This window comes from Oncorhynchus mykiss, chromosome 12, assembly GCF_057628025.1.
Source record: "Oncorhynchus mykiss isolate SJ-2025 chromosome 12, ASM5762802v1, whole genome shotgun sequence".
Taxonomy (NCBI): domain Eukaryota; kingdom Metazoa; phylum Chordata; class Actinopteri; order Salmoniformes; family Salmonidae; genus Oncorhynchus; species Oncorhynchus mykiss.
Window position 1 is genome coordinate 77,884,872 of NC_143033.1, and position 71,778 is coordinate 77,956,649.

A 71,778-nucleotide genomic window follows, 5' to 3' on the forward strand; every position below is an offset into this window, starting at 1 on the left:
ACGGCACAAGGCAACTGTAGCGGGGTGCGTAATTGGCGGCAGAGAAGTCAGGCGCAGGAGAGCAGAACTGGGTAATAACCAGAGATGTATTAAGCAAAACCAATGGCATCCAGAACAACAAGATGAATGGGCACAAAAATAACCAGTCGTGCGCTCCCGGGGAATGTGCACAAGCACTACAATAAACAATCCCACACAAAGACATGGGGGGAACAGAGGGCTAAATACACAACAACCAAATGAGGGAATTGAAACCAGGTGTGTGGAAAAACAAGACAAAACAAATGGACAATGAAAAGTGGAGAGAGCGCTGAGAGAGCACGGCTCCTATCCCAGCCTCGGACGCGTCCACTTCCACTATGAACGCCAATGAGGGATCCGGATGAGCCAGCATGGGTGCTGAGGTAAACAGAGCCTTCAGCTGACCAAAAGACCTGTCCGCCCCAGCCGACCACTGCAGCGGCACCGGTCCCCCCTTCAGCAGTGAGGTAATGAGAGCCGCTACCTGACCAAAACCCCAGATAAACCTCCGGTAGTAATTGGCAAACCCTAGGAACCGCTGCACTTCCTTTACCGTGGTGGAAGTCGGCCAATTACGCATGGCTGAAATGCGGTCACACTCCATCTCCAGCCCCGAGGTGGAAATGCGGTACCCTAGGAAGGAGACGGACTGCTGGAAGAACAGGCATTTCTCGACCAAGCACCCTGCACACCAGCGGAGTAGCGGAGTATATCAGAATGCCATCACTATACACCACTACACCCTGCCCGTGCAGGTCCCTGAAAATCTCATCCACAAAGGCTTGGAAGACTGATGGAGCATTCATCCACCCGTACGGCATGACGAGGTACTCATAATGCCCTGAGGTCGTACTGCACGCCGTCTTCCACGCGTCTCCCTCTGGGATACACACCAGGTTGTAAGCACTCCTGAGATCTAGTTTGGTGAAGAAGCGCACCCCGTACATTGATTCAATCGCACTGGCGATAAGAGGTAGCGGGGTAACTGTACCTCACCGTGATCTGATTTAGGCGAGAGCCAAATCGGCATATTCAGGGGGAATGCGCACGGGGGAGACCTGGTCTGGACTTTCCACCGTAGTAGCACCAACGGAAACGCCTAAACACCTCCCCGAGCACTCTCTCGACCACCCCGTGAGAGCCCTCCATTGCCAAGAAACAGTGGGGTCATGACAAGCTAACCAGGGTAAGCCTAGCACCACGGGAAATACAGGAGAGTCAATGAGGAAGAGACTGATTATCTCCTTGTGACCCCCCTGCGTTACCATGCCCAGAGGAGCGGTGGCCTCCCTAATCAGCCCTGACCCTAATGGTCGACTATATAGAGCTTGCACAGGGAAGGGCATATCCACAGGAACAATGGGGATCCCTAAACTATGGGCAAATGAACGGTCTATAAAATTCCCAGCTGCACCTGAATCTACTAGCGCCTTATGCTGGGAATGCGGGGAGAAATACGTACATGTGAGCAACAGGGGGCTCTGGGTGAGCCTGGTGCTGACTCACCTGGGGTGACACAATAGTGCCCTGCCTGCTGCTTCGACTCCCTGAGGAAACCACCAGCACCGACCAGCAGTGTGCGCTCTGCGGCCACAGATGGTGCAGGGAATGGCCCCTCCTCCAATGGCCCTAAGTGCAGCAACTCCTAGCTCCATGGGCGTCGGAGCGGAGGTGCTGGGGAATGGAACTGACAGGCCCCAATCCGGACGTCCGCGGGAAGTCAGCAGGTTGTCCAGCAAGGATGGACAGGTCCACCAGTTGGTCCAATGTGAGGGTGGTGTCTCGGCAGGCCAACTCCCGACGAACGTCCTCGCTCAGACTGCGGTAGTGATCGATCAGGGCCCTGTCACTCCATCCCCGCGCTGGCGGCCAGGGTCCGGAAGTCCAAGGTGAAATCCTGCTCACTCCTCGTCCCCTGCTTCAGATGGAACAGACGTTCACCTGCCGCTCGTCCCTCAGCCGGGTGGTCGAACACTGCCCGAAAGCGAACTCTGCATAATGGTCCAAAGCTCCTTCACACCATACGGCGTTGGCCCATTCCAGGGCTTTGCCTGAAAGGCAGGAGACGAGGGCAGAAACACTCTCATGCCCCGAAGGAGCCGGGTGGACGGTCACCAGGCATAGCTCCAGCTGTAGTGGAAACCCCTGGCATCCGGAAGCCGTCCCATCAAACTCCCTCGGGAGCACGAGTCGAATCCCACTGGGAGGGGTGGACAGTGGGACCTGCTGTAGTGGGGCTGGTGGAGACGCTGGGAAACCTGCTTCTCTCTCCAAACGATCCATTGTCTGCAGCACGCGATCCATGGCAGTGCCCAGACGTTGCAACATGGTCGCGTGCTGCTGAACGCGCTCCTCCACTACAACCGGGAGGGCGTCTGCTCCTGCTGACTCCATTCTTCAGGTGAGTGATTCTGTAATCGCCCTGTTTGTAGCTGGTGTGGAAGAGTCAGGCACAGGACAGCAGATATGAGTAATGAGCGTACTTTACTCAAGAATTCAAATATAATCAACACAATAAACTTAGCCCACAATAACGGACCGAATACATACAAACAATCACTCACAAAAACCATGGGGGAACAGAGAGTTAAATAATGAACAAGTAATTGGGGGATTGAAACCAGGTTTAAAACAAAGACAAAACAAATGGAAAATGAAAAGTGGATTGGCTATGGCTAGAAGGCCGGTGACATCGACCACCGAACGTCGCCCAAACAAGGAGAGGGACCGACTTTGGCGGAAGTCGTGACAGGTATTTAATGAGTTGGAAGGGTGTTTCTTTTTTTTCTTTTTCCCCTTTGTATAATGGATTAATATTATAGTCCATTTGGGGGTGGTAATGCAACATATTGAATGCCAACCGCCTTATAACTCAAAAGAAGAAAAAGAAGAGGAGGAGACACGTCATACTCATCGTCGACATCTCGAACGCACAGATGCTGGGGCAGGTCAAACCCAACCTGAAACAGTCACGGCCAACTCAACACTACATGGCCCATGGGAGATGTAGGATTCCTTCTAACAGCAAAACATATCACTGCTGCAATACCTGGCAACTCACTCAATGAATAGGAAATATTAGCCTATTTTTTTGCATCTCTGTGACGATACGGGCTCGCGTAATAACGCTTATTCAGAGTAGGCCCTAGACCTATTTGTATCTTGCGCTGTCACGTGTGATTACAGTTGCCTATTTAGGCCTGTCATTTTCAAATGAACACTCACATTGGTATGTGTTAGTGTTTCTTTACAGTCAAGCTTAGGCCAAGTCATTATGTTGCTTATTTTGCCTAAAAAGACACTGTTTAGATAGTAACATTTCTACCGCAACTCACCTGCTTGCGTGAAAATCACGTTGGGAAGTCTTCTTCTATTACATCATGGCGGTCCGCAAACAAACGTTTAAGTGCATGCCGCCGCCTACTGTGCTGGAATGTACGATCAATCATGATCTGCCCAATTCTGTACCACCCTACTAATCCCTACTAACTTCTACCACCCCCTCCACCCAAAAAACTCCCCAACCCCCTACACCATTAAACTTGATCTATATCATGCTGAAACACTCCACCCTTAGGATTGTTCAGCATGTCAACAACAATTTCAACAGTAACATCTGTTCTCCAAATATCTCTTTTGCCGTCACAATAGCCTTTAACCTGCCATTTCTGCTTTCCACAACCTGAGTAGCATTGATAACCTTACCAATAAAAGCTATGAAGTCTACTTTATTCATTATCAAAGTGTCCTTTGACACTACACATTCATGAGCACAACTTTTCCGAACAGGCCTCGAAACCCTGTCAGGACCATCAGAAACATCAGCCGACAGTAGGTCCACTTACTACAGGTACATCCATGTCAGATCCATCAGTCTGACAGTAGGTCCACTTACTACAGGTACATCCATGTAAACTCCATCAGTCTGACAGTAGGTCCACTTACTACAGGTACATCCATGTCAGATCCATCAGTCTGACAGTAGGTCCACTTACTACAGGTACATCCATGTAAACTCCATCAGTCTGACAGTAGGTCCACTTACTACAGGTACATCCATGTAAGATCCATCAGTCTGACAGTAGGTCCACTTACTACAGGTACATCCATGTAAACTCCATCAGTCTGACAATAGGTCCACTTACTACAGGTACATCCATGTAAACTCCATCAGTCTGACAGCAGGTCCACTTACTACAGGTACATCCATGTCAGATCCATCAGTCTGACAGTTGTCCACTTACTACAGGTACATCCATGTAAACTCCATCAGTCTGACAGCAGGTCCACTTACTACAGGTACATCCATGTCAGATCCATCAGTCTGACAGTAGGTCCACTTACTACAGGTACATCCATGTAAACTCCATCAGTCTGACAATAGGTCCACTTACTACAGGTACATCCATGTAAACTCCATCAGTCTGACAGCAGGTCCACTTACTACAGGTACATCCATGTCAGATCCATCAGTCTGACAGTAGGTCCACTTACTACAGGTACATCCATGTAAGATCCATCAGTCTGACATTAGGTCCACTTACTACAGGTACATCCATGTAAACTCCATCAGTCTGACAGTTGTCCACTTACTACAGGTACATCCATGTAAGATCCATCAGTCTGACAATAGGTCCACTTACTACAGGTACATCCATGTAAACTCCATCAGTCTGACAGTAGGTCCACTTACTACAGGTACATCCATGTCAGATCCATCAGTCTGACAGTAGGTCCACTTACTACAGGTACATCCATGTAAGATCCATCAGTCTGACAGTTGTCCACTTACTACAGGTACATCCATGTAAACTCCATCAGTCTGACAATAGGTCCACTTACTACAGGTACATCCATGTAAGATCCATCAGTCTGACAGTTGTCCACTTACTACAGGTACATCCATGTAAACTCCATCAGTCTGACAATAGGTCCACTTACTACAGGTACATCCATGTAAACTCCATCAGTCTGACAATAGGTCCACTTACTACAGGTACATCCATGTCAGATCCATCAGTCTGACAGTAGGTCCACTTACTACAGGTACATCCATGTAAGATCCATCAGTCTGACAGTAGGTCCACTTACTACAGGTACATCCATGTAAACTCCATAAGTCTGACAGTAGGTCCACTTACTACAGGTACATCCATGTAAGATCCATCAGTCTGACAGTAGGTCCACTTACTACAGGTACATCCATGTAAGATCCATCAGTCTGACAGTAGGTCCACTTACTACAGGTACATCCATGTAAACTCCATCAGTCTGACAGCAGGTCCACTTACTACAGGTACATCCATGTAAACTCCATCAGTCTGACAGTAGGTCCACTTACTACAGGTACATCCATGTAAGATCCATCAGTCTGACAGCAGGTCCACTTACTACAGGTACATCCATGTAAACTCCATCAGTCTGACAGCAGGTCCACTTACTACAGGTACATCCATGTAAACTCCATCAGTCCGCACTATAGTTCTACCAATCTGTCTTACAGCCTCTGCATATCATGACTGATCCTACTGTATATCTCTCAGCCTCTCTGAGCCTCTCTCTGCACCTGGCATCCACTAAATGCTGCACTGTGTCCTCCCCCACAATTACAACACTTAACCTCCACATTGCTTCCACATTCAATGTAATCATGTTCCCCTCCACACTTACCACATATTTTCTTTCCTTTACACTAATAGCATTATCTGTGGACATAGCTATTGGGACCCTAGTGGTGACTCCCCTTAACCTAGCATAAAGCACATGGCTTTTAATCTTCTTCCCATTAAGCTTTTCCATTTGCAGAATCTTCCCTTGCTGTGTGTGGGGGGGGGGGGGGGGGGGGGTGCAAATAGTCTGGGTAGACATTTTATTAGATGTTCAGCAGTCTTATGGCTTGGGGGTAGAAGCTGTTAAGAAGACTTTAGGACCTAGACTTGGCGCTCCGGTACCACTTGCCGTGCGGTAGCAGAGAGAGCAGTCTATGACTAGGGTGGCTGGAGTCTTTGGCAATTTTAGGGCCTCCCTCTGACACCACCTGGTATAGAGGTCCTGGATGGCAGGAAGCTTGGCCCCAGTGATGTACTCGGCCGTACGCACTACCCTCTATAGCGCCTTAGCGCCTTGCGGTCGGAGGCCAAGTAGTTGCCATACCAAGCGGTGATGCAACCAGTTCTCGATGGTGCAGCTAAATAATTTTTTGAGGATCTGAGGAACCATGCCAAATCTCCTGGGGGGGAATAGGTGTTGTCGTGCCCTCTTCACGACTGTCTAGGTGTGTTTGGACCATGATAGTTTGTTGGGGATGTGGACACCAAGGAACTTGAAGCTCTCAACCTGCTCCACTACAGCCCCGTCGATGAGAATGGGGGAGGTGCTCGGCCTTCCTTTTCCTGTAGTGCACAATCATCTCATTTGTCTTGGTCACGTTGAGAGAGAGGCTGTTGTCTTGTCACCACACTTCCAGGTCTCTGACCTCCTCCCTATAGGCTGTCTCATCGTTGTCAGTGATCAGGCCTACTACCGTTGTGTCATTGGCAAACTTAATGATGGTGTTGGAGTCGTGCTTGGCCATGCAGGCATGGGTGAAAAGGGAGTACAGGAGGGGACTAAGCATGCACCCCTGAGGGGCCCCCATGTTGAGGATCAGCGTAGCAGATGTGATGTTGCCTAACCTAACCACCTGGGGGCGGTCGTCAGGAAGTCCAGGATCCAGTTGCAGAGGGAGATGTTTAGTCCCAGGGTCCTTAGCTTAGTGATGAGATTTGAGGGCACTATGGTGTTGAACGCTGAGCTGTAGTCAATGAACAGCATTCACACGTAGGTGTTCCTTTTGTCCAGGTGGGAAAGGGCAGTGTTGAGTGCAGAAGAGATTGCGTCATCTGTGGATCTGTTTGGGGTGGTATGCAAATTGGAGTGGTTCCAGGGTTTCTGGGATGATGGTGTTGATGTGAGCCATGACCAGCCTTTCAGAGCACCGTATGCATACAGATGTGAGTGCTATGGGTCAGAGGTATGGTAGTCTGCTTGAAGCATGTAGATATCACAGAGTCAGTCAAGACATTTGCCAGATATTACAGAGTCAGTGAAGACATTTGCCAGCTGGTCAGCGCATGCTCGGAGTACCCGTTCTGGTAATCCGTCTGGCCCTGCGGCCTTGTGAATATTGACCTGTTTTAAGGTCTTACTTACATCGGCTATGGCGATCGTGATCCTTTGAGCTCTCTTTTTCCTATGTCTTTCCACTACAGACCATTCAGATCCTTGACCCTCATCCTCCCGCTCCATGTTATCAGAACGGGTCACCCATATTATTCACATTCCAGCACAGCTGTTGCTTCTCCAACCTTCTTTCCAGTTCTTCCATTTTGACCACACTACTCGCCACCATTTCCCCACTCCGTTCCTGCCAATATCTGTCTTCATGTTGGGAGTTCTAGAGAGCGTGCATTCCCTTCTCATGCACTACTTTACCTGTGTAAAGTGCACACACATTGTTTGGGATAATCCATTCTGAATTGTCAGTGACATAATATAAAATGTTGATCTAATTAAAATGGCTTATACTATTTATTTATTTATTACAAATCATAAGTGGATCCACCTGTCATTAGGTCAAACTATGACCATTTACGCTTTCAGGCTACTTAAGCCATTTGTGCTTTTTCACCTGATGTTGGTGGTGTATAGACAACGTGCTGTTGTTACAGTGTTTGGTTGTTGCAGTAAGTAGGCCTAGCCTTCTTCGGATCCTTTTAACCTATCTTTTTTTTGTCATCTTAAAACCTACTACGACAATCCTTTTTAAAAAAAAAGAATGGACTGTACATTTGTAAATATCCTCAACATCACTTTTGCATTGTAGGCCTAAAACACTCTAAATAACTATCCTTTTGATCACGCTACTCCGTCTGCTCTCCCACTCTGGTCCCACTGTGTGCTCCAAAATCCAACTAACTGGGCTGTGATCCATTATCCATAAAGATGCAAGATGCAGATATCACTCCACCATTTCCTGGTTGCTAAATCTAATAGTGCTCCTAATTTCATTTTATGTGACCAAACAAGCAAATATAGTGTAGAGAATCATTGTACCATCTAAACCACTGTGAAATATATTTTCCATAACCAAAAATATTGTATTTTCAGCTGTTTGAAGCTGGTGTACACAACCGAAAGTTAAGAACTGGAAGCATATAAATATTGCACATAGAACAGATCTACTGCTTCTTACACTTGCTTTCAGTAAGAATGACAGATCTACAACACGCTTTTCTATGTGAATTTGGTCAGGTCACCCAAAAAGTTACATAGTGCAGCTTTAATAGGCCAAAACATGTTACACCTCAAATAGTGTCAAGGCTCTACACTAGCAAGTCTGTGTCTGTGATGCTTTTTGGATTCCGTTACACACTTACACACTGTAACACTTAAATGCGGTGTTGTCATAATCAAATCAAATCAAATCAAATGTATTTATATAGCCCTTCGTACATCAGCTGATATCTCAAAGTGCTGTACAGAAACCCAGCCTAAAACCCCAAACAGCAAGCAATGCAGGTGTAGAAGCACGGTGGCTAGGAAAAACTCCCTAGAAAGGCCAAAACCTAGGAAGAAACCTAGAGAGGAACCAGGCTATGTGGGGTGGCCAGTCCTCTTCTGGCTGTGCCGGGTGGAGATTATAACAGAACATGGCCAAGATGTTCAAATGTTCATAAATTACCAGCATGGTCCAATAATAATAAGGCAGAACAGTTGAAACTGGAGCAGCAGCACGGCAAGGTGGACTGGGGACAGCAAGGATTCATCATGTCAGGTAGTCCTGAGGCATGGTCCTAGGGCTCAGGTCCTCCGAGAGAGAGAAAGAAAGAGAGAAAGAGAGAATTAGAGAGAGCACACTTAAATTCACACAGGACACCGAATAGGACAGGAGAAGTACTCGAGATATAACAAACTGACCCTAGCCCCCCGACACATAAACTACTGCAGCATAAATACTGGAGGCTGAGACAGGAGGGGTCAGGAGACACTGTGGCCCCATCCGAGGACACCCCCGGACAGGGCCAAACAGGAAGGATATAACCCCACCCACTTTGTCAAAGCACAGCCCCCACACCACTAGAGGGATATCTTCAACCACCAACTTACCATCCTGAGACAAGGCTGAGCATAGCCCGCAAAGATCTCCGCCACGGCACAACCCAAGGGATGTTATAACAGTGTAATTATTGTTTTACAGTAAGTACAGTGTTACAAGAATATTGTAAATTGTTACACTGTATTGTTACACTGTATTTACAGCAGTAAAACAATGAATAGTGCGAGTTTACAGGTTTCCAATCCTGTGCCACCATTACTCTGTCACATTTAGTGATGTGACTGATCGGTAACACCTCTGTTGTCAAAGCACTGTCAGAGTAGAACAACCTCTATGGAACAGAGCCAAACAGCCTGCTAGCTGTAAGCACAGGGAAACACACACACACACACACACACACACATTCACACACTTTTTCACTCAGTGATATGACAGAGATATAGGTGCAGGGCGTGCCGGACCCGTGCCGTACATAAATTGGAAACACACACACACAAACAAAAGTGTCCCCAAACTACTTTGTGGTACTGGGGAATGCCCCTCTCAGTGGTCCATTACCCCCAAATATAACATCTTCAACAGAAATCTCTACTGAGATATATGAGCATATGACAAGGTTGCAGCAGGGATTGGTCAACTGCCCATTTTGACCTCTATTGTGAAGGTCATCAGGGAAGGATGAGGGATGATAAGGCGGCCACAGTCAGACATGGAGTTCCTGGGTGATTATAGACTCTCCTAACAGACTCTCTGTCTTACAGCACACAGGGAGAAAACCCTCTCTGGGAAGTCCTCCAGCTGGAAAGGACTCTCAACACAGATGGGAGCCTGCCATGACCCATATGGAGAGGTTACACCACAAGCCCTGCGGCAGCAAGACAAAACTGTAGCCAGCCAGGTGAGACACACAAACTCACCCGATCACACACACTTGCAACCTCTCTTCTTCTCTACATCTGTCTTTCGCAAACATATGGAGACACTCACACATAGTCAGAGAGTCTGGGTTGAGAGTCAGTTTGCACCCCGTGGCTATATCTGTGTGACAACATCAAAATTATTTGGTGGTGCTGGTGAAGAAATGAACTCATCCACCCACCATATGTACATCATCAACCATTGTATTCGCTGCTGAATCCGGGTATTGACTGGGATGGATACAGCAGAACACACGTTTTAGAGGGTCGGTGCCAAAAGAGGCAGGTGTCTGGTGGGCCCTAACAAGCTCTTTTCAATTACCCCTATAGAGTGACGTCACTGGCTGTAACGAACTCCACTCCAAACGATCTCTGCTACATTCACACCCCCTATCTAGCGCTTGATAATTTATTCAAGGCCAGGAGCAGAATGTCAGTGTGCTACTGCCCCCCTTCACCTCAGTCCCCCGCGGAGAGAAACTGTGTCATAATGGCGGACTCCTTTTCTCATTCAAATCACGCTTATTGTCTCTGTAAGCGACCGGCTCCGTTCTGAGCACACAGAACAACCGAGGCCCTATACAGCGACTGCATAAAATGAGTCCACTGACGTAGGGCTGTGGACTCTGGAGAGGCAGGCTGAGAGAAAGAGAGGCCTGTAGCCCTGACAGTAGCAGTATAAAGGGTGGTAACAAGGATGTCTGCTCTCATTTCCATCATGTAAACATGATTCACAGTCTTATCTGCAAAGCATCAAGTGTAAACACACAAACAAACAAACAAGTAGCACCCAGACACACTCCTGTCAGGATAACAAGAGGTGCATTGTCAGGAAAACAGTAGTCCATCACACTAAACTGTAAACATGTTGTGATTCTACAAAGATTGTTATCTGTTATTATCAAGTTGATAATAACAGATCATATCAAGTAGTAATGGCAAAGATTTTCTATGGTAGAAGTTGACATTTCTATATATGCCTTTGATATTTCAAAGTGGACTTGATTGACACTCAACATGACCCATGGAAAATGTAGGCTACTAAAAAAATTACATAATTCCGAAATTAGATAGCTAACAGTGGGTCAACATTAATTCATGGATTTGTTGCATTGAGCTCACAACTTTTTAATGTAAGTCTACTCTAGATTGGCTATTACAGATCCATTACAATGCTGAAAAAACTCAATATAAAGTGCCAGTATAAACTGACTGTCTACATTTATGTCTTAACGTGCTGTTATATTAATTAGATAATTTACTGTTTCTTTGAAATTATTTTAAAGTGAGAGATACCTCAATGGTACCGTTATATGTGATACTCTTGAAAGGCAACAAGACTGGTCTCTCCCTAAATGTTGCTAATGACATATAAAAAACACTTTACCCGGTCCATTGAGGGGTGGCTTGCGGACTATTTGTCTTGAGCGGAGTGTAACCCCTTACTGCAAGTGGAAAGGGGAGGAAAGGAGGGCGGAGTAATACCAAGTTGTTTCCCAGCGCAGACTTCAAGCTGAGAAGAAAAAATAGTTTTTCAAAAGTTCCAGGAGGAGACGCACAGCAGCCGCGTCCGAGCTGCGAATGCTAATACGGGATAGGACCTATACGATTTATACACCGTTTTTACTTTTAATTGATTAATGAACTTTTTGAAGATCCCAGACACTGCCTCTTGGAACTTTTATCTCTCGGTGAACTCAAAGGATGTATTACTGCTAAGTTAACACTTCAAAGAGAAGAGTTGGGACAAATTTCCACCGAGATGGGGGGGAATTATAAAGTTTGGATATTTTTAGCAATGTTATTCTTGGTCCATAATTGCGAAGGTAAGGACAATTAATTTATTTGACAGTCACATAAATTTCAATTAATGTGTATGTGAGCTTTTTTCTAAATTTGGCTAGCAGACAAGTCTGGACATATTCTAGCTTTTTCTGTTTTCCCCCCTTCACAAATTGTTAACATTACATTTGGTCACCTGTGCGCTGCGCAATTTAAATGGCATCAGATTGAAGCACATGCCAGACAACATGCTAGCTGATCTCTAGTCTTGGCTACAAATATTTATTTTAAGCATTTCATTTACAAAAGCATAGTTGGTTGTTAGTGCCGTTCAAAGTTCGATTTCTAACACATACGAAGGCTATTATAACGGGTTAATAACTGGAGAACCAACATTCGTTGTTGTATAGCCTACAGTAATAGGCTACGAAACTTTGTATTTGCATAATGTTCTTTGCAGACTGGTAGTGAACAAGGAGGATTCTATCCTGGAATATTTGCCCCCTGAAGTTATTCTAACTTCTAGCAGTGTTTGAGTAACAAAGCCCAATGTGTTCAATGGAAGGAAGTTGGGAGGTGTTTTGTGGAGGTTGATACAAATGTTGCATGTTCTATTGTGTGGGTGAGATTTTTGTTTACAGATTGCATCCGATAACAGCAAAGAATCCGCTTGTCTCTGCGGGATTGGTATGCGTCTCTGTGGGTAACTTTGCGAGGCTGATCGCCACGGTGAGAACTTAATTACAAGCGATAGTATGGAGTGCCGCTGGCAGCGCTGTGCAAGCAAGCCCGCAAGAACGGAACGCGGAATGGAATAATTGAAAGAAAGTTACTTCGTGCATTCGTCCACAAGTTGTAGGCTAGAAGCACGGTTCACTCACATAAAAACGGAATTCCATATGTATGTCTTGTAGGAGATAAGTATTTTCCCTATTTCATTCAAGTCTATTATCCTCGTTCGTGGGGGTATAGGGTGAGATTTGTTTGTGAGTGAAGGGGGGTGATGAGGCAACCCCCCCCCCCCCCCCCCCTTATCTGAACAAAGAGCTTTTAACAATTGAACTTTGTTGTTGTGGGGGATGGGATGAGTGCTAGAATATCATTTAACATGATTAAAAAAAGGTCATGCATCTGTCTATGCTGTGTAATAAGCATCCACATATGGCTCACAAACCTTTTGGATGGATGTTTGATGGGGTTGTGAGTTTCATATCTGTTTGTGCGCGAAAATCCTTTGAACTAGGCCTACTGTTGAGAAAGTAACCTATAGGTCTATTATGTTGACATCCTGTAAAATAAAAGTTTATGGTAGCAAAATTTGATTGGTTGTATACATGGAAGCTCATAGTTGAACTCTGAATAAATTAATTATCTTGCAATAACCCTGAACATTAATCAACTTGAGTTGGCTACATTACACTGTAATTAAACAAATTATGGAAACCATTCATTGGCTTATATGCTATGCCTACCCTCAACTAAACGGGTTGGCAGATACTCGTATAGTTATCCCACATAGTCAATAATTACCAAATCAAACCTATTATTACTAAAAACGATTTTGAATCTATGAAAAAGAAATGGAATCCTATCTCGTTTCTCTGTCTACATCCATCTCAGCATGCATCTGCATTCAGTCGCAGATAACGCTATCAGCTCTTGCCAAGAAAGTAAACATAAGCGTACCCATGTAAGCGGGTGTGTCCATAAAGTGTCATTTTAACGAGTGGGAAAATGGAACTGTCTAGCCAAGAGCAACATGTTTGAAATCCAGCACATGGTTTACCGGTATGTTGGAATGATTGATTCTGAACGGAGGAGAAATGTAATTTGATTATATATATACATATTTTTTTTAGATGGCCACTTCTCCTCCCACAAATAATTTAGGCTGCTCCATCAAATGTCTGGATTAAATTAATATTTCAAACCTGCCCTGAGAAAAGGGCCTGATCACCATGGGTCGGACTCCCTTCATCTCTCCTTCCTCTCCACAGGATTCCGCTGCGTGGATAAATACAGACCTTGTGACAATGGAGGAACGTGCATAGACTCACCCTCACGATGCATGTAAGTGCAACATCATGTTTTATGGATCACACATGTACGAAATCACTGCAGGCCTACATTGATCTAAATTGTGACATGATGAGGAGGAACTCTGAAAACAGAATAGGCCCAGGCATATGAGTAGGCTCTCAGGATTAGTTGAGCATTTATGGGGTAGAAACGGTTCAAGTAGGCATAGTTTAGTCATTTGTATCAGTATGCAGAACTTGTGTTATTTAGCGTTGGTTAGTAAATCATTGCATTGCATACAACTTGAGCTGCACAGCGCTCACAATGGGCTGGAACTCAGCCAAGTGCTTGGTGGTTATCGATACTATGTGGACAATGGCACGTGTTTAAGGTGAACATTTGACATGCTTACTGTTTCAGTCTGCAGTCGAACCACTACTTGGGGTGTAATGTGTGTAATGAACAACACATGGATACATACAGACAGGTTGAATGGAGTGTTCCAGCCTGGACTTGTTTGGCTTGTGACACACGTTCACTTGGAGTTGCACCTGTTGAAGATGAAGAGCTTTGTGGACCATAAACTACAGTATTAAACTGGTCATAGCATGACTAAGGTGTTCCTTATAAGCAATTCCATGGATTGTTTCGTAACCAGCAGAATTCATTTTGAGAGTTTCCCACGGTTTCTATATCGGTGAAGCAACACGATTGTTATCATGAGAGAGCCCGGGGCTGCTGTTTTTACTTTCCCGCCTGATTTGGACATGTTCTGTGTGAGCTCTCACACTCATTCACAGTGATTAGGGCTCTTTGTTTTTCCAATAGATGAGGGGGCTACGTGGGAAACAATCTCAGTAGTTAGGATAAATACAGTGTGATGATGGTGAGGGAGCCATTAGGCTTTTCACCATTGGGAAAACCAAAGCCTATAATGCATTAGTGTTTGAAGTTGGACCAGAGCTGAGAATTGGATGGAACAATAATACTTGGTTCCTTTGGTTTTTACTTTTGTCCGATGAGATTGGCTGACAGGCAGCTTCCCTCCACTACAGTCGTTTTTAGGACTTGGTTGGTGACAAGACCCTCACCTTCATGCTACAGTTGAGCCAAAGGCTATTTGACATCACCAAGCATCATTCTGATGCTCAGTAGAGTTTCTCAACCAGGCTATATAGTAGCTCCCCATGTAGGCTAGTGATTGACCACTGATTCCACCACAGTAGTCAATACTATAGTTGCTGCTTGCCTGGAACATTCCACACTGCCATCTCATTACTTACATCCCAGTTCTGACCTGTCTGAAAACATGGCCATTTTAAAAGATCAGTCACAGACAGCGCATAAAGGTATAATAGTGTCAGGTAGTGTCTGTGTAAACGCACGTGAAGCCAGTCACCAACAAATTACAATATAGTTCTCAAATCATTACCTAAAGCAGTGGAAGCGGTGGGTATATGTGTAATTGTGTTAATAGCTCCTCAAGCTGTTCTTTGTGAGAGGAGCTCTCTTCTGTTTTCAAACTGCTTAGACTTTCTGGAGCTAAAGACTTGTGTGTCTTCACATAACTCTGCTACCAACTAGCCTATGATTCAACCTTCCACGGGTCATGACTGTATCATTGTACATAGTTAAACACTTGGACCGAGCGTGTTCATTCGTCTCCCAACTCTAATGGCGTGACGTCTCTGGGTTAGTGTTCACTTCTCAGAGAGTGTGTAGTGTGTTCATGATTTGTGTTCCTCAGCTTTTTTTGGCGCTCTGTGTCTATATGTATGGGGCGTGGAGGGCTATCCATTCATGCGTAATCACCCCTCTGGGTCAGTGTCAACAGCGAGACATAGAAGAGATTCCCAATAGGAAATCTAAATGCCGTACCACACAAAATGGTAACACGCCCACAGCAGGGCCATGACCGGGACAGGCAGCGACGCCTCAGCCCGGCCAACGGGGGAGCGGAGTGGTCAAACCAGTCCTAGACAGAGGCGACTGGAGGACCCACCTCACCCCATCCCCTGGGATCCCAGTGTAACTGGAGAACCACAACAGCAGAAAAGATCCTTTCTTCCCCCAGATACACGACTGCAACCGTACACCATCAGGAGAGCTGAGAGCTGGGGAGAGGGTGAGAAATGGAAAGGGCACAGGAGAGTGAGGAATGGAGAGAGAGAGAGAGAAATAGAAGATAGAGATAAAAGTGGTAGCTTTAGGAAGAAATTGTAGAGCGCTGGTGAGACACGTGAGATTTTACCTGAAAATCACAGAGGGCAAACTAGCCATTAGCTCTCTGTTTGAAATCAACCTGTGGATTTTCCTACCTGATGTTTCAGAGCAGAAGCTGTTGATCAGGTCCTTCTCTGAAGTTGTGCAGCATGGGTATTATTTTCCTCTGTTCTCAGGTGACAGTAATATTCTATATTTTTTTTTATTGTCATTGTTACTGTCCCAGATACCAATGTATCCTCTGTCTGGTTGGCAAACATAAAGACATGATACTAAACTCTCCTCTAAGCATGCCAGAACCATGAAGCTTTGCTCCCTCCCTGTTAGCCCTGTCTGTCTGGCCCCCTCATGGTTCACTGCTGTGGCCCTGTCTGTGTGGCCCCCTCATGGTTCACTGCTGTGGCCCTGTCTGTCTGGCCCCCTCTTGGTTCACTGCTGTGGCCCTGTCTGTGTGGCCCCCTCATGGTTCACTGCTGTGGCACTGTCTGTGTGGCCCCCTCATGGTTCACTGCTGTGGCACTGTCTGTGTGGCCCTCTCATGGTTCACTGTTGTGGCCCTGTCTGTGTGGCCCTCTCATGGTTCACTGCTGTGGCCCTGTCTGTCTGGCCCTCTCATGGTTCACTGCTGTGGCACTGTCTGTGTGGCCCTCTCATGGTTCACTGCTGTGGCCCTGTCTGTCTGGCCCCCTCATGGTTCACTGCTGTAGCCCTGTCTGTGTGGCCCTCTCATGGTTCACTGCTGTGGCCCTGTCTGTGTGGCCCTCTCATGGTTCATTGCTGTGGCCCTGTCTGTGTGGCCCTCTCACGGTTCACTGCTGTCGCCCTGTCTGTGTGGCCCTCTCATGGTTCACTGCTGTGGCCCTGTCTGTGTGGCCCTCTCATGGTTCACTGCTGTGGCCCTGTCTGTCTGGCCCCCTCATGGTTCACTGCTGTGGCCCTGTCTGTTTGGCCCCCTCATGGTTTACTGCTGTGGCCCTGTCTGTGTGGCCCCCTCATGGTTCACTGCTGTGGCCCTGTCTGTGTGGCCCCCTCATGGTTCACTGCTGTGGCCCTGTCTGTGTGCCCCCCTCATGGTTCACTGCTGTGGCCCTGTCTGTCTATTGGATCCAGTACATTGGCTTCAGGGAATGATACTCCCTGTTGAGTCATAGTTTGAGTCTTAGCTAATCTTTTCTCTTCTCTTGATGCACCTGCTTACATCAGCATCCTGGATGGTTGGGGAAAGTACAAAACATACACACATCATTGGACAGAATGTTGTTGTTCTGTCTGTCCCTCATTCTGTCTCTGAATCCCATAATTGAACACAAGACCAAGGGAGCACAAAGCCCAGAGACAGACAGACAGACGTGTGGTGCACTTGATGGTGAAGAGGTTGGCTATCACAGGGAGAGTGGCCCTCTAGGTGAGCAGTCAGTTGAAGGGCCACGGGTCCCCTCTGCTCCGCCCTGCCCCTGTATGTCTGTGTGTAGATGGAATGTGCAACGCTGGAGTGTCAGAGATAATTAGGTAGATTGAGAGGGTGACATTCAGAGTGGATCCAGCTGGAAGAATTGGGTGGGGGGGAGACAGCTGGTGGATGTTGTGATGGTAATCCAGTGAAGTCAGATCTTTGACAAAGGGGGAGAAGCGAAGGGCCAGGTGCTGCCATTGAGCGGCCTGCTGGCCGCATGCTGGGAGAGACGGGCTCGTGCGTGGAGGAATGGAGCCGGCCGGCGGATCAGCCCACAGGCCTCCTCTTCTCTGAACATGCTCCCTTTCTCTCTCACTGCTATTGGGGATGAACGCTCTTTGTCTCTGTGTGTTTTTCCCCAGCTCCTCCAATGGTGTATCTATCCTCTGTGTGTTGTGTCTCTCAAAGCCCACAGTGGTGGACCCCACCGCAGATTGCACAATGGCTTCAGATCCTCTGGCAGGGAGGGATGGATCTGAAAGATATGTTCTTCTCTCTCTCTCTCTCTCTCTCCCCTCTGTCTGTGAGGCCAGGCGGATAGAGGGATGGAAACAGTGGCTCTGTGTGTTATTAATAGCTGTGATGTGACCTCAGTAGCAGAGTGACGTCTATAAATTGTAAGTGTTGTGTTTTAATGACCTCCATGGAAGCTCCCGGACTCTTAGAACATGATGAACGAAGGACAGTTGTTCAGTTTCATAGGGAACAGCCACTTCAGCCTGTGTGTGTGTGTGTGTGTGTGTATAGTCTCTGTGTAGTTGGGTCTCTGTATCCTAGGAGCTCTGTGTAGTAGAGTCTCTGTGTCCGAGGGTCTTTGTGTAGTATGGTCTCTGTGTCCTAGGAGATCTGTGTAGTAGAGTCTCTGTGTAGTATGGTCGCTGTGTAGTAGGGTCTCTGTGTCCTAGAGTCTCTGTGTAGTAGGGTCTCTGTGTAGTAGGGTCTCTGTGTAGTAGGGTCTCTGTGTCCTAGGGTCTCTGTGTAGTAGGGTCTCTGTGTAGTAGGGTGTTATGTGTTAATGTTTGCTTTATTTTCAGTTGCCATGAGGAAAGAAAAACCTGAGCAGAATTCAGAGTATTCTCATGAAAAATGCATCAGGTTCTGTTGAATGTGATTATTGTCATTTGGATCCAAACCAGATAGACCAGGGATTTGATTTGGATGGGTAACTGGCGGTCACTCAATTAGCCCTGGTCAGCAAACATATTTTAGATTGTAAGTTAGTCTGGCCGGGCGGCCCCAATTGATTTTGTTAGTCAATCTCAGTCAGATATCATATTAAAAACTGCAAACATTTCTCTCCGCCCCATGGCAAAATGAGTAGAATTGCAGGAAATGAACTCTAAAACTTCAAATTTCGCTTAGGGCCCCCAAAAGGTTGCATGTGTGGGTATGGATGCAGGTATGCAGACCCCCCCCCCTTCCCATGACGAGTTCAGCGTTTTGTGACCCCCGCCCCCATTGAAGTTGCCCATCCCTGACATGTAATCCTGTACAGTACCCCTGAACAGAGCCAGTTCACCTTGAAAGAGAGATGTACACACATTCCCCACTCACTGCGCACAGATGTCATTTCAACAACAGTTTTGATGTACATTTGGTTGAGTTGTCAACTAACATGAATTCAAAATGAAATCAACAAAAAAAATCACCATGTCATTGGATTTAGGTACAAAAAAACACTAAATTCCCTTAAAATGATGACTTTTGGCAAATCCAATCAGTTTTCCACGTTGATTAAACGTCATCACACTGATTTTGTTTTGTTGCAATGACGTGGAAACAATGTTGATTCAACAACAACAACAAAAACCCCAGTGGGCAGTCACACGGTGACAGGCAGAGCGAAGCAGGCAGACAACACAGTTAGTTAGTTATTACTGTTGGCTTTGCCTGGAACACCTTGGGGCTGGTAGTGTTTTCTCTGGCGTCTTCACGCTGGATTAGAGAGGAATGCTTTAGTGAGATTCCTCCTTTCCTCTCCGCTGCTCCTCTCAGTGTATTGTCCTGCTCACCTCCAGCCCGTTCACCCCTGCAGTCATCTCAGTGTATTGTCCTGCTCACCTCCAGCCCGTTCACCCCTGCAGTCATCTCAGTGTATTGTCCTGCTCACCTCCAGCCCGTTCACCCCTGCAGTCCTCTCAGTGTATTGTCCTGCTCACCTCCAGCCCGTTCACCCCTGCAGTCATCTCAGTGTATTGTCCTGCTCACCTCCTGCCCGTTCACCCCTGCACTCATCTCAGTGTATTGTCCTGCTCACCTCCAGCCCATTCACCCCTGCAGTCATCTCAGTGTATTGTCCTGCTCACCTCCAGCCCGTTCACCCCTGCAGTCATCTCAGTGTATTGTCCTGCTCACCTCCTGCCCGTTCACCCCTGCAGTCCTCTCAGTGTATTGTCCTGCTCACCTCCAGCCCGTTCACCCCTGCACTCATCTCAGTGTATTGTCCTGCTCACCTCCAGCCCGTTCACCCCTGCAGTCATCTCAGTGTATTGTCCTGCTCACCTCCAGCCCGTTCACCCCTGCACTCATCTCAGTGTATTGTCCTGCTCACCTCCTGCCCGTTCACCCCTGCAGTCCTCTCAGTGTATTGTCCTGCTCACCTCCAGCCCGTTCACCCCTGCAGTCATCTCAGTGTATTGTCCTGCTCACCTCCAGCCCGTTCACCCCTGCAGTCATCTCAGTGTATTGTCCTGCTCACCTCCTGCCCGTTCACCCCTGCAGTCCTCTCAGTGTATTGTCCTGCTCACCTCCAGCCCGTTCACCCCTGCACTCATCTCAGTGTATTGTCCTGCTCACCTCCAGCCCGTTCACCCCTGCACTCATCTCAGTGTATTGTCCTGCTCACCTCCAGCCCGTTCACCCCTGCACTCATCTCAGTGTATTGTCCTGCTCACCTCCAGCCCGTTCACCCCTGCACTCATCTCAGTGTATTGTCCTGCTCACCTCCAGCCCGTTCACCCCTGCACTCATCTCAGTGTATTGTCCTGCTCACCTCCAGCCCGTTCACCCCTGCACTCATCTCAGTGTATTGTCCTGCTCACCTCCAGCCCGTTCACCCCTGCACTCATCTCAGGAATGCTACAAAAACCATGACCGCAGGCTCTCATTTAAAATGCCATGTTTGGAATGACTGGTGGGATAGACAGACAATTAGGTTCTCTCACGCCAACATGCAGCGGGAGGGAACCACAGATCACTCCTGTCTGGTTGACAGGCAGATTGAGCCATCCCCAGTCCGTCATGTCGGGAGGAGACCACTGACTCCATGGGTGAATCTCAATTGTGTTTCTTGATTCCTTGCATCCTCTTCCCTCACCTCCTCAAAACGCATCCATGAGAGAGGATCCATGGAGTCAAGTAAACACAATTGAGATTCACTCCCAAGGAACCTGTGGATTCAGCTTGTTGGACCTGTAGATAAGATTCGAGGTGGTTGTATATCTAAGGGGAGATTACCTGTATTTATCTGTGACAGTGGTGGTTGGGTCTGAGCAGAGAGAGGAGGTAGTGGGTAGAAGGGGGTTTGTCCCCACTGCTTCTGGGTCATGGGGGCTGGAGGAGAACTGGGGGCTGTGGTTCCCAGGCCCTATCAGAGGAAGTGGTGCCTTCTGACCCGCTCTCATACGCACATCCTGTCTGTCTGTGCAGCTTAAAGCAGCTTCCTCACTGCTCTCTGCCCTCCTCCTCCTTGACCCCTCCATCCACACTAACCACAATACCACCAACAACGTTCCCTACGCAATCATGTTACTGCCACAACTCATCATCAGGGATTGTGGTACAACTTGCCTGCTTGTTTTTCTCATGTGAACCCTTCATGTTTTGTATTTGGAATTTGGAAAGAACAAACACTGACTCACATGCACACAGCACTCAGACACAGGGACACAGAGACAGACACAGAGACACAGACACTCAACTGAGATAATCATTGTCAGACTGTCCATTATTGTGTTGCCCAAAGAGGAAGAAAATATGCAATGAAGTCCTATATTATTACTACATTATGCTTCAGTTCCTATATGTCTAAATCTGGTGCTTAGATAGGGACAGGCCTTCCTCTGATGTCTCATCCCCTGCTTGTTTCTCTTTCTGCTGGGAGACTACGGCTTCTAAAGAGACATGTAATTGGAATAGCTGAGGTTGAGCCCAGCCGATTGAGATTCCTCCCCGTGTTCCCCTCCCTCTCCTCTCAGACCCAGACTAGCTGAGGAGAGGAAGGGATGGGTTCTTCCCTCAGACAACCAGAGGAAAGGCAAGCACACTTTCCACAACACAGAAATGTGTTAATATACCCGCCGAGCAGCAGGGTGCATTAAAGCTGCAATATCGAACTTTTTGGGCAATCTGGGCGATCAGTTATAGATCTGTCATTCTCGTTGAAAGCAAGTCAAAGACGCAGTAGATCTGTTCTATGTGTGCTCTTTCTATGCTTCCTACTCTTAAATCTAGTTTTACTTTCGATTTTGCACACCAGCTTCAAACAGCTGAAAATACAATATTTCTGGTTATAGAAAGGATATTTCACAGTGGTTTAGATGGTACAATGATTCTCTACACTATATTTGCTTGTTTTGTCACATAAACTGAATTGTTGGCAAACTGTTCGAATTTTAGTAACCAGGAAATGGTGGAGCGATTTCTGCATCGTCCATCTTTAAAGTAGATAGAAACCAGACACGGTTACAGAAAGATACAAGTCGAATCCCACGTTGTCGAGTGTTTGTTTTGGTGTTTATGAGATGTTGGAGGAGATAGAAGTGAGGACCTCACCCTTCATCTTAACGTTCTCCAGCGGTTTGTTGGTGAGAGTGCTTGAGATAACGGACATTCTTTGGCCCTTTTCCTAGCGTTCTCCCCCAGGTTTCTTATCACGGTGGAAGATAGTCCCTGTCTTGTAAACATACCTCCAATGACTCTGATTCTCACACTGCGGTTCTCCTGTAAAACGGTCTGCTCTGTGCTGGTCTGTTTGGTTTGGACTCCACATTCTAATCCATCAACCTGTCTTCATAAAAGCTTTTGTTTGAATATATTGGAATCCATTCATTGCTCTCTCCCAAAGTCATTGTGAAATAAATGTTCACCGAGGAGTAGAATAGCCAACTATGATAAATGAACTTGGTCTTTGGATTGGAACAAATGCTGTCTCATCATCATTAGTCACATTTAGGCCTGGCTATACATTATTCCTGAATGAACTTGGAACCAGCACAGTGAGAAACAGGCAAGATATTGAAAGGGAAGTTCTGTCATTTCATGATGTGGAATCATTTGTTGAGAAACTCTGTGAGGAAGTTGATTTTTGAAGTTGCCTTTTGTGCTGGAAAAATTCCCTTTTATTTTCTCAGGCTTTGCAGCAGTCTGGTTCAGTTTAGGTGGTGGGGTGGGGTTCTGTGGTGGAGCACGTTGAGAAGAATGCTTTGGAAGACCTCGACCCTGGGATGCATGTGATGCGGTTATGGATGTCTGCTTTGCTATTCAAACTATTTCAGGGAGTTTTTTTTCCAGAAGAAAAGGTGTTGACATTTGAGGTATTTCTTAAGATATCGACTTTAGTGTTGCATTGTCTTCTAAAGAATTGGTGTCTTCATTTCAGTTTAATGTGAGGTAAATGTGTGTGTTTACTGCATTACTGAGCCCTTATTTACACAATTGCAGACATGTGTCACGCCAAGGTACAAAAATGCACCATGTTGTCTTCTGACCAGAGACAACAAGGAGTTACAAAGAGCATTGAGACGAGCAAAGCCACAGGAGTTTGAAATATACTGATAGGCCCATGTGTTCTTGTCCTCTCGAGGGTTAAGAGCGTTTAGTGACAGCTTTTTTCTGCTCAGATTCATATTTGCTTTTCTCTAAGAGGAGGTTAATTGTCTTAATGTTCACATGGTTAATATTCATGCCATGGGGGTGCTCCTCAAACCTCCCTCTGCTCGTTTCAATACCTCCATTGTCTGTCGCCAAGCACCATTGTTCAATAAAACGTTGGACTTTAAACTGGGAAACTCTGGTACACACATCCTTTTATAGTTGATCATGGTCATTCTGTTTGATCTGGTCACTAACTGAACTCTAAGTTACCTGTACATACTGTATGTTCTCCAGAACTTTACAAACTGTCTTCACAGAACCCTGTGTCTCTCCCAAATGCCCCCCTCACCTCTCACCCTCTCCCCAACCATGGGTTACTGTTGCCAGGCTACAGCTGAGATCTGTTGGTCCGTAAGCTCAGGCCTGAAAGACTGTCTGTTTGGGTCACTGCCCCTCCTCCCTCCACTCCGCTCCAGCCCCCCCCCCCCCCCCCTCCTCACACAATGGAGTTCTGACTACTTTAGCTCTTTTATTTGGCCCACAGGACTCTCCCCTACCCCCAACCTGTTGGCTCCTCTCTGAGAAAGAGGAGAGCAGGGAGAGAGAGAGGAGAGGGGGTGTTGGGGGAAGAGGATCTCTTCTTGTTGGCAGTGTGGTGTCAGTATGGACTCTCACAAGGAAATAAGAAATGGAGCTGCTGGTTCCTGGTGGTGGTGGTGGTGATGGTGGTGGTGTTGATGATGGTGGTGGTGATGATGGTTGTGGTGGTGGTGGTGGTAGTGATGGGGATGGTGGTGGTGATGGTGGTGGTGGTGATGGTGGTGGTGGTGACGGTGGTGGTGGTGATGATGGTGGTGGTGACGGTGGTGGTGGTGGTGATGGTGGTGGTGCCAGTGGTGATGGGGGTGATGATGTTGGTGGTGACAGTGGTGATGATGTTGGTGGTGACGGTGATGATGGTGGTGGTGGTGGTGGTGACGGTGGTGGTGGTGGTGATGGTGGTGGTGCCAGTGGTGATGGTGGTGATGATGTTGGTGGTGACAGTGGTGATGATGTTGGTGGTGACGGTGGTGGTGGTGGTGGTGGTGGTGGGAGTTTGCCTGACGGGGGCTGTGCTTTGCTGTGGGCAGAACACTGCCTAAGAGGGACTTTTGTTGGAGGTTACCAAATTCCCATACCTTCATAAATTCCTCCCAAAGCTCGCAAACAAGGGAAGGAAAAAACTTCCATGACAGTTCTCAAAAGTGTAGAGGTTGGAGATTACTTCCTTCCTGCTGAAGGGGATGACAAGATGGTGGCCCTGCTGTGCTTTCTATCCTGTTATTGTTATTGTCCATCTGTCTTGTACGGGCTTTTGGTTGGTTCACAATACCATCCATACTTGTTGCTCTGTAAGCCGTGACCGTGGTGTGTCGAACCGTGTCACAGATTACTGTGTGACGTCCACAGGTGAGCTGGCCTGCGACCCCTGTGTCAGGCTGGGTGATGTATTGTGTCTGAGAGGGTGGGCTCAGGTTACCTTGCACAATGACCCACAGAGCAGAAAAAGTGTCTCTGGGTTACTGTCACTCACACGGGCTGAACGGAGGTGTCCTGATTTACTCACATAAATCACATCTCCTTTATCTGGAGAAGAACACATGCTCAGCCTGAACACAGGGGAAATCACCAAACGTCTGCTTTTCAACAAACATAGGAGTTACTAATGGGTCTTTGCGGTAGGTCTGTCCCGGTCCCTTGATGTTGTTCAGAAGTCTCCCCCATAAAGTGTAGAACGTTGGAGTAGCTCAATGTCATTGTCACCTGTTTTGTCATTTCCCAGTGGATCCCCAGCCCTGTGATGGGCTCACCATACTGCCTCCCTCCTCTTCCAGCAGCTATAGTGGTTGTAAGTTCCTGCTTGTGTTTGGATGTGTACTGTGGTGTTTCTTTGCATGTGTGTGCACATTATACCATGTGAATATTTACATTGTTTTTGTTGTCGTTGGTGCCCTTTTGGTTGAAGGTGTAAAAAGTACCTCCATTGCATGTGAGTGTTTGTGAAGTAATGTCGTGTGTGTGTGTTGGTGTTCGTGCCTCGTCTACCAGCCAGGCAGAATAGCTCCATTGTTCTAGCAAGAGTAAAGTATAGCCCTGGCAGAGTGGACCAACACCAGACAGCCTGAGTCTCTCTGACAGATGTGGACAGATGCATGGTGCTGGCTGGGGCTGAGTGGGGCTGCAGCTGGCGTTAACCCTCAGGTCTGTTGTGACGTGAGGAGATTACCCTGGCTTTTCTGGCCCCGGGCCCCGCTGCACCCCACAGACCTCCCCCTCGTCTGGCTCTGGCGCACTCTCTTCCTCAAAGGTCAGGAGTCAGCCCTCAGTAAATCTTGACAGAGGTTGCGCAACACCCCCCCCCCCCCCCCCCACACACACACACCTGCTCTCTCCACCCACCACTAAACACTTAACACTCTGGTCGAAGGTCCAACAGCTACTGCTCTGCTAGGCTACACTACAGCAGTCTCAGTGGACAAGCACTTTCACAACAGTGGTGGAATCCAGATGGCTGTAAAAGTCTGAACTCCCAGATTCTGATAAGGCTGCATGACTGAACCACAGGTGCAGGACAAAATAGCGTCCTCCACAGCAACGAGACTGACAGAAACCTGGTTTAGTTATGTGTTCCGGGAGTAGCATGTTGACAATGGCCAAGGCCCTAGACAAAAGAATGTGTGTTTTGGCTGCTGGACTCTGTGTGTTTTTAAAGGAAAGCAAACAATCTCTCCACTGCATTCCCTCCTGCTCTACCGCTGCTGCTGCTCAATCACAGACACACACACACCTAATTTATTCTCACAATCCAGTCAGACTCTTTCACCCTTACTTCCTGAATTGTAACATCTCTCAGTCAGTATTATCCACACATTATGGAGCTCTCTCCACAGTCGTCGGTTGAGATTCTCCTCTCTCCCTTAAACTTTTAACTGCCGTATACACAGAATAGAAGTCAAAAAGATTTGAGTGTGACTGCCCGGGTCTCATTCACTGTGCCTCAAATAACACACACACATACAGTCTCACATCCGCTAGTTTCTAGAAGTAGCTGTAAGTTATTCCCTGTCTGTCTGTCTGTCCAGGAGAGCTGTGAAGGCCTTTAGAACAGAACAACAGGCCGTAAAAGATGGCTGTTCAGCCATTCTTTCTTCAGTGTTTTAAATGGCCACAGCACAGAATGGCCACAGAAGAGTTTGAGTGTCAGTCTGTGTTGTTAGTTTTAAAACCTCCAAGCGGTTCCCCTTCCCCTCCTCAGTCCGTCCAAACCTCTCTTTGTGCCGACGCAGCGCTGTCCGCGTTTCATTTTCTTCCTGGGTGACACCCTAGATTCCAGACATAGTTCATTTGCTTCTAAATAAACTCAGCCAAGCCATGACAAATAGCAAAGGGGACGAAGGCTTGGGAGGGAGGGGGGGAAGGTGGGAGGTGAGGCTTGCTCGTTGGTCTGTGAGGTTGCCAGGGCAACAGGGATATGGGATTCAGAGAGAGTGTTTTCAGAGCAGGGGACGAGGGATTACAGGAAATATGACATGACATTCTCTCTGGACCAGACCCCCCTCTATACCCCACCCATACCCTCCCAAAGACATTCACTCTGGACCAGACGCCCCTCTATACCCCACCCATACCCTCCCAAAGACATTCTCTCTCCAACAGAATCCCCCCAACCCCCGCCTTCCCTTCCCACAACCACCCACATCCCCCAGCCAGCTCCGCCCCCTCCTTTCCACAGCCTGACTGACATTATCATTACAATCAGACTGGTGACCTTTGACATCTGACCTCCCAGCGTGTGAGTGGGTTCATAGGGAAAACCAGGCCTATGCTGCAGGAGCTTTGGGACACGGAGGAGTAGCCGTGGAAACTAAGCGAGCCAGAGGGACCTCTCCCCCCTCTTTCTCTATCTCTCTCTCTCTCTCTCTCACTCTCTCTCTCTCTCTCTCTCTCTCTCTCTCTCTCTCTCTCTCTCTCTCCATATTGCTGCTCTAGCTCTTCTTCCATGTAGAGGAGCATAACTCTCCCAGGCCCCAACACTGTCCCAACTGCAAAGAACCATTATGTTTTTGCTGTAATGGCAGTTTTGTTCAAAATGACCGGTTGTCTAATTAATCAGAGCGGCGTACTTGAATAATCTGGTAATTCTTCTCAGCATGTCATTGAAAGTGTAGAGGGGACTTTCCTGGGTTTCTCTGGATTTTAGGTCCGGTGTGTGTGTGTCTCTACGGCTGCACATTCATGTGGGTGTGCCTGCCTCTCCATGCTGAGCCCTGTGGCTTCTCGGTCTCGCCATTGTCATGGCAGGTAGAAAGAAAGGCCACAGAACACTGAGCAGTCTTGTTTTTAGGAAGTGGAGCAGAGCAGCCAGTGGAACACAGTGTATTAGAGAGACAGAGAGCAGGCCGGCTCAGTATTCAGCACACAGGGCCTGGTAACCCACAAGAAGAGTGGCCCCTACGGGTCAGGAACAGCTCCTCCTCCCCCTGCACTAGCCTCAGGCCCCCAGTCAGAGAGCAGAGTCAGAAAAGCAGATTGCAGGAGGAGAGAGAGAGAGTAGGTCACAAAAGATGCACAAAAAGTAACAGAGATGATCTACCCCCTCCTGCAAACAAGAAGAGGAAAAGCCATTGTTGTTTTCTGCCTGGGGGTTATATTACAGTGAAATAGGAGAGCGGGCCCGGAGGGAGGGCCAGGTCCCAGCCATCACTTCCATGTCATCAGCTTATAACGACCTGTTTGAAGTGGAGCCAATTCCCTTTCGCCGGACCGGGGCTCCCTGTCCCTGGGTGGATGTAGGGTTATCTACCTATCACACTGGCCTCCCTCTCAAACCCCAATAGGTACTGCTTCACCGAGCTCTCCCTCCCCTGGGGCCCCTGGAGTAGGCCACAGGAAACCTGTTGTTTATCTCACCCTACCTGCACACTTTTAGTTCAGGCTTTGGTCATCCATCAAGATGGTGTGATGCGTTACTGGAAAACAACAGCTAGGAAGAGGCCCAGGAAGCAGAGACATTTATTTCTCACCTAGACTTTACAATCGTTCCAAAGCAGCTCTCAGTCAGTGAAATGTTGTGTTAGTGGAGTCCTGTTTCCTAATGTCTGCATCTCTCATAGGTCAGCTATGTCACAGGTGGTCTAAGCTGCTGGTTTTGGGCGTGCTTGTTTCAACGTACGAGGGGAAAAGTGAGAGCTGAAGTGCGGAAAAGGAGTAATGGTGGAAGAATGTGAACTGGCATGGAGAGAGTGATGCTTTCCAGCTGGGAACAACAGAGGGAGAGGGAAACGGAGAAGAGTGCGTGTCTTGTCTTTTACAGACAAGAGAGAAAGACAATGACTGATAGCTTACATCTGTTTCCGAATTAGAAATAGTGTGTGTAATGTGTATGTGTGTGTGTGTGCTTGCAGTATAAATATTCAGACTGAATGGAACCCACCCAGCCCAGGGCCAAGGGGACTGACTCCTTCCAGGGTCTGAGTCAGAGTCAGGGGCGCCTGCCAAGGTGTCTGTCAGGGGGTGCAGCAGGAACAGGGAGGGAGCTGGGAACGGGGTTGCCTGCCTGGCTTTTGGCTGGAAAATCACACTTATGTAGTTCTAGTTAGTTTCACTTCTCTCCCAACTTGCTCAGCTCTGAGGCCTGCTGCTCTGCTGTCAGACTGTCGGTCAGTCTAACCTAGGGTGTAACATGCTGTGTTCCGTATTTCTGTCCAGATGTCGGCCGGGGTACATCGGGCCTCTGTGCCAAAGCCTGGACCCCTGTCACCGGTCGCCATGCCTCAACGGAGCCGCCTGCAAGAGCCAGGTGGCCAACGGAATGCCACAATTCACCTGTGTGTGCCAGAGAGGGTTCAGAGGTACGTCTGTCTGTCTGTCCGTGTGGATCAGTGTTTCCTGAGAGAGTGGTGTGGGAAAGAGCTGATCTGTGCACGTTTATGTAAGTATGTAAGTACAAGGCAGTTGAAGGCTCATGCATGCTTATAACAAGTTATAAAGCATATATTAGGTTTAGGTGTTAACTAAAATGTTCATAATGAGACATTGCATCCCTTATCTATCTACAGGTCAAGACTGCTCCCTCATAGACGCCTGTGCCACCAGCCCCTGTGCCAATGGTGCCCGCTGTGCCAGTTGGAATAACCACTATAATTGTTCCTGCCCGCCCGGGTTCCAGGGGAAGAACTGCCGCAACGATATCGACGAGTGCCGCAAGTCTGGCGCCTGTCTCAACGCAGGCCTCTGCATGAACACCCATGGTTCCTTCCGCTGCCAGTGCCCACCTGGGTACAGCGGGCGCACCTGCGAAGTGTCCTCCCTGCCCTGCGCCCCCTCCCAGTGCATCAACGGGGGCACCTGCCGCCCGACCGGAGATCACACCTACGACTGTGCTTGCCTGCCAGGTAAACTGCTCATAAACCGGACCACACACACACACACACACACACACACACACACACACACACACACACACATTGCCTCAACACAGACCCCAGAGCCCCGCCAGCCACTATAAACCCCAGGTCTTTCTCAGGGTTCCCCAGGCAGGCTGTCTGACGTAGCTGCTAGTGCTGTCTGGTGGGTTGTGGATCTACTCCCCTGTCTTTCCCAGGTTCCCCAGGCAGGCTGTCTGACGTAGCTGCTAGTGCTGTCTGGTGGGATGTGGATCTACTCCCCTGTCTTTCCCAGGTTCCCCAGGCAGGCTGTCTGACGTAGCTGCTAGTGCTGTCTGGTGGGATGTGGATCTACTCCCCTGTCTTTCCCAGGTTCCCCAGGCAGGCTGTGTGATGTAGCTGCTAGTGCTGTCTGGTGGGATGTGGATCTACTCCCCTGTCTTTCCCAGGTTCCCCAGGCAAGCTGTGTGATGTAGCTGCTAGTGCTGTCTGGTGGGCAGACTGTCTGACGTAGCTGCTAGTGCTGTCTGGTGGGTTGTGGATCTACTCCCCTGTCTTTCCCAGGTTCCCCAGGCAGGCTGTCTGACGTAGCTGCTAGTGCTGTCTGGTGGGATGTGGATCTACTCCCCTGTCTTTCCCAGGGTTCCCCAGGCAGGCTGTCTGACGTAGCTGCTAGTGCTGTCTGGTGGGATGTGGATCTACTCCCCTGTCTTTCCCAGGTTCCCCAGGCAGGCTGTCTGACGTAGCTGCTAGTGCTGTCTGGTGGGTTGTGGATCTACTCCCCTGTCTTTCCCAGGTTCCCCAGGCAGGCTGTGTGATGTAGCTGCTAGTGCTGTCTGGTGGGTTGTGGATCTACTCCCCTGTCTTTCCCAGGTTCCCCAGGCAGGCTGTCTGACGTAGCTGCTAGTGCTGTCTGGTGGGTTGTGGATCTACTCCCCTGTCTTTCCCAGGTTCCCCAGGCAGGCTGTCTGACGTAGCTGCTAGTGCTGTCTGGTGGGATGTGGATCTACTCCCCTGTCTTTCCCAGGTTCCCATGCCTTTCTCTCTCTATTATTCTCTCTCACTCTCTATTAATAGTTTGTTGATGGGATGGGGGGGACAAACGGGGGTTGGGAGAGGAGAGTGGGCCGCTGCTCTACTCCAAACTGCTCCCTTCAGGAGGAATTTACTTCATGGCCCTTCTGGCTTCCCTCCTGGGAGCTGACAGGAAATGTCTCTGGGCCGGAGAGGAAGTCATTGAAACTGTGAGAGATTATAAAACAAGCAAACATGGCAGGGAGTAGTGGACCTCTGTAGCGCAGCACAGCGCTGTGTGTCAGCCCGGTGGTGTCAGGGGCCTCCCTGGTGCTCTGCTGCTGCTGCTACCTACTGTGGGAAACACCACGCCATGAGAACATGTAAACACTTTTACTGCCCCTCTCTGCCCTTCACCTCCACGGCTGTGGGAAGCAGAGGGGAATGTTTAGGAAGACCATATGAATGGAAGTGGGGGGCATTGGATGTGTTAGTGAGCACTTAACTCAAATTCGTGTGCTTATTATCCCTGAGACTTAGCTTCTTGGCTCACCTCTCTCTCTCTCTCTCTCTCTCTCTCTCTCTCTCTCTCTCTCTCTCTCTCTCTCTTTCCCTGCTCTCTCTCTCTCTCTCTCTCTCTCTTTCCCTGCTCTCTCTCTCTCTCTCTCTCTCTCTCTCTTTCCCTGCTCTCTCTCTCTCTCTCTCTCTCTCTCTCTCTCTCTTTCCCTGCTCTCTGCTCTCTCTCTCTCTCTCTCTCTCTCTCTCTTTCCCTGCTCTCTGCTCTCTCTCTCTCTCTCTCTCCCCCTCTCTCTCTCTCTCTCTCTCTCTCTCTCTCTCTCTCTCTCTTTCCCTGCTCTCTGCTCATGCTCCGTCAGGGTTTGAGGGACACAATTGTGAGACGAACGTGGACGACTGCCCAGGGCATAGGTGTATGAATGGAGGCCTGTGTGTGGATGGAGTCAACACCTATAATTGCCAGTGCTCACCTGAGTGGACAGGTCAGTACTGTGCAGAGGATGTCAATGAGTGCCTTATGCAGCCCAACGCCTGCCATAACGGAGGCACCTGCTTCAACACCATCGGGGGGCACACCTGCGTGTGCGTCAACGGCTGGACGGGAGACGACTGCAGCGAGAACATCGACGACTGTGCCACCGCCGTGTGCTTCAACGGCGCCACCTGCCACGACCGCGTGGCTTCCTTCTTCTGCGAATGTCCCGTGGGGAAAACCGGTGAGTCCACTGGTCCACTGTTTCTCTGTGTCCCTGTTAGGGTTGTGAAATTCCAGGAACTTTCCCCAAATTTCCTGGTTTTCCTGAAATCCCGGTCTGGAAAACCAGTCAGCTGTATGTTAGTTAGCGTCTTGTTTGTTTACTCACAGGAGGACAGTGTTCCTGACATGGCTCTGTTTGTCCCTGTGTCCCCTCCCTCAGGTCTGCTCTGTCACCTGGACGACGCGTGTGTCAGCAACCCGTGTAACGAGGGCGCCGTGTGTGACACCAACCCCCTGAACGGGCGCGCCATCTGCACCTGTCCCGCCGGCTTCGTGGGCGGAGCCTGCAACCAGGACATGGACGAGTGTTCCATTGGTAAGAGGGCATATTATTTAGCACCGCCCTCTGCTTTGTGTTGGTCCTATCTCACCTGGCCCCGCCCTATATGTACTGTGTGTGAGCGGGTGCACTGACCCCTGTTCCCTCTGCCTACAGGTGCCAACCCCTGTGAACACTTTGGGAAGTGTGTGAACACGGAGGGGTCCTTCCAGTGCCAGTGTGGCCGAGGCTACGCCGGCCCCCGCTGTGAGATCGACATCAACGAGTGTCTGTCCATGCCCTGCCAGAACGATGCCACCTGTCTGGACCGCATCGGAGAGTTCACCTGCATCTGCATGCCAGGTAGGACCACAACCCAACCACCTGGAGACACCTCACAGCACAGAACTACAGCCAGGGAACTACAGGGAACTACGGCTACTGAACTACAGAGAAATACTGGGAATTACAGCTTCGGAACTACAGCCAGAGAACTACAGAGAAGTGTAGCTAGGGAACTACAGGGAATTACAGCTATGGAACTACAGCCAGGGAACTACAGCTATGGAACTTCAGCCAGGGAACTACAGCCAGGGAACTACAGCTATGGAACTTCAGCCAGGGAACTACAGCTATGGAACTTCAGCCAGGGAACTACAGCCAGGGAACTACTGCTATGGAACTTTAGCCAGGGAACTACAGCCAGGGAACTTCAGCCAGGGAACTACAGTCAGGGAACTACGGCTATGGAACTTCAGCCAGGGAACTGCAGCCAGGGAACTACAGCCAGGGAACTACAGCCAGGGAACTACGGCTATGGAACTTCAGCCAGGGAACTTCAGCCAGGGAACTACAGCCAGGGAATTACAGCCAGAGAACTACAGTTATGGAACTTCAGCCAGGGAACTGCAGCCAGGGAACTACAGCCAAGTCCTGTCTCATCTCATCTCTCACTGCTCTCCCATCCCTCTTGTTTACTATAGACCCTCTGAGCCCCAGACACGATGATGGCTTTACACTTGACTTTCCCAGAGTAGCAGTACCCACAGCTCTAACCCTCCATCAACCCTCAGCACTAGATCTTATTATGTAACACGTTCTCACTGCTGCTGCTGGTGGTGGGCTAGAGAGGTGCTCATAACCTTGACACCGGTGGTCCCAGTAAGACAGCCAGCCAGTGTGTTAGTTAGAATGGTACAGAGTTAAGGCTCCCGACCCTCCTTCACAGACACATTGAAACTCTCACGCACGGCACCGTCCTCAGTTCATGCATGCTGGCTGGGGGTTTGGTTTGGGGGACTATGCAAATTAGGGATGGGAGTCGTGGTCTATAGGGCTGGATGATGAGAGAGAGGGAGAGAGAGAAGCGAGGCGAGGGGGAGGAGTGTGCTGTGAATAATAATGAGTGGTGGAGTGGTGGGAATGGAGCAGGACAATAGGGCCCCTCTGTGCTCCGCTTTACACCCCTCATACACATACAGAGAAGAGAAGGGAGAGAGGCTTTTTCCCAGAGCTTCTAACCTCCCCCTTCCCCTCCACCTCCCCGTTCATTTTCCACAGGCAGCCCCCTTCCTCTCTCTCCACCCTCCTCATCATCGGCTAGCCTGGTGGAGCGCCATGTGGAGTGGCCGATTCTTCCTGATTCCACGCCGCCTCTGTCTCTTCAGAGCCGCCGTGGCCCACTCCACACTCAGCTTCACCTCAATGGAGGGGACACTGCAACACTCTATAGCACGGTTCCACTGAATATAGGACAGTTGTTAAGGGGAAGATGACCCAGGGACAGGGAGTGGTAATACCGTGTGGAACCACGGTGGGGTTTGGTGATACAGGCCTTAGCCCAGACAGCACTTCAATTAGGTGTATTTGTGATGGTTTCCCATCCTGGGAGTAAAAGCTAACGTTCCCCCTGTGGTTTGGGACTCTGACAAGAGCAGTGTTGATTGAAAACCTTCTGTGGCCCCCTGAGACTGTTAACTCTTTCCACTGCTAGAAGTCCCCTCGATAGATAGGGAAACTGTATAGTCACGTCTCCTGGACATAGAAGGGCCCATATGAATCGTTTTTCACTTCACATTTTTGTATTTTATGAATAACTATGATCTTTGATATTTGTTTTAATAATGTATATGCAGGGGGGTGTTCTTTAATAATTATGCTGATTGTCCCGTTTGAAAATCCAATAAATATATGTTACAATATATATATATATATATATATATGCGTATTTACTTTCCAGGCTACATGGGGACCTACTGTGAGGTGGATGTGGATGAGTGTGAGAGCAACCCTTGTGTGAACGACGGTATCTGCCGGGACATGGTCAACGGCTTCACATGCACCTGCCAGCCAGGTAAGACCCGAATCATGTCTGAGTCTCTCTGAGCTGTTGAGGTACAGCAAAGAACCTCTCCGGCCTTTCATGAATGAAAATAGCTGACCTGTGCCGGTGTTGGTCAGTGTGAACCAAACAGGTGTGAGATAAATGAGAGTTAAATGTCCCTGTGAATCAGTGCTCCTCCTTGCTGGTTTTGTCTGATGGGAGTTTAGAGCAACCAAGCCCAGTCATAAAAGCCATGCAGGCCCCAGAGGCAGCCTGCCTATCCTTTCCACTGAACAAAGACACTATTGTGACCCCCCCCCCCCCCCCCACACACAACTCCTCCCCCTTCCTCTCCTCATCTATGGTGGAATGTGGAAGGGACAGCAGTCCTACTAATGAGATTCCTTTTCAGGTTGGCAATTTACATCTGGGGCAGACATCCCCCCTCACCCCCCATCTAGCTATTGAGCCTGTAGCTGATGCAGGCAGGGGGGGGGGTCCCTGAGAGAGAAAACAATCCCACTGTCTCTCCCCCTCTAACCTCCTGCCCCAAGCAGCAACACAGACACATAGACCAGGTCCATCCTCCTCACACTGTTAATCACCACTAGGTATTCCTAAACCGACCGCACCAATTGACTCCTCCATGGGCCCCTTCCCCATTGATTTCTGTTGCTTTTTCTTAGACATGGAATACAAGTTCATTTAAAGCCTACTTTGGTGTTTCCATCTTAACAAATTGAGAACGAGCGGTTTCAGACACTGTAGAAGAACATGTACCAGATGATATGGCTCAGCTAGTTGACCAAGGCATCATCCATATTCACTATTCTGGTTTGACATTTACATTAATGTCGGGGCAAGAAATCCATTTAAACGGTAAGCATGTGGGAGATAAAATGTTGCTGGGTTAAGCGATTGGTAGACGTGTTGGAAGTTGGAACCGTGACTTGACATTAGCAGACATTCCAGAACACAACATAGTCCTTAAGAGTCCAGACATTCTCAAATTCACCACACATCCCAGAATGCATCATAGTCCAGACGTAACAGAACACTGCAGATTCCAGACATTGCAGAGCCTAACCCCCTCCAGAACCATGTTTAGGTCCTACACTGTGGATCACAGTAGACATTTCAAGTCCATGGATCACCCAGACACTTTAGAGCCTTACCATCCCTCTGTACGGACGTCCCACACCTAACCTAGCCTGGAGACCTCTGGCTGACCTCACTGTGGACCCGTCTACCGGAGCTTTTCTCTGACCCTTCACCTCTGTATTTGCCTGTCCCAGGGTTTACTGGCACCATGTGTCAGATCGACATTGATGAGTGCGCCAGCACGCCCTGCCAGAACGGAGCCAAGTGTTACGACCGGCCCAACGGATACGAGTGCCGCTGTGCTGAAGGTAAGGAGCAATAATAATGTCAATTTCTTTATGTCCATGTGTGTGTTCTGTGTTTGTGTGTGCCAGTGTGTACATATATTAGTGGTCCTAGACTGACAGTCAGCCCCTACAGCAGACAAGTCTGTCCCCTCATAGGGGTTATAGATGGTGATGGTCTCATGTGAGAGTGAGTGATAGTCGGGTCAGAAGACTCCCTGGTTGTGTGTCTGTTGCGGCCTCAGACTGCTGGTTGGACTGGACCTGGGAGACTGTTGCTGGAGATGGACTGAGGCTGAGCTTGGGTTGAGACTGGGCTGGGGTTGAGACTGGACTCGGGTTGAGACTGGGCTGGGGTTGAGACTGGGCTGGGGTTGAGACTGGACTGGGGTTGAGACTGGGCTGGGGTTGAGACTGGGCTGGGGTTGAGACTGGACTGGGGTTGAGACTGGGCTGGGGTTGAGACTGGGCTGGGGTTGAGACTGGACTGGGGTTGAGACTGGGCTTGGATTGAGACTGGGCTGGGGTTGAGACTGGGCTTGGGTTTAGACTGGGCTAGGATTGAGACTGGGCTGGGGTTGAGACTGGGCTGGGGTTGAGACTGGGCTTGGATTGAGACTGGGCTGGGGTTGAGACTGGACTGGGGTTGAGACTGGACTGGGGTTGAGACTGGGCTGGGGTTGAGACTGGACTGGGGTTGAGACTGGACTGGGGTTGAGACTGGGCTTGGATTGAGACTGGGCTGGGGTTGAGACTGGGCTTGGGTTTAGACTGGGCTAGGATTGAGACTGGGCTGGGGTTGAGACTGGGCTGGGGTTGAGACTGGGCTGGGGTTGAGACTGGGCTTGGATTGAGACTGGGCTGGGGTTGAGACTGGGCTGGGGTTAAGACTGGGCTTGGATTGAGACTGGACTGGGGTTGAGACTGGACGGGGGGTTGAGACTGGGCTTGGATTGAGACTGGACTGGGGTTGAGACTGGGCTGGGGTTGAGACTTGGCTGGGGTTGAGGCTGGGCAAGGATTGAGACTGGGCTGAGGTTGAGACTGGCCTGGAGTTGAGACTGGGCTTGGATTGAGACTGGGCTGGGGTTGAGACTGGGCTGGGGTTGAGACTGGGCTGAGGTTGAGACTGGACTGGGGTTGAGACTGGACTGGGGTTGAGACTGGGCTTGGATTGAGACTGGACTGGGGTTGAGACTGGACTGGGGTTGAGACTGGGCTTGGATTGAGACTGGACTAGGGTTGAGACTGGGCTGGGGTTGAGACTTGGCTGGGGTTGAGGCTGGGCAAGGATTGAGACTGGGCTGAGGTTGAGACTGGGCTGGAGTTGAGACTGGGCTTGGATTGAGACTGGGCTGGGGTTGAGACTGGGCTGAGGTTGAGACTGGACTGGGGTTGAGACTGGACTGGGGTTGAGACTGGGCTGGGGTTGAGACTGGGCTGGGATTGAGACTGGGCTTGGGTTTAGACTGGGCTGGGGTTGAGACTGGGCTGAGGCCCCAAATTCCCTCTTCTCCCCAGCCGGTCCCTCGGACCCCAGGATCACACACAGGGTCACCCAGGGCCAGCAGCTGCTGGGAGGGCGGGGGGTTAGGGCTGGTCATCCCCTCCGACATCTGTTCCTCTGTACCCCACAATACATACCCTCGCACACCCCAACACGCTGCACTGGCCTTATGGTATATCTTAGCTCACTCAAGGTCATTCCCATTCATATTAACATCTATGTGTTCGACTGTGAACAGCTCAGCTACAGTGTTTTTTGCTGTTTCTTGAGCAGGTGTGTTTGTGTTAGTAGGTCTAGTGTGTGTTTGTGTGTTTGTCGGAGGCTCTGTGTATGTGTGTGTATGGGGGAGTCTGTTGCATTGTTTAGCGGTGACCAGCTGCTTGGTATTCCCTGTCCCCCCCCCTCCTCCCGTTGTTGAGTGAAGTGGCCCTGTTAGACGTGGCGCGGTCCATTGTCCCCGGTGGGAACAAAGCCAGGCCTGTGAGCCTTGTCAAGGGCCCAACTCCTTCTACACCGCAAGGCCCTGTCCCCTGGCCCACAGCACGACGGGGCCTACCTAGCACCCGGCACAGCAGCACTCAACTCTCTCTGCACCACCACACCACACGGCGCTGCACACTAACGAACCAACTAACACTGCTCAGTCTCACACACACCACCGTCGGCATGGAAACCATGGGGCCCAGAACTCCAAACTGTAGAAGCTTTCATAGAGAGAGAAAGAGTGGGAAATAGGGGGAGGAAATAGAGAGGGATAAAGAGGGAAGTGGAGATGGAGAGAAGTGAATGGGAGAGGGGAAATGGTAGGAGGGGTTTGGATGAGGAGAGGTGGCTGGGTGGCAGGCAGATTTAAAGAGAAATAACTATCTAAAAGATGAAGAGTGAGACGCAAAGAAACCCCAGGAGGCCTGTTCTAATTCCTGTTGTCTCTTCCCCAAGGGTACGAGGGCACACTGTGCGAGAGCAACACCAACAACTGCCAGCCCGACCCGTGCCACCACGGCACCTGCGTGGACGGCATCGCCAGCTACACGTGTAACTGTGAGGCGGGCTACACGGGTTACCGCTGCGAGAACCAGCTGAACGAGTGCCACAGTAACCCCTGCCAGAATGGGGGCAAGTGTGTGGACCTGGTCAACAAGTACATCTGCCAGTGTCAGCACGGTACCTCAGGTGAGAGAGCAGTACCAACAGAGATTCATAACACTAAATATCTTCTACTTTATTCTGATTATGGACACAGAGTGTCTGCTGGGGTCTCTGTCTTAGTACTGCTGTTTGATTGGTGGTCTCTCTCTTGTACACACAGGTACCAACTGTGAGATTAACTTTGATGACTGCGCCAGCAAACCATGTGACTATGGCATCTGCAAGGACGGCATCAACCGCTACGACTGCGTGTGCAAACCGGGCTTCACCGGCCCTCTGTGCAACGTGGAGATGGACGAGTGCTCGTCCGGACCCTGCAGGAACGGGGGGACGTGTGTGGACGAGGAGAACGGCTTCCACTGCCAGTGTCCCGAGGGCTTCCAGCCTCCCTACTGTTACTCCCAGGTGGACGAGTGTGGCAGCAACCCCTGTGTGCACGGCGCCTGCAGAGACGACATCAACGGCTACCGCTGTGACTGTGAGCCCGGCTGGGTGGGGAAGAACTGTGACCTAGACCGTAATGACTGTCTGCCCAGCCCCTGTCAGAACGCTGGCACCTGCATCGATCAGCTGAACGGATTCACCTGCAAGTGTCGCCAGGGCTTCAGAGGTGAGCCTGCTGTCCTATCCCTAACCCTATCTCTATCCCAACCCTAACCCTATCTCTATCCCAACCCTAACCCTATCTCTATCCCAACCCTAACCCTAACCCTATCTCTATCCCAACCCTAACCCTATCTCTATCCCAACCCTAACCCTAACCCTATCTCTATCCCAACCCTAACCCTATCTCTATCCCAACCCTAACCCTAACCCTATCTCTATCCCAACCCTAACCCTATCTCTATCCCAACCCTAACCCTAACCCTATCCCAACCCTAACCCTATCTCTATCCCAACCCTAACCCTATCTCTATCCCAACCCTATCTCTATCCCTAACCCTGACCCTATCTCTATCCCTATCCCTAACCCTATCTCAATCCCAACCCTAACCCTATCTCTATCCCAACCCTAACCCTATCTCTATCCCAACCCTAACCCTATCCCTAACCCTATCTCTATCCCTAACCCTATCTCTATCCCAACCCTAACCCTATCTCTATCCCTAACCCTATCTCAATCCCAACCCTAACCCTATCTCTATCCCAACCCTAACCCTATCTCTATCCCTAACCCTGACCAGATCCCTAACCCTGACTCTACCCCGAACCCTATCTCTATCCCTAACCCTATCTCTATCCCAACCCTAACCCTATCTCTATCCCAACCCTAACCCTAACCCTATCTCTATCCCTAACCCTATCTCTATCCCAACCCTGACCCTAACCCTATCTCTATCCCTAACCCTATCTCTATCCCAACCCTAACCCTATCCCTAACCCTATCTCTATCCCAACCCTAACCCTATCTCTATCCCAACCCTAACCCTGACCCTAACCCTATCTCTATCCCTAACCCTATCTCTATCCCAACCCTAACTCTGGCCCTATCCCTAACCCTATCTCTATCCCAGACCCTGACTCTACCCCAAACCCTATCTCTATCCCTAACCCTATCTCTATCCCAACCCTAACCCTATCTCTATCCCAACCCTAACCCTGGCCCTATCCCTAACCCTATCTCTATCCCAACCCTAACCCTATCTCTATCCCAACCCTAACCCTATCTCTATCCCAACCCTGGCCCTATCCCTAACCCTATCTCTATCCCAACCCTATCTCTATCCCTAACCCTATCCCTAACCCTATCTCTATCCCAACCCTGACCCTATCTCTATCCCTAACCCTATCCCTAACCCTATCTCTATCCTAACCCTGACCCTATCTCTATCCCTAACCCTATCTCTATCCCAACCCTAACCCTGACCCTATCTCTATCCCTAACCCTATCTCTATCTGTATCCCTAACCCTATCTCTATCCCAACCCTGACCCTATCTCTATCCCTAACCCTATCTCTATCCCTAACCCTATCTCTATCCCTAACCCTATCCCTAACCCTATCTCTATTCCAACCCTATGTCTATCCCTAACCCTATCTCTATCCCTAACCCTGACTCTACCCCAAACCCTATCTCTATCCCTAACCCTGACTCTACCCCAAACCCTATCTTTATCCCGAACCCTGACTCTACCCCAAACCCTATCTCTATCCCGAAGCCTGACTCTACCCCAAACCCTATCTCTATCCCGAAGCCTGACTCTACCCCAAACCCTATCTCTATCCAGAACCCTGACTCTACCCCAAACCCTATCTCTATCCTGAACCCTGACTCTACCCCAAAACCTATCTCTATCCCGAAGCCTGACTCTACCCCAAACCCTATCTCTATCCAGAACCCTGACTCTACCCCAAAACCTATCTCTATCCTGAACCCTGACTCTACCCCAAACCCTATCTCTATCCCGAACCCTGACTCTAGACACACAGAGGCACCACAAACATACACCAGGCACCTGTGATGTATACGCTCTCACAGTATACAAACAAACACATGGTAGATAAACACCAACCTGGAGATGCATGTATGCACCAAAACACTTGACCATCTACAGACCGTGTAAACTTCTGTACGTTGTTCTAGTGCCAACTGATGCTTCACACAACTCAAGAGGCCTTGTTTGGTTTCCAGATCCTCCATAAAGGGTCCCATCTAATATATTGGCTCATAACGCCCCCTAGTGTATATCTAAAATAACTGCAGTGGTTGACAGACAAGGTTTGTCCCCATGTTAAATTAACCTACTCAATGACTCTACTCTGTATCGTAATCTAACACATCTCCCTTGTGTTCGCTCTGTCCTGCATTGCCTAGGTAACCTGTGCCAGGTCAACATCAACGAGTGTTCGTCCAGTCCGTGTCTGAACCAGGGCACGTGTGTGGACGGCGTGGCCAGTTTCACCTGTCTGTGTGAGCTGCCCTACAGCGGGCCCACCTGTGCCGACGTGCTCACCCCCTGCTCCCCCAACCCCTGCGCCAACCATGCCCTGTGCACCAACACACCTGACTACCTGAGCTACCAGTGCAACTGCCAGCAAGGATGGCAAGGTCAGCTGTGCAACATTGACGTGAACGAGTGCATCGCCAACCCGTGTAAGAACCGTGGTACCTGCACCAACACACTGGGAGGGTTCGTGTGCTCCTGCCGCGGCGGCTTCACCGGGCCCAACTGTGAGACGGACATCAATGACTGTGCCCCTAGTGAGTGACCAATGAGAGACTAGCAATATTATATTACTGTACTTCATTATCCATAGAACCACAGTCTCTGCTGCTGCTGTACAATACTGGCCTCCATATCTGCTTCTACTTCCTCCAACTCCAGTTTATCACATTATCCATAGAACTATCCATAGAACCCCTCTCTCTCTCTCTCTCGCTCTATCTCTGTCTTCCTGCAGACCCGTGTCTGAGTGGGGGTTCCTGTACGGACGGTGTGAACTCGTTCCACTGCAGCTGTCTGCCAGGCTTCACGGGGCCTCGCTGTGCCGTGGAGGTCAACGAGTGTCAGAGCGCCCCCTGTAAGAACGGAGGCACCTGCACAGACTACGTCAACAGCTACACCTGCACCTGCAGACCTGGCTTCACTGGCATTAACTGTGAGACCAACATCCCAGACTGCACTGAAAGGTGAGTCTCATAGTCCGCTGTGTTTGTGTGCGTGCACATGTGCCTTTTGTGACCTTTGAAACGGTGCGTGTTCGGATGTGTGCAGAATGGATCAGCAGTGATGATTGAACTATCTTTTACCCTACACCCACAGCTCATGCTTCAACGGAGGTACCTGTACAGACAAGATCAACGGCTACTCCTGTACCTGTCGCTCAGGCTTCACAGGCTCCCACTGCCAGTATGAGGTGAATGAGTGTGACTCCCAGCCCTGCCTCAACGGAGGGGTCTGCCAGGACGCTCTGGAGTCCTTCCGCTGTTCTTGTCCCAAGGGATACACAGGCAACCGCTGCCAGGTACACACACATCATATACAACACTATACTATTATAGGCTATACAATTATATTCTATACAATATTTTCTATACTATTTTATACTATTCTGTTCTATACTATACTATTATATTCTGTACGATTCTATACTATTTTTTGCTACACAATAGTATTATATTCTATACTATTTTTTGCTACACAATACTATTATATTTCATACTATTCTTTTCTATTCTATTATATTCTATACTATTACATTCTATACTTTTATATTCTATACTATTCTATAATTTTTTATGCTATACTATTATATTCTATACTATTCTATTCTATACCAATCCAGAAAGCATTAACACAAAGATATGTTCAGATACTGTGGTGTTAAGCTGGTTCTGTCTCTCCAGATGCCAGTGGACTGGTGCAGACGCTCGTCTCCCTGTCAGAACGGAGGGCGCTGTCGTCAGAAGGACGCCTCCTTCTCCTGTGAGTGTCTGGGAGGCTGGTCTGGACGCTACTGTGACATCCCTGGGGTTTCCTGTGAGGTTGCCGCACTCAAGAGAGGTACGGAGGCATGCTCTGTTCTTGTTATTTGTGTGTGTGTGTGTGTGTGCTTACTGTAAGTGTTTAGCGCAGCAGTGTTAAACTCATTTTACCCCGGGGGCCGCATTCGGTCTTCAACCAGGTCCAGAGGGCCGCACACAAAAATCTTTATATTTCCTCTCCATCAGTTAGCAAAGAATTGTCCTCTATCCATAGTTGTGGGATTTTCTGATGCTCCCTGACGGTCTAGCTTCATTTTGGTGATTATTAGAGAGCTGGAAACAGTCAACAAACTGTATGAATGTAGGTCCATTATCATTACTACACTGTTTCCATTTGGTTTTAGTCATTTTAAAGTATATTGAGTTCGTACATATTGATAAGAGAATTTCCAATCCCAATGATATTAACAATCAATTAATAGCTCTGACCAATCCCCGAGATCTGTAAGACCATGGGTTTAATAATAATTAGTCAAAGACTCAGCTTATACAAAAGGTTAGTACAGTTTATTCAGAGAACGTTCTAAAGCCAAGAATACAAAACAATTCATTTTATACTGACTTCTCAAACCCAGACATACAGACACATACACACAAACATACGCACGCGCATACACACAAACATACACACACACACGTCCTGCTACGCACACACTGTCTGTCTCTCTACCCAGCCGACAGAGATAGCGACCTTGTCCTTGAGACGTACTCCCCATTCTCTCCCAAATCTCTAGTCAGGTCGGCACCAAGCTCAGACAGTCTGTGTTTATAATACCATAAAGACATATTGTCTTTACCCTAATTCTGACTAGGACTACACATTTATTGATTATGATTTTAGACATACTAATCAATTCCATACAATTATATGTTTCAGGGCGGAATATTCTAATCATTCAATTCTCACCTATCACACATATATTTTGTTTTACTCAACCACCCACAGGCCCTATGTTTGACACCCCTGGTTTAGGGCATGTATGCAGTATGTGTTTGTATTTATACCATGGTCTCTTGTCTGCTCCCAGGCCTCCAGACAGACGAGCTGTGTCATCACGGAGGTCACTGTGTCAACACAGGCAACACCCACTACTGTAAGTGTCCCACAGACTACACAGACAGCTACTGTGAGAGCCAGGTGGACCACTGTGAGGACAAACACTGTCGCAACGGCGCCACCTGCAGGGGCTACGTGGGAGGATACCAGTGTGACGTGAGTCGGATTAGTCAAGTCAGAATTCTGTATAAACTACAGTTTGTCTAATAACTCTGAAGTGATTGTCTTAATGTTGTTGTAATATGGTTCTAGATATGATGTTAATATTATGTGTCTATGGCCCTGCAGTGTATGCCAGGCTACACCGGAGAGAACTGTGAGATGGAGGTCAACGAGTGCCAGTCTCACCCGTGTCAGAACGGTGGCACCTGCATTGACCTGGTGGGACACTACATCTGCTCCTGCCCACCTGGCACCTTGGGTATGTCCTCTGTACTCACCCATGTCCTCCTCCATACTCACAACATGTCCTCTTCCATACTCATAACATGTCCTCTTCCATACTCACAACATGTCCTCTTCAATACTCACCCATGTCCTCTTCTGTTATTTTTGAGAGGCCTATTTGATTTTGGGAGGCCTGGTACATGTACAGATCAAATACACGGCTGGTGCTGCCTGGTACATGTACAGATCAAATATACTGCTGGTGCTGCCTGGTACATGTACAGATCAAATATACTGCTGGTGCTGCCTGGTACATGTACAGATCAAATACACGGCTGGTGCTGCCTGGTACATGTACAGATCAAATACACTGCTGGTGCTGCCTGGTACATGTACAAATAAAATACACTGCTGGTGCTACCTGGTACATGTACAGATAAATTACACTGCTGGTGCTGCCTGGTACATGTACAGATCAATTACACTGCTGGTGCTGCCTGGTACATGTACAGATCAAATACACTGCTGGTGCTGCCTGGTACATGTACAGATCAATTACACTGCTGGTGCTGCCTGGTACATGTAGAGATCAAATATACTGCTGGTGCTGCCTGGTACATGTACAAATAAAATACACTGCTGGTGCTGCCTGGTACATGTACAGATAAATTACACTGCTGGTGCTGCCTGGTACATGTACAAATAAAATACACTGCTGGTGCTGCCTGGTACATGTACAGATAAATTACACTGCTGGTGCTGCCTGGTACATGTACAGATCAATTACACTGCTGGTGCTGCCTGGTACATGTTCCAATTCAAATACACTGCTGGTGCTGCCTGGTACATGTACAGATCAATTGCACTGCTGGTGCTGCCTGGTACATGTAGAGATCAAATACACGGCTGGTGTTGCCTGGTACATGTACAGATCAAATACACTGTTGGCGATGCCTGGTACATGTACAGATCAAATACACGGCTGGTGCTGCCTGGTACATGTACAGATCAAATACACTGCTGGCGCTGCCTGGTACATGTACAGATCAAATACACTGCTGGTGCTGCCTGGTACATGTACAGATCAATTACACTGCTGGTGCTGCCTGGTACATGTACAGATCAAATACACTGCTGGAAGTCAGATTAAGCCGTTAACATGTCCTAATAATTTGAGAAGATTGCTCAGACAACCAGGTGTTTTAATCGGCGTATGCTTACTACCATTATAACCTTACGCTGATTAAGATAAGAAGAGTAAGGTGTTTACATGACTAATGCCATACTCAGTTTGATATTTCATTACTAGTGTGCATGTAAACATACACAATGTTGATACCTGTCCATCTCTCCTACAGGTGTTCTGTGTGAGATCAACGAGGATGACTGTGCTCCTCCTCTGCGGCTGCGCGGAACTCCTCCTAAGTGTCTGAACAACGGTACCTGTGTGGACAGAGTGGGGGGCTACCGCTGTAACTGTCCCCCTGGCTTCACTGGAGAAAGGTGTGAGGGGGACATCAACGAGTGTCACTCCAACCCCTGCAGCCCCGCCAACAGTCTGGACTGCATCCAGCTCCCCAACGACTACCAGTGTGTCTGCAAATCCAGCTTCACAGGTAAGGAGGGTGCGCGTGTGTGTATAGTCGTATTGCTGTGTAATAAATGTGTGTGTTTGTATCTGTTTGCGCCACTCTAACGTGTGTGTGTGTTATTGTGTGCAGGTCGGCGGTGCCAGAGCAGGTTCAGTGTGTGTGAGTCTCAGCCCTGTCAGAACGGAGGGGCCTGTTCTGTCTCCAGCACCTCAGCACTTGGATACACCTGTACCTGTCAGCTGGTAAGTATCAACATGTCACTGTGGCACACTTTTACCCCGTGTCTAGTCCGCCTGTGGAAACAGCTGATATTTCTACAACCATCTCTGTCTCCCTGAACTTCCCTGCTCACAGAGCATAACCTAGAACCATATGTCAAAGCCCCCTGGATTTATTACAATGCTAACGTCCTGTAGTTGACCACATCTGTTTCTTACCCACACTGACGTTGTATGTGATTGTTCTCCCTCCTCAGGGCTATGCTGGGAACAACTGTGAGAGGAGCATGTCGTGTCGGGAGTTGTCTTGCTATAATGGAGGTAGTTGTGCTCTGACCACGCGGGGCGCCCGCTGTACCTGCCTGACAGGCTATGCCGGGCCCCAGTGCCAGCACCGTAGTAACGAGGGCTGCTCCTCCCAGCCGTGCCGCAACGGAGGCATCTGCACTGAGGAGACCAGCTTCCCCTTCTTCCTCTGCCAGTGTGCCCAAGGCTGGACGGGCAAGCGCTGCGAGCAGGGCAGCACCAGGCTGATAGAGACCCTTCTGCCGCCCGCCTGCCCCCTGGCCGACTGCCACGGCAAGGCCAACGACGGTGTCTGTGACAAGGAGTGCAACACATTCCACTGCCGCTGGGACGGGGGCGACTGCTCGCTGGCGGTGAACCCGTGGGCTCGCTGCACCGACCCGCGCTGCTGGCGTGTTTTCAACAACAGCCAGTGTGACGAGTCGTGCAACAACGCCGACTGCCTCTACGACAACTTTGACTGCAAAAGCAAAGAGAAAATCTGCAAGTAAGTACTCCACCGCCAGCATTCTGTTCTGGACTCTCATTCTTTCACTTTACCCTCTATATGAGACCCTCTAAGCTGATCTCTGTAACTCTCTGTCTCCACCAGTCCCATCTACGAGGCGTACTGCATCGACCACTACGCTGACGGCCGCTGTGACCAGGGCTGTAACTCAGAGGAGTGTGGCTGGGACGGTCTGGACTGTGCAGGGAAGGTTCCAGAGAACCTGGCTGACGGGGTGCTGGTCCTGGTGGTCCTGCTACCCCCGAACGAACTCGTGAATACGGCCCCTGCCTTCCTGCAGAAGCTCAGCGCCATCCTGAGAACCACCCTGCGCTTCCGCCTGGACCACAACGGAGAGCCCATGATCCGACCCTACACCCGCCGAGAGGCGCGCCTCAAACGAGAGCTGCAGCCCCACCAGGAGGTCATTGGGTCCATAGTGTACCTGGAGATAGACAACCGTCTGTGTTCCCAGCGGTCTGACGACTGTTTCCCATCGGCAGACAGTGCAGCAGACTACCTGGGAGCTCTGTCAGCCGTGGAGATGCTCCGCTTCCCCTACCCCATCAAAGAAGTCCGCGGTGAGTAGAAACCCACGGACACTATACCAGGATACAGAATAACGTTACAAACATTTATATATATATATATATATATATGTCATTTCTCCATCAAATACTGTAACCACAGCTCGTACACTAAAGTCCTTGTAATAACATGTAGGTGAGAAGATCCCAGACCCTGTAGACATGCCAGAGTGGGGCAAGCTGATGCTGGTGGGCGTGGCAGCCCTGTTCCTATTGGTCATCCTGGTGGTGGGCGTGCTGATCGGCCGCAGAAAGAGAGAACACAGCACCCTGTGGTTCCCCGAGGGCTTCTTCCCCAAGAAGGAACCCAGCAGCAACAAGAACCGCAGGGAACCCTTAGGCCAGGACGCACTGGGCATGAAGTGAGTAACCACACTGTTGTGTCCTGACTTACAGAACTCCTATGGTGATTCCAAATCAATGTATCTGCTCCACTATGGTATTGTGACTGTGTGTTACCGGTCTCTCTCCAGATACATGCCCAAGACGGTGGAGGAGTCTCTGCTTGGCGACCACAGTGACTCGTGGATCGACACAGACTGCCCCGAGGCCAAGAGACTGAAGGTTGAGGAGCCCAGTATCCTGTCAGACAGTGAAGACACTGTAGACTGTAGACAGTGGACCCAGCACCACCTAGCGGCTGCAGACATCCGCATGCCCCCCTCCATGGCCCTCACCCCGCCCCAGGGAGAGTTCGACCAGGACTGCATGGACGTCAACGTCCGAGGACCTGGTCAGTATTGAAATGAACCACATGGAGCGTTGTTGTGTCATGTGGAGTGTTGTATGTGTCTGGACTGGAATCCTTGAGGCTGTAGTATATCCTTTCAAAAACGCTCCTCCTGATTCGTATTCCCGGTGTTTATTGTTAGTTGCTACGTTTGATCTCTGATCTGTTCCTGTCCGTTGTGTTTTGATTGACACATTGACTGACCCTTCACCTCTCCCGTCCTTCTCCCCTCCAGACGGTTTCACCCCTCTGATGCTGGCGTCGTTCTGCGGAGGCGGTCTGGAGCCCGAGCTCCCCGAGGAGGAGGAGTCAGAGGAGTGTTCCGCCAACATCATCTCTGACCTCATCTACCAGGGCGCCACATTGGCCGCCCAGACGGACCGCACTGGAGAGACCGCCCTTCACCTGGCTGCCCGCTATGCCCGCGCTGACGCCGCTAAGCGGCTGTTGGACGCCGGGGCCGACGCCAACGCGCAGGACAACACAGGGCGCACGCCGCTACACGCTGCCGTGGCCGCCGATGCCCAGGGGGTCTTCCAGGTAAACACACACTGTTCAGATGCTTAATGTTTAAGTTATATCTTCACACTTACTCAATGTATTCCTCTGTCTTTCTATACGCAGCATTACACATGTAAGACTTGACTTGGCTACTGCTTACGGTTTCCCACTTGCTGAGTAGACTGTTGTGTCATCTGCCAGACTGACATGGTATTTCTCCCTGTCTGTCCTGGTTAGATTCTGATCCGAACCCGGGCTACAGACCTGGACTCTCGTATGTACGACGGCTCCACCGCCCTGATCCTGGCTGCCCGCCTGGCCGTAGAGGGCATGGTGGAGGAACTCATCACCTGCCACGCAGACATCAACGCTGTCGACGAACTGGGTACGTGATTGGCTAAACTAGTGTGTGAGTGTGTGTGTGTTGAAGAGAGAGTTGATGCAGTTGAATGGTGATGCTGTGTTTCGTGGTAGCGGTAGGATGAGTAACAACCGTGTGTGTTCCTCCCATCCCAGGTAAATCTGCTCTGCACTGGGCAGCTGCTGTCAACAACGTGGAGGCCACCATGGCCCTGCTGAAGAACGGAGCCAACAAAGACATGCAGGACCTCAAGGTACACACAGCCCTCCACCTATATCTACAACTGTCAGCTCCCCACAGTCATACAGTCTGGAATATTTAGAGATATTGAGGAGCCAACATGTCTATCTCTCTCTCTCTCTCTGTATATTAGGAGGAGACGCCTCTCTTCCTGGCGGCGCGTGAGGGTAGTTGTGAGGCGGTCAAGGTCCTCCTGGCCCACTTCGCCAACAGGGAGATAACCGACCATATGGACCGTCTGCCTCGGGACATCGCCCAGGAGAGAATGCACCATGACATCGTTCAGCTGCTGGATGAGTACAACACAGTGAGGAGCCCCCAGGGCCACGGAGGGGCCCCACACCACCTGGCTGGGGGACACACCCTGTCCCCCCTCATGTGCCCCCCCAGCGCCTTCATGCCCGGCCTGAAGAACACCCCCCAGGGGAAGAAGAGTCGCCGCCCCGGGGCAAAGGGTTCAGGTCTGGGAGGGCAGCATGCCCAGAACCTGAAGGATTCAGCTAAGGCCCGCAACAAGAAGCTGACCCTGGACATGCAGAGCGCCCTGCTGGAGAGCTCTGTCACACTGTCCCCTGTCGACTCCCTGGACTCCCCCCGCGGAGGGGCCAACAACGCCGGCTACATCACCAACCCCTGCTCCCCGGTCGCCATGCCCTCCTCGGGGCTCTTCCACTCCTCCATGTCGGTGCCCAGCACTCCCATGGTGCACAACAGCATGATGGACGGCTCTGGTCCATTCGCTGTGTCTCTGGCCCAGCTCAACGACCTGGGAGATGGAGGCATGTCCATGCAGGGCCGCGTGTCCATGGCCAGCCAGGTCAACCAGGGCCCCCACGGCTACGTGCTCAACGCCGGCCAGCTGGGGCTCAACATGGGCCTGGTGAGCCCTGTCAGCGTGCCCTTCGACTGGCACAGCCGCATGCCCTCCTCCTCCCAGTGCGGGGGACAGGTGGTGAATCTGGTCCACAGCAGCCAGGCGGGCATGCACCCTCAGAGCCCCATGCAGCAGCAGCAGAACAGCCTCATGATGCAGCAGCACCAGCAGCATCAGCAGCACCTGTACCGCAGTGCCCAGCAGGCCATGCTGCAGCCCACGCCTGTCATTGCCAGCACGCCCATCTCCCTCAGCCCCGTCAAGCTGCCATCCATCGCAGAGCAGCAGCTCCACAACCACTCCATGGCCAGCCAGCAGAGCCTCCGCATGGGCACCTCCTCCCCATCCACCCCCCAGACGACACAGCCCCCTCCAGCCTTCTTCCAGCAGCAGCAGCAGCAGCCTCCTCAGTCCCAGCCAGCCCCTCAGCCCACCTCTCCACAGGCCTCCCAGGCCCCTCCTCCCCAGGCCAGTGGCAGCACTGCAGGCTTGGAGGACTACCCCACCCCGCCCTCCCAGCACAGCTACTCCTCCACCCTGGATGCCACTCCCAAGCATTACCTCCGCCTGTCCAGCGAGCATCCCTACCTGACCCCCTCCCCAGAGTCGCCCGAGCCCTGGTCCAGCCCCTCCCCCCACTGTGTGTCTGATTGGTCAGACTCCACCCCCAGCCCGGCGGTGGCCGGTCCTGCCCAAACCCAGATCCCACATGTCCAGGAGTCCAACGGCAAGATGCAGGTGTTTGCATGAACCCCCAAGGCACCTGGTTAACAGAGACCTGCCTGGGGGAGAGGAGAGAGGAGACGACTGGCTGTAAAGGCCTGTGTGTCTGGAGTTTATGCGTCAGCCTGGTTCCAAGATTTCCATTGGATTTGGATTGACTGTGTTTTATCACGAGGACCGTCTGCTAGTGTTGTTTGCAGAGAAAGAGTAAAGGGAAATGTGTTGTCTGGATATAAAAGATCAGACAATTTAATGAAGTAAGACTTATTCTGTCACAGATGGACTTGTTTTTTTATTATTATAAAAAGTATATGAAGAAAACGAAGTCTTTCATTTCAAAGACTTAGGGATGCTCTCCTGAAAAACTAACAAACTCTTAAAAAGTAGATAAAAGAAAGAAAAAAGCAACAATGTTGAAGGGAATTCCTTTATTTTTATTTATTGTTTTTTTGTGTTTCTCAGAACTGCCTTTTCAGGTGTTTTCTCAGCCTCATTCTGTCCTGTCCTCTCACACAGTGTTTCACACTCACCTGTTACATGTCTTGGGCTCACCTGGGTCCAGTGGTGTTACAAGGAAAACGACTAGTGATTCAGTCTCTCTCCACCCAGCCCACCACCACCACCGGTGTCTAACACTCTGTAGGCAGATCAACATGGGGTTCAGATAGAAAGAGGAAGAGGTCTCACCTCTCTTGACTGATGTTATTTATTTAGGCCAACAGGTAAAACGATCAGATTGGCTTGGGAACAAATATGTACTCTTTTAAGTTGGCTGTCATTAGGGATATTATGTTCTGATTTGATGAACTAGAAAAAAAGGACTGACTACATTCCGTAGAAGTATTATGTGTAAGAATGTAGAATGATGGGCGTCTCTGAAGCACTTGACGGGACAAAGTGTTGGGAGGGAGGGTGATCGTGAGGTGGGGTTCTGACACTGCAATGAGGCACTCTGCTTATCCACACACAACAGCCAGGAAGGCATTTAAACATTCATTACAGTACGTACATTGGCCAGTGTTCAGTCAGACAGACAACTAAACAGAAACAGTGACGTGTTCAAGTTTCAACTTCCCATTGACTTAAGCCACATTCTCCCCCAGGCCGTCTGCGTGTCAGTCCCAGGCCGTCTGCGTGTCAGTCCCAGGCCGTCTGCGTGTCAGTCCCAGGCCGTCTGCGTGTCAGTCCCAGGCCGTCTGCGTGTCAGTCCCAGGTCGTCTGCGTGTCAGTCCCAGGCATGGCTCGAGTCATCCTAGTCATTAGTCTCATTGGTCCTGGTCTAAAGGGCTTGCCCCCCCAGTCTGCCATTACTACTTCAGTCATGCAGCTTGTTTTCACTCATTCTGAACATTCATTCAGATGAGGGCATTATTATGTCAATTCTAAAATCAGCCTGTCACTGCCCTTTAGTTTTGGTTTTAACTCAGTTATGTGTTTGTTTTTTTATATACTGTATATGTGTTGACACCATGGTTACTTTTTTGAACATCTCCTCGGTGTACTAAGCTATGTTTATCAGCTGCTATTCCTTTACCACTCCCCTGCAAACATTCCTGCATGTTGCCTGTCAGTGTGATCGCATGTTTTTGACTGCTTCTATTCTAGTTCTTTGACCACTGGTCCTGTTTTTGTGTAGCCTGAGTCCCACATCTATGTGTGCTCTCTTGCCGACTCCGTTGCTGTCATTGTTATGCGTGTAAGACCGCACACATAGATCTGGGACTCAGGCTAGCTGTCGCGTTGGCCAATAGAAGCACATTCTCTTGCGGTTCCATTGGTAATTGAGGTGTTGGTATGTTTTCCTGCGGTTCAGTTACGAATAAGTCTGTGGACTGATTCTAACTCTGGTGCGCTCCAGTCGTAGTCAGTCAGTCGGTCAGTGTGAGGGCCTGGCTGGTGGGTTGGGACTGTTAGTGCTCTGTCACTCCTTAGGGTGGTGCTATACTACAGCATGCAGAGGAGCGTTCCCCTGCATCTTTAGCAGCTTGCACCCCACTAGCCACGGAGAGGACATTTACATATGACTTGTTAGAAGACGTGGAAGGAGAGAGAACACTACTATGTAGTGCTGCACCCCCCTACTGTAGCTCTTTACTATGGATGTCACTCCCCAGGGATCCAACTAACCCTCACAAGACCACTGCTGCTCCCTGGATAGGATACTCACTACTGGGAAAGCCAATCAGATCCTCCTCCCCTGTTCGATTTCATTACTATGTTTCCTTCACTGGTCCAAGCCTGTTCACTATAACCAGCTACTACAGTACAGTCAGACCTGGGAGGTTTCTGGGTTGGACTGATACTAGGTTCAGATTCCAGTTCAGGGTTCATTTAGTGAAGTGTTTATTTGTTGTCCTTTGATTTCCTTTCCTGGCGACACTACTATGCTCTGTCTGTACATTTCAGATATCCCAACTTCTGTCTGTAAATAATGTTTGTCCTGGGTAGATCTACTTGTTTAAGATGCATCTTGTGTTTCTAAAAAATTATTATGTACTAAAAAGGACAAAAAGAAAATGTACTTCCTTTTAGGATTATTGTGAAAATTGAGGATGTGACTGATATTTTATTGGTCTTGTATTATTAGAAGTCATAGATATTTTCTATCATTATTATTAATTCCTATACTTGTTTAAAAGTAGTTTAAAAATCATTGTACATAAAAACTGTTCCACAATGTTTCTTTCTACAGACAAAAGTTGTAAAATAAGTCACTTCTAATAAAAACTGTAGGGAACTACATTTCTGTGTATCTTTTTGCATTCATCGTATTTTCACACATTTATATTTGACTTATAATAATGTACTAATTATTAAGTATCGCATGGGAATAGAGCAAATCGTTTCAAATGTAGAATATGATGTTGATTGCCGTTTTAGTGGATGGTTAAAGGCATCGCCTTTACAGCCTTCCTGAGACCTAGAAGTACTGTCTCCCTGGGTTTAGAAATGCCTTAGCATTTCTGGGTCAGTAGTATTGACAGTACCTCTTGAGTACGTTGTTACGGCGCTGAGAGTTGTGAGTTCGTGCCCATGCCGGGTGGAATTTCCACTCTGTCACAATTGCACAAAAGTAAATGAGTCTACAAGGAGGGACAGGCCTGTTCTTTAAATGGTATAAACCTGAACTTCCAAAGACCTTGCTATTCATAATTATCCTCCATTTCAACGTTAATCTCGAAGCGAGGAAGGATCACAACTTTGGACAACTTCCCTAAGGTCATTTTATCCTATCAGAGAAATAATGAAGGTGAGATTGGTTACCTTGAATAGGGGGTGTGGATTTATTATTCTATAATAATGTCTTTAAGTTAAAGTTGACATTTATTGCAGGCTTTGGATGTGCTCATTCTACTACTCCCAGTGGCAATCAATACTCTACCATATGATATCATGCCAGTGTATTGTGTTGATGTGTATAGAAGGGGCTTTGGACACAGTGGTGTGTACACCATCTACCCTGCAGGAACAAGCTGTGAGGACCAACCTGAGGGGGGGAAATGGACAGTGTGTACACCATCTACCCTGCAGGAACAAGCTGTGAGGACCAACCTGAGGGGGGAAATGGACAGTGTGTACACCATCTACCCTGCAGGAACAAGCTGTGAGGACCAACCTGAGGGGGGGGAAATGGACAGTGTGTACACCATCTACCCTGCAGGAACAAGCTGTGAGGACCAACCTGAGGGGGGGGAAATGGACAGTGTGTACACCATCTACCCTGCAGGAACAAGCTGTGAGGACCAACCTGAGGGGGGGGAAATAGACAGTGTGTACACCATCTACCCTGCAGGAACAAGCTGTGAGGACCAACCTGAGGGGGGGGAAATGGACAGTGTGTACACCATCTACCCTGCAGGAACAAGCTGTGAGGACCAACCTGAGGGGGGGGGGGGAATGGACAGTGTGTACACCATCTACCCTGCAGGAACAAGCTGTGAGGACCAACCTGAGGGGGGGGGAAATAGACAGTGTGTACACCATCTACCCTGCAGGAACAAGCTGTGAGGACCAACCTGAGGGGGGGGGGAATGGACAGTGTGTACACCATCTACCCTGCAGGAACAAGCTGTGAGGACCAACCTGAGGGGGGGGGAAATAGACAGTGTGTACACCATCTACCCTGCAGGAACAAGCTGTGAGGACCAACCTGAGGGGGGGGGGAATGGACAGTGTGTACACCATCTACCCTGCAGGAACAAGCTGTGAGGACCAACCTGAGGGGGGGGGAAATAGACAGTGTGTACACCATCTACCCTGCAGGAACAAGCTGTGAGGACCAACCTGAGGGGGGGGGAAATAGACAGTGTGTACACCATCTACCCTGCAGGAACAAGCTGTGAGGACCAACCTGAGGGGGGGGAAATAGACAGTGTGTACAGTGACTAGACCTTTTGTTTATAGTCTTTTGAGCTTCATCACAGTGTGTTTCACTACCACTACCTCAGGGCTCAATCCATGTTGTTGTTTGCTCAATTATCCTTTGAAGTAGAGAATGTTATCAACCTGGAGAGATGGATAAACATTCCCCTTCTGTGGAACATCTCATATTTCTGTGGAAAATCTCAAAATGCCCATCTATTCCAGGTGTTCCAGGAGAGAAAGGATGGGACAGTGAACTTTTACCATGGATGGGACCAATACAGGAGTGGGTTTGGGCAGTCATCTGGAGAGTACTGGTTAGGTAAGAGCATGACTCACTTGACACATTTGAAATGTCTATGCTGAGATACGAAATGCATTAAATGTCTATTCATGTCTATTATTACTATCTTTAGTACTCACCTTGTGTTATGTTCTCCACCAACACCTTGTGCTCTCCCTCAGGCCTAGAAAACACCCATCTCCTCACTCAGAGGAAGAAGTATGAGTTGAAGGTGGATCCGGAGGACTTTGAAGGGGCTAAAGCCCACGTGCAGTACTCCTCCTTCTCTGTCCACTCTGAGCATGAAGGATACAAGCTGCATTTAAGTGGCTTCAAAGATGGAGCCTAAAGAACATTTACATTTCTCCTCCTTTCCCGTGAAACAACAGTATTACAAATCTGAAAGGACTACTTGGTCGATACAGTCTGAAGAAAGTTATACTGTAAATGGAAATGTGGAACAATCCCTTGCATTTCAGGAAAATCTATGGGATGAACACAATGGGCAGAAGTTCTCCATCTTCGACAAAGACCAGGGCACTCACGCTTCAAACGGTGCTAAATCACATCTAGGAGGATGGTGATATGGAGAATGCCACAGTGTCAATCCCAACGGGGTATATCTGTGGGGCGACTCAATCTATGGTATTGGTATCAACTGGATGTATTGGAAAGGTTATAAATACTCTTTAAACGCCATTGAAATTAAGATAAGGCCTGTGGTATAAGTTCAGAACCTCTCACACTTTGCATTCAAATATTACCTTTCAAGTTATGAAAATATTTGGAAAGCCACTGAAGTTTAAACATTTTAAAGCTAATAAATTGAAGGGAAAAAAGCTTTGTCTCGTTTTATTGAAGTGTTGCCAGTCTTACCGTAAACCTTCATTACACTGTTAAAATACAGTAGTAACACACTAATATCCTCTAAAAGCTGGAGGAACAGTTGCAGGAGTCCCGATTGGTCTGAGACACACTGAGCCCTTAGTTCGTACGGCTAGGTTACCGGGTTTGATTAGAGGCCCACAAACATCAGTCCTTAACTTGTCTCATCTCAGTCTCATCTTTGTTGAGCACAGTCATTGATAGTTTAAGAAGTGGTTATGAATGTTCATAAGGAAGGTTTCTGGTCTGAGGCGTGGGTCTTTTACTAAGGATTTATCAGGAAGGTCTCAACAGTACTCTTTTGTTGTGTCTATACACAAACACTCTCTTCTCTGTATATATCAATGATGTTGCTCTTGCGGCTGGTGATTCTCTGATCCACCTCTACGCAGACGACACCATTCTGTATACTTCTGGCCCCTCCTTGGACACTGTGTTAACTAACCTCCAGACGAGCTTCAATGCCAAACAACTCTCCTTCCGTGGCCACCAACTGCTCTTAAACGCAAGTAAAACTAAATGCATGCTATTCAACCGATCACTGCCCGCACCTGCTCGCCCGTCCAGCATCACTACTCTGGACGGCTCTGACTTAGAATACGTGGACAACTACAAATACCTGGGTGTCTGGTTAGACTGTAAACTCTCCTTCCAGACTCACATTAAGCATCTCCAATCCAAAATTCAATCTAGAATCGGCTTCCTATATCGCAACAAAGCATCCTTCACTCATGCTGCCAAACATACCCTCGTAAAACTGATCATCCTACCAATCCTCGACTTCGGTGATGTCATCTATAAAATAGCCCCCAACACTCTACTCAACAAACTGTATGCAGTCTATCACAGTGCCATCCGTTTTGTCACCAAAGCCCCATACACTACCCACCATTGCGACCTGTACGCTCTCGTTGGTTGGCCCTCACTTCATACTCGTCGCCAAACCCACTGGCTACAGGTTATCTACAAGTCTTCGCTAGGTAAAGCCCAGCCTTATCTCAGTTCACTGGTCACCATAGCAGCACCCACTCGTAGCACGCGCTCCAGCAGGTACATCTCACTGGTCACCCCCAAAGCCAATTCCTCCTTTGGTCGTCTTTCCTTCCAGTTCTCTGCTGCCCATGACTGGGAATGACTAGCAGAGAAGAGAAGGGGGCTTGTCCACTGCAGACTGGAGTCACTCAATGACTCACGCCTTCTGCTCTCTCTATCCCCCTATCTCTCCTCATTAGGTTATTCACTCTGTCTCTCCAACCTTCTGCTCTCTCTATCCCCCTATCTCTCCTCACTAGGTTATTCACTCTGTCTCACCAACCTTCAGCTCTCTCTTTCCCCCTATCTCTCCTCACTAGGTTATTCACTCTGTCTCTCCAACCTTCTGCTCTCTCTATCCCCCTATCTCTCCTCACTAGGTTATTCACTCTGTCTCTCCAACCTTCTGCTCTCTCTATCCCCCTATCTCTCCTCACTAGGTTATTCACTCTGTCTCTCCAACCTTCTGCTCTCTCTATCCCCCTATCTCTCCTCACTAGGTTATTCACTCTGTCTCTCCAACCTTCTACTCTCTCTATCCCCCTATCTCTCCTCACTAGGTTAATCACTCTGTCTCTCCAACCTTCTGCTCAATTGGAGCTCTTCCCCGTCCTCTTCTGCAACATGCGCAGCAGCCCCAGACTGGCAGTGAATAGACTGTCGTGCTTGAATAGCAGCTTATAAAAGGTGTCCAGGGGTAGACGACCGGTAGGGTCTGCGTGCTTCAGGGCAGTCATGGGCATGTACACACGGTTGGTCTGGTGGCGAAACGGAGGCTCCTTCGCTGTCATCAGTTGAAGTGTTTGCTGCAAGAGAGTAGAGTAGAGCGATTAGTCCCATTTAGCCACCAAAGGATGAGATCTTGAGACTGCATACCAAATAATACTAGGATAGTAGTCACAAAATATAAGATAGTGACATAACAGAGTGTTATCTCTGCTATTTCCTCGGGTGTCTGTGTGAGAGAGTTGAACACCTTCCTAGAGTAGGGCAGGTAGATCTCACGGAAGATCCTAGCAGTCTCCTCGTCTGCCCCCGCGAGGTCCATCTTCTCAGCGTCCTCGTACACCTTCCTCTCAAATTCTGTCCCCACCGGACCAGGCTCCACTAGAGTCATCCTCAGAGTGGAAGGACAGATGGACAGAGCAGGGAGAGGGACAGATGGACAGAGCAGGGAGAGGGACAGATGGACAGAGCGGGGAGAGGGACAGATGGACAGAGCAGGAAGAAGGACAGATGGACAGAGCAGGGAGAGGGACAGATGGACAGAGCAGGGAGAAGGACAGATGGACAGAGGAGGGAGAAGGACAGATGGACAGAGCAGGGAGAAGGACAGATGGACAGAGCCGGGAGAAGGACAGATGGACAGAACCGGGAGATGGACAGAGCCGGGAGAAGGACAGATGGACAGAGCCGGGAGAAGGACAGATGGACAGAGCAGGGAGAAGGACAGATGGACAGAGCAGGGAGAAGGACAGGTGAACAGAGCAGGGAGAAGGACAGATGGACAGAGCCGGGAGAAGGACAGATGGACAGAGCAGGGAGAAGGACAGATGGACAGAGCAGGGAGAAGGACAGATGAACAGAGCAGATGGACAGAGCATGGAGATGGACAGATGGACAGAGCGGGGAGAAGGACAGATCAGGGAGAAGGACAGGTTGACAGAGCAGGGAGAGATAAAGGACCACTGTTTAACTGAGGGAATCCTCCTGCTTGCACATGCATGTGCGATCAGCTATTCCCTATCTCAGGCTAATCATCTACATGAAAACATAACCTGCGGGTTCACTGTCGGGGCATTAGGGCAAAGTCTTTTTACTGCTGAATGTTGGTTTAGTTACTGATGTATGACTCATCTGAAGTGATGTGGCTGGATCTCCTTAAATATAGACTCACTTCACACTGAACTTCATGGCTTGTACTGCTAGACTCTCACAGAACCCCTCCACAGCAAACTTTGAAGCAGAGTAGACATCATTGAAGAGTAGCCCTGCCAATACAATCCATTCATTCGTTTTAATGTAAGATTCTATAGGGATAAGTTTAGGAAGTAAACACTGTTTAAAGCAAAGTGAACAGTCACATACCGACGACCGAGCAGCAGCTAGCCCGATGACCTAACTGGGTCATGTCATTTTGCAAACTATGGCTGCTCTACTGGGAGTTGTAGTTCTTCGTCGGCAATTTACATAAGTTTTAAATCGTTGGTTTAGGAGATTGGGCTGGTGATTCCTTGACTCAGTTCTCTTAGGTGTGACAGAGTGGTGGGGCCGGTGGGGGTTGTGCTACATTCGTTAAAGAGAGGATGGCATACAGAGTATTGGAGATACAGGAATTGGAATGTGTAGGAGGAATAGAAATAAAGTTGAAGTCGGAAGTTTACATACACTTTGTCATTAAAACTCGTTTTTCAACTACTCCACAATTTCTTTTTTAACAAACTATAGTTTTGGCAAGTCGGTTAGGACTTTATGCATGATACAATTCATTTTTCCAACAATTGTTTACAGACAGATTATTGAATTTATAATTAATTCACTGTATCACAATTCCAGTGGGTCAGCAGTTTACATACACTAAATTGACTGTGCCTTTAAACAGCTTGGAAAATTCCAGAAAAATCATGTCATGGCTTTAGACGCTTCTGATAGGCTAATTGACATCATTTGAGTCAATTGGAGGTGTACCTGTGGATGTATTTCAAGGCCTACCTTCAAACTTAGTGCCCCTTTGCTTGACATCATGGGAAAATCTAAAGAAATCAGCCAAGACCTCAGAAACAACATTGTAGACTCCACAAGTCTGGTTCATCCTTGGGAGCCATTTCCAAACGCCTGAAGGTACCATGTTCATCTGTACAAACAATAGTACGCAAGTATAAACACCATGGGACCATGCAGCCGTCATACCACTCAGAAAGGAGACGAGTTCTGTCTCTTAGAGATGAATGTACTTTGGTGCGAAAAGTGCAAATCAATCGCAGAACAACAGCAAAGGACCTTGTGAAGATGCTGGAGGAAACAGGTACAAAAGTATCTATATCCACAGTAAAATTAGTCCTATATCGACATAACCTGAAAGGCTGCTCAGCAAGGAAGAAGCCACTGCTCCAAAACCGCCATAAAAAAAGCCAGACTATGGTTTTCAACTGCACATGGGGACAAAGATTGTACCTTTTGGAGAAATGTCCTCTAGTCTGATGAAACAAAAATATAACTGTTTGGCCATAATGACCATCGTTATGTTTGTAGAAAAAAGGAGGAGGCTTGCAAGCCGAAGAACACCATCCCAACCGTGAAGCACGGGGGTGGCAGCATCATGTTGTGGGGGTGCTTTGCTGCAGGAGGGACTGGTACACTTCACAAAACAGATGGCATCTTGTGGAAGGAAAATTATGTGAATATATTGAAGCAACATCTCAAGACATCAGTCAGGAAGTTAAAGCTTGGTTGCAAATGCGTCTTCCAAATGGACAATGACCCCAAGCATACTTCCAAAGCTGTTGCAAAATGGCTCAAGGACAACAAATGCAAGGTATTGGAGTGGCCATCACAAAGCCCTAACCTCATAGAAAATGTGTGGGCTGAACTGAAAAAGCGTGTGCGAGCAAGGAGGCCTAGAAACCTGACTCATTTACACCAGCTCTGTCAGTAGTAATGGGCCAAAATTCACCCAACTTATTATGGGAAGCTTGTAGAAGGCTACCTGAAACGTTTGACCCAAGTTAAACAATTTAAAGGCAATGCTACCAAATACTAATTGCGTTTATGTAAACTTCTGACCCACTGGGAATGTGATGAAAGAAATAAAAGCTGAAATAAATCATTCTCTCGACTAGTATTCTGACATTTCACATTCTTAAAATAAAGTGGTGATCTGTCACGAGAATTTTCAATCCTAATGATAATAACTATCAGTCAATAGCTCTGACCAATTCCCGAGGTTTGTAAGACCATGGGTTTAATAATAATTAGTCAAAGACTCAGCTTATGCAAAAAGATAGTACCGTTTATTCAGAGAACGTTCTAAAGTCAAGAATACAAAAACATCAATTTTATAGCTGCGCACATACAGTAGGTATCCTACGCACATACATACACACAAACAGTAGGTGAGTTTTATCCTTCTCCATAGTTCTCACAACTGTGTATCACTACCTAACCGACAGTTCCATTCCCCCGAGATTAGGGAGACCTTGAGAAGTACTCCCTGTCCTCTCCCAAGTCTCTCAGAGGCCTAGCCAGGTCAGTTCAAACACAGTTTTAATTGTTCTTCGGTATTTTACTAGGCACACACACGCAAGTTCAAATCCTAAACTATGCCTTGCTCAGACAGTCTGTGTTTTTCCACTATACAGATACATTGCTTAACCTAATTCTGACTAAAACTACACACATCATCAGATTATAATTGTATGATTCTAATCAATTTCACACAGTTATAAGGGTTCAGAGTGGAATTATTTTATCATGATCCTAACTTTTTACTAGGATTAAATGTCAGATATTGTGAAACTGAGTTTAAATGTATTTGGCTAAGATGCATGTAAACTTCCAACTTCAACTGTATGTAGGAATAGGGGTAATATTGTAATAGTTCACTTCTATAACCCCTGCAAACCTCTCTGGTTAGCAAAGTTAAAGGGATTGATAGGACCTGTAGGGGTAGAAGCTAATATGGTGTGATTTTAATAACCATAATGAAGATGACAATGGGAGTACTTTTGAATAATGTATGGATAACAGTGGATTAGTGTGTGTTATTGACGGGAGGGAGACGAGAATCAATGTGGCGAGAGTCAATGCTCGGACTTGGCATTGGTATCTGCAGCGGTGGCAGGGAGGTGTGAATGAATGGGAAGTGATGAGAGAAACCACGGTAGGGAGTTATCGTTTTCCGTGTGTGGGTGTGTGTGCATGCGTGCGTGTGCGCGTGCGGGAAGTGGTGTTGGAGGGCCAGTAGGAGGCACCCTTTCCTCTGGTCTCAACAAATATCCCAATGCCTCAAGGTCATTGCCTTGTGTATGGTGCTGTCTTTCGGATGGGACGTTAAATGGCTGTCCTGACTCTCTGTGGTCACTAAAAGATCTCATGGCATTTATCGTAAGAGTAGATGTGTTAACACTGGTGTCTTGGCTAAATTCACAATCTGGCTCTCATACCATCATGGCCACCTAATCATCCCCAGCTTACAATTGGCTCATTCATCCCCCCTCCTCTCTCGTAACTATTCCCCAGGTTGTTGCTGTAAATGAGAATGTATTCTCAGTCAACTTACCGGGTAAAATAAAAAAAATAACATAAGGTGGTGCTTTGAGAAAGCTAACTGGAAGATGTTAGTACCTGTGTGACCGTGTGGGACAAACGTGATCAATGGAGGGGTCTGTGAAGGAGTGCACCGAGGCAGTAATGTCTGTAATTATATCAGCTGCCGATGTGACTGTTCCAGTGTGTGTCATGAAGTATCAAAGAAAGAGAGCGATGGCCAGAAGAATGATTAAGACAGTGAAAGGGGAGGCATGGTGTGAATTTTGCTCCACTATTGGTATCGGGGCCAAAATTGGTGAGGTTTGGAAGAAAAATGTAAAAATAATTGGGAAGGGTTAAACTGCTGAAATTCCAGTGTTGGTAGAAGGAAACGTCACAGCTGTATCAAGTGAAGAAAAGGCGAATGTCCTAGGAGGTGTTTGCAGCGGTTCATAGATGTGAGTACCTGTGTGATGGGAGTAAGAGGAGACGTAGGGAAAAGTTAAAGGAGCATGGCAATGTCTTACAGAGAAAAGGGGAGTCAGGAGAAGCTATGGATGTTTGAGATGCCAAGGGTGTTGGGAGGGCTGCGGGCAGACTGCTCTTGAAGATAGGGTGTGTTATGTGATGTTTAAGCATGCACCAGACAGTGTGTTGGAAGCAGTGTTAGGGTTGTATAATAAGGTGTGGCGGACTGGGGTGATACCTGCTGGGTGGAAACGTGAGCTGGTGTTGCCCTTTGTAAAACCAGGTAAAGATCCCGCTAGTGCGGGCAGTTACAGGCCTACTGCGCTGTCATCCAACATGTGTTAATTGATGGAAAAGATCATAGTGAGTAGGATGATGTATTTCTTGGAAGTTAAGGGTTTGATGAGCGTAGCACAGAGTGGGTTCAGGAGAGGGCGGTCTGCCATGGATGCCATGAACACTCATCACCTTAAAGAGGTGATGAGTGTTGTGTATTTTGACATTGAGAAAGCTTATGATACCATGTGGAGGGAAGGGTTGTTGATCAAGTTGCGTGCATTGGGCATTGAGGGACATCTGTATAACTGGATCATGGACTTCCTGTTCGATTGAGTCATACGGGTGAGGGTGGGGTCAGAATTGTCAATGGGGTTTGAAGTGGACAATGGTACTCTTCAGGGAAGTGTGGTTAGTCTGGTGTTGTTCACCCTGATGATAGATGACATGTTTAAGGAGCTGAGACAGGGAGTGAGTGTGGCCTTGTATGCCGATGATTGGGCTGTGTGGAAGAGAGGTGGGAATGTGAAATATGTGATGAGGAAGTTACAGGAAGTTGTGGGAGTAGTGGAAGATTGGTATCTAACATGAGGGTTTAGAATGTCTGTGGCCAAGTCCGGGTTTATGGTATATTCTAGGAGGAAGGCTAAAAACGTAAGGCTGAAAATATATGGTACACTCTTAAAAAAAAGGGTTCCAAAAGGGTTATTCGGCTGTTCCCATAGGATAACCCTTTTTGGTTCCAGGTAGAACCATTTTGGGTGCCATGTAGAACCCTCGGTGGAATGGGTTCTATAGTGCATTTGGAAAGTATTCAGACCCCTTGACTTTTTCCAGATTTTGTTACGTTACAGCCTTATTCTAAATATATTAAATATTTTTTTCCTTCTCAACAATCTACACACAATACTCCATAATGAAAAAGTGGAAACAGGTTTTTAGAAGTATTTGCAAGTTTAAAAAACAGAAATAACTTATTTACATAAGTAGACAGACCCTTTGCTGTGAGACTTGAAATTGAGCTCAGGTGCATCCTGTTTCCATTGATCATCCTTGAGATGTTTCTACAACTTGATTGGAGTCCACCTGTGGTAAATTCAATTGATTGGACATGATATGGAAAGGCACACATCTGTCTATATAAGGTCCCACAGTTGATAGTGCATGTCAGAGAAAAAAACAATCCATGAGATCGAAGGAATTGTCTGTAGACCTCTGAGAAAGGATTGTGTCGAGGCACAGATCTGGGGAAGGGTACCAAAATGTCTGCAGCATTGAAGATCCCCAAGAACACAATGGCCTGCACCATTCTTAAATGGAAGAAGTTTGGAATCACCAATACTCTTCCCAGAGCTTGTCACCCAGCCAAACTGAGCAATTGGGGGAGAAGGGCCTTGGTCAGGGAGGTGATTAAGAACCTGATGGTGACTCTGAAAGAGCTCCAGATTTCCTCCGTGGAGACGGGAGAACCTTCCGGAAGGACAACCATCTCTGCAGCACTCCACCAATCAGGCCTTTATGGTAGTGGACAGACGGAAGCCACTCCTCAGGAAAAGGAGGAGAAAAGGCCTCTAAAAGACTCTCAGACCATGAGAAACAAGATTCTCTGGTCTGATGAAACCAATATTGAGCTATTTGTCCTGAATACGAAGCATCAAGTCTGGACAAACCTAGCACCTTCCCTACGGTGAAGCATTTTCAGCGGCAGGGACGAGAAGACTAGTCAGGATCGAAGGGAAAGATGAATGGAGCAAAGTACAGAGAGATCCTTTATGAAAATCTGCTCCAGAGTGCTCAGGACCTCAGGCTGGGGCGAAGGTTCACCTTCCAACATGATAACGACCCTAAGCACACACCCAAGACAACGCAGGAGTGTCTTCGGGACAAGTCTCTGAATGTCCTTGAGTGGCACAGCCAGATCCCAAAGGTGCTTTAACAAAGTACTGAGTAAAGGGTCTGAATACTTATGTAGTTGTAATATCAGTTTTTTAGTTTTGATACATTTGCAAAAAAATGGAAAAAAAACTGTTTTTGCTTTGTCATTATGGGGTATTGTGTGTGGATTGATGAGAAAAAAAAAACAATTTAATACATATTTGAATAAGGCTGTAATGTAACAAAATGTGGAACGGTCAATGGGTCTGAATACTTTACGAACGCACTGTGTATGGAACCCAAAGGGGTTCTGACTTGAACCAAAAGGGTTCTACCTGGAACCAAGAATTGTTCTTCAAAGTGTTATCCTATGGGGACAGCCGAAGAACCCTTTTAGGTTCTAGATAGCACCTTTTTTTCTAAGAGTGTAGGGTGTCTGAGTTTAAGTATTTAGGTATGTGGTTTGATGAGAGGCTTACGTGGAAGAGACATGTTGAGTATATTGAAATTAAGTGTAGGAAGGTGCTGAACCTCATGAGGGCAGTGGCAGGATATTGAGGGCAGTGGCAGGATATTTATTGGGGGTCGAATAAACAAACACTGTTGTATTTGTACCAGGCGCTGATCAGGTCATCTGTGGATTATGGGGGCTTTGTATATGGATCGGAAGCCAAAACGGTACTACAGCGCCTGGATAGGATACAGTCAAGGGCCCTGAGATTGTGTGTGGGTGCCTTCAGGATGACACCTGTTGAGGCATTGCAGGTGGATAGGAGGGACAAACTTGTAATTAGCATACTGGGCGAGGTTGAAAGAGAGTTCAGAAGGACATCCTGCGGTCACAGCACCTGGGGAATGCTGGGAGCGAGGACTGGGTAAGCAGACGGCGTACTGGTGGACAATCGGGCAGAACGTGGTAGAGTATGGACTGGGGGAGAGAGGGAAAGGGCTGGCAATTGCATTGGGGAACGCTCCTCCATGGCTGTTTCCTAAACCAAGTGTAGATGTGGACATGATTGAGGGCAGGAGAGAATTGGGTGACGTGAGACGGTGTGTTTTCGTAAGCTGTTAACTGATTATGTGTCAGTGTATGCGGCCTAATTGATGACCACCAGTCAGTAAATAAAGAGGTGGGGAGAATGGGATGTAGGAGAAAGGAAGGTGTGTAGAGTAGACTACGGTTTGGGCACACAGGTTTGAATGCCATGTTGTGGATGATAGAGAGACATGAAACAGGTCTGTGTGATGAGTGTTTAGTGGATGAAACAGAGCATGTTTCATATTTTGTGAACTGTATGACGTACAGTACCAGTCAAAAGTTTGGACACACCTACTCATTACAGGGTTTTTCTTACATTAGAGAATAATAGACATCAAAGATATGAAATAACACATATGGAATCATGTAGTAACCAAATAAGTGTTAAACAAACATTATATATATATATATATATATACACTGCTCAAAAAAATAAAGGGAACACTTAAACAACACAATGTAACTCCAAGTCAATCACACTTCTGTGAAATCAAACTTAGGAAGCAACACTGATTGACAATAAATTTCACATGCTGTTGTGCAAATGGAATAGACAACAGGTGGAAATTATAGGCAATTAGCAAGACACTCCCAATAAAGGAGTGGTTCTGCAGGTGGTGACCACAGACCACTTCTCAGTTCCTATGCTTCCTGGCTGATGCTTTGGTCACTTTTGAATGCTGGCGGTGCTTTCACTCTAGTGGTAGCATGAGACAGAGTCTACAACCCACACAAGTGGCTCAGGTAGTGCAGCTCATCCAGGATGGCACATCAATGCAAGCTGTGGCAAGAAGGTTTGCTGTGTCTGTCAGCGTAGTGTCCAGAGCATGGAGGCGCTACCAGGAGACAGGCCAGTACATCAGGAGACGTGGAGGAGGCCGTAGGAGGGCAACAACCCAGCAGCAGGACCGCTACCTCCGCCTTTGTGCAAGGAGGAGCAGGAGGAGCACTGCCAGAGCCCTGCAAAATGACCTCCAGCAGGCCACAAACGTGCATGTGTCTGCTCAAATGGTCAGAAACAGACTCCATGAGGGTGGTATGAGGGCCCGACGTCCACAGGTGGGGGTTGTGCTTACAGCCCAACACCGTGCAGGACGTTTTTCATTTGCCAGAGAACACCAAGATTGGCAAATTTGCCACTGGCGCCCTGTGCTCTTCTCAGATGAAAGCAGGTTCACAATGAGCACATGTGACAGACGTGACAGAGTCTGGAGACTCCATGGAGAACGTTCTGCTGCCTGCAACATCCTCCAGCATGACCGGTTTGGCGGTGGGTCAGTCATGGTGTGGGGAGGCATTTCTTTGGGGGGCCGCACAGCCCTCCATGTGCTCGCCAGAGGTAGCCTGACTGCCATTAGGTACCGAGATGAGATCCTCAGACCCCTTGTGAGACCATATGCTGGTGCGGCTGGCCCTGGGTTCCTCCTAATGCAAGACAATGCTAGACCTCATGTGGCTGGAGTGTGTCAGCAGTTCCTGCAAGAGGAAGGCATTGATGCTATGGACTGGCCCGCCCGTTCCCCAGACCTGAATCCAATTGAGCACATCTGGGACATCATGTCCCGCTCCATCCACCAACGCCACGTTGCACCACAGACTGTCCAGGAGTTGGCGGATGCTTTAGTCCAGGTCTGGGTGGAGATCCCTCAGGAGACCATCCGCCACCTCATCAGGAGCATACCCAGGCGTTGTAGGGAGGTCATACAGGCACGTGGAGGCCACACACACTACTGAGCCTCATTTTGACTTGTTTTAAGGACATACATCAAAGTTGGATCAGCCTGTAGTGTGGTTTTCCACTTTAATTTTGAGTGTGACTCCAAATCCAGACCTCCATGGGTTGATAAATTTGATTTCCATTCATAATTGTTGTGTGATTTTGTTGTCAGCACATACAACTATGTAAAGAAAAGTATTTAATAAGAATATTTCATTCATTCAGATCTAGGATGTGTTATTTTAGTGTTCCCTTTATTTTTTTGAGCAGTGTATTTTACATTCTTCAAAGTAGCCGCCCTTTGCCTTGATGACAGCTTTGCACACTCTTGGCATTCTCTCAACCAGCTTCGCCTGAAATGCCATTCCAACAGTCTTGAAGGAGTTCCCACATATGCTGAGCACTTGTTGGCTGTTTTTCCTTTTTGGTCCAACTCCTCCCAAATCATCTCAATTGTGTTGAGGTCGGGGGATTGTGGAGGCCAGGTCATCTGATGCAGCACTCCATCACTCTCCTTCTTGGTCTAATAGTCCTTACACAGCCTGTAGGTGTGTTGGGTCATTGTCCTGTTGAAAAACGAATGATAGTCCCACTAAGCGCAAACCAGATGGGATGGCGTATCATAGCAGAATACTGTGGTAGCCATGTTGGTCAAATGTGCCTTGAATTCTAAATAAATCACAGACAGTGTCACAAGCAAAGCACCCCCACACCATCACACCACCTCCTCCATGCTTCACAGTGGAAACCACACATGCAGAGATCATCCGTTCACCTACTCTACGTTGTAACCAAAAATCTCACGTTTGGGCTCATCAGACCAAAGGACAGATTTCCACAAGTCTAATGTCCATTGCTCGTGTTTCTTGGCCCAAGCAAGTCTCTTCTTATTATTGCTGTCCTGATTCATGCAGTTTCCTCTGAACAGTTGATGTGGAGATGTGTCTGTTATTTGAACTCTGTGAAGCATTTATTTTGGCTGCAATTTCTGAGGCTAGTAACTCTAATGAACTTATCCTCTGCAACAGAGGTAACTCTGGGTCTTCCTTTCCTGTGGCGGTCCTCATGAGAGCCAGTTTCATCATGGCGCTTGATGTTTTTTGCGACTGCACTTGAAGAAACTTTTCCGGATTGGCTGACCTTCATGTCTTAAAGTAATGATGGAATGTTGTTTCTCTTTGCTTATTTGAGCTTGTTCTTGCCATAATATGGCAAGATTTTACCAAATAGGGCCATCTTCTGTATACCACCCGTATCTTGTCAAAACACAACTGATTGGCTTAAACGCATTAAGAAGGAAAGACATTTTACAAATGAACTTTTAACAAGGCACACCTTTTAATTGAAATGCATTCCAGTTGACTACATCATGAAGCTGGTTGAGAGAATGCCAAGAGTGTGCAAAGCTGTCATCAAGGCAAAGGGTGGCTACTTTGAAGAATCTACAATCTAAAATATATTTTGTTGTTTAACACTTTTGTGGTTACTTTTGTGGTTAATACATGATTCCATGTAGTTTTGATGTCTTCACTATTATTCTACAATGTAGAAAATAGTAAAAATTAAGAAAACCCCTTGACTGAGTAGGTGTGTATAAACTTTTGACTGGTAATGTACATAGAGAGAGATTGTGTGAAACGGTTCGAGAGGCTGGACGGGGTTGGGGTTTGGGTGGTGTAGTGGTGGGAGTAAATGGGAGGGAAGTGGTATTTCACTTTCTTAGATGAACAGGACTAATGAAGATAATTACTTTTTGGTAGGCTGTGACTGGCCTTACACTCCAGTACAGTAGGTGGTGGTGTATGCACCTTAAAAGTTGGATGCGATCCACCAATCCAATCCCAAAGAAGAAGGAGCATAGCGGGCTGGTTGGAACGGTTCACTTGAAAGGGGTTCTGAAGAGGAATCCTGGAGCAAGAACAGGAATATTGGGACAGGGACACAGAAATGTGGATTTCTGAGGAGGAATGGAGGTGGAAAAAGAGGAAGAGGTGGTTGAAGAGAATGAGGAAAGCAGAGGTTGGATTTGAATCTGGAGGAAGATGGAGATAAAAATGGAGATGGGTTGTTGAAAATTATTGGTGTCAAACAGAGTGAGCCATGAGCCAGACTGAGTTCTAGAGGAGAAATTGAAGTGTATGAGGGCGAGTTATGTGAGGTGGAAGGTGTGGTGAAGAGCTTGACATCATTTAACAAAATACAAAATAATCTAGTTCAATAGGAGTGACATTTTTGGAGAAAGTGGACCCTTGCCTTTTGGCAGATCCATTTGTGGTTTCAGGATGGGTGGGAAAGGAGTTGTTTACAGTAGAATCCTTTTTCTTTTTGTTTATGTTTCTTCTGACCCAAGGAAGCAGGCGCTCCGTGTCACGCAACTTGGGTCAAGATCTGCTTAATGCTTTGCTCTTGATGCCCGCCGTTTGGCTCGACACAGACCTGGTGGTGAGCGTGGTGAAACAGTTCGAGTTTAGAGTCAGAGTCTTTACCAGACAAAGTCATGTTAGGATATATCATCCTCTTAGAGCGTTTGTGGTGAATCCACTGTTCTGTTTCAGGTACAATGTTTATGGTCATGTTGCCGCAGTGTGCAGGAGGGAGATTCCAAGTTGTGAGAAGTGTGCAGGAGGACATTGGACAGAGGATTGTGTAGTTTTGGTAAAGTTGTGTGTGTCAACTGTAGTGGTGCCCATGTTGCTGGGGATCGGAAGTGTCCGGTATGAGAGTGGCAGGTTGAAGTGGCCAGAGAGTAGTGCAGAAGGTGTTGTATTCCGAGGCAGTGAAGAAAGTAGAGGCGGGTCAAAGGTGAGGAATCCTGAGAGGAGCCCAGTGAGTCGTAGATCTGTGTCAGCACAGAGGGAGAGGCCATAGTGTTTTGAGCTTCAGTGAGGCTGCCTTCTCAGCGTTCATAGCAATGGTTATCAGCTGTACCGCAGAAAGGGAACGTAAATCACAGAAAATAGATGTTGTGGTGGCAGCTGCAGAGAAGTATTTGGGTATATGAGATTTGAATTCAGAAGAGTTATAGGGTGTGTTGAGTGGGGGTGTCCCGTCCTCCCAGGCCGTTGGCATGGTGTAGGAGCAGGAGTGTAGCTGGCAGATGGGTGTGAGATTTTTTTGATGTTTTTTAATGAAATATTGGTATATAGTTGTAGGGTTGGTTGGTGGTGAAATGTATATGTACATATATATATTACCCCTTTTTATTTTTGTATAATGTGATTGAACATACACTGCCGCACAGTAGGTGGCGAAATGCACAAACAAAATGTGCAACGCCATGATACCAAATAAGAAGAAGAAGAGGTAGCGGGCCTGGTTGTGTGTTCATTGGTTGGTGTGTATTTGTTTTTACGGTGTGTGGCGTGCGTGGGCGTGCGTGGACGC

General features: G+C 48.3%; 3 protein-coding genes across 4 annotated transcripts in view; all 3 read left to right on the forward strand.

Moving 5' to 3' along the window:
• Positions 1–11,467: 11,467 nt before the first annotated feature.
• On the forward strand, positions 11,468–53,952 carry LOC110538410 (notch receptor 3). Its single transcript, XM_036938401.2, has 27 exons — positions 11,468–11,861; positions 13,815–13,887; positions 29,075–29,217; positions 29,425–29,760; positions 31,641–31,997; positions 32,199–32,354; positions 32,475–32,660; positions 34,537–34,650; positions 35,916–36,029; positions 38,452–38,685; positions 38,822–39,271; positions 41,477–41,863; positions 42,064–42,292; positions 42,426–42,627; positions 43,010–43,166; positions 44,176–44,360; positions 44,493–44,625; positions 45,950–46,207; positions 46,313–46,425; positions 46,659–47,194; positions 47,300–47,775; positions 47,918–48,143; positions 48,255–48,514; positions 48,747–49,051; positions 49,250–49,397; positions 49,529–49,626; positions 49,747–53,952. Exons 1-27 carry the CDS (start codon positions 11,798–11,800, stop codon positions 51,235–51,237), a joined length of 7,431 nt encoding a protein of 2,476 aa, XP_036794296.1. The 5' UTR covers positions 11,468–11,797; the 3' UTR covers positions 51,238–53,952.
• A 403-nt stretch (positions 53,953–54,355) lies between these two features.
• On the forward strand, positions 54,356–56,290 carry LOC118937740 (microfibril-associated glycoprotein 4-like). The gene is made up of 3 exons (XM_036938402.2): positions 54,356–54,460; positions 55,798–55,894; positions 56,038–56,290. The coding sequence occupies exons 1-3, from the start codon at positions 54,455–54,457 to the stop codon at positions 56,202–56,204; spliced, it is 270 nt and encodes an 89-aa protein (XP_036794297.1). The 5' UTR covers positions 54,356–54,454; the 3' UTR covers positions 56,205–56,290.
• A 13,936-nt stretch (positions 56,291–70,226) lies between these two features.
• The window catches only part of LOC110538412 (shiftless antiviral inhibitor of ribosomal frameshifting), a 7,250-nt gene continuing 5,698 nt past the window's right edge, over positions 70,227–71,778 (forward strand). The window contains exon 1 of one of the 2 annotated variants that reach the window (XM_021625222.3): positions 70,227–70,413. In XM_021625222.3, the coding sequence (XP_021480897.2) occupies positions 70,342–70,413 (72 nt within the window). In that variant the 5' untranslated portion in view covers positions 70,227–70,341. Of the gene's footprint in view, positions 70,414–71,735 lie in introns of those variants that run through there. The other variant, XM_021625223.3, reaches the window with a different exon arrangement.

Excerpts from the sequence above, each read along its gene's own strand:
- LOC110538410 (XM_036938401.2), top strand. The coding sequence starts at position 11,798 with ATGGGGGGGAATTATAAAGTTTGGATATTTTTAGCAATGTTATTCTTG. Across the intron at positions 43,167-44,175 it reads GGTTGCCGCACTCAAGAGAG|GCCTCCAGACAGACGAGCTG; the intron begins GTACGGAGGCAT and ends GTCTGCTCCCAG. Across the intron at positions 47,776-47,917 it reads CCCCATCAAAGAAGTCCGCG|GTGAGAAGATCCCAGACCCT; the intron begins GTGAGTAGAAAC and ends AATAACATGTAG.
- LOC118937740 (XM_036938402.2), top strand. Across the intron at positions 55,895-56,037 it reads ATCTGGAGAGTACTGGTTAG|GCCTAGAAAACACCCATCTC; the intron begins GTAAGAGCATGA and ends GCTCTCCCTCAG.